Source organism: Pleurodeles waltl, chromosome 5, assembly GCF_031143425.1.
Source record: "Pleurodeles waltl isolate 20211129_DDA chromosome 5, aPleWal1.hap1.20221129, whole genome shotgun sequence".
NCBI classification, from domain to species: domain Eukaryota; kingdom Metazoa; phylum Chordata; class Amphibia; order Caudata; family Salamandridae; genus Pleurodeles; species Pleurodeles waltl.
The window spans coordinates 1,561,936,764-1,562,008,852 of NC_090444.1; positions in this window are offsets into that span (position 1 = coordinate 1,561,936,764).

A 72,089-nucleotide genomic window follows, 5' to 3' on the forward strand; every position below is an offset into this window, starting at 1 on the left:
ACATCAGGTCTGGCTCCAGCTGGGCACACAGTTCATGTATAGTGGCTCTGTCAAGTCGGTATCGCAGTATTATATGACGTTCCTCCATTGTCGACAGGTCCACCAGCGGTCGGTACACAGGAGGATTCCTCCTTCTCCTCGCAAGTCCCAGCGGACGGTGCCTAGGAAGGACAACATGGAGTACAGAGTCAAGCAACCCACAGGTACGTAACTACAGCTTGCACAGTACACGAATCGCTATGCATTGAATGGCTTGTATGAGTGGCAATGCAAGGCCTAGGCCTGTGTGACGCAGTAGAAATTAAGCCATGTGGGCCCTTGAAATGGCGGCTGCCTGACCTGAGAAGTGTGACAGTGGGACGTGAGGTCAATGCGCTGGCGTGGCACACCGTGGCGGTAGGCGATCGAAGACCGCAGCGCCAAGCCGCATTGGTTAACATTGAACACTATGGGTTTCAGGAGCCAATGACGAGTTGCGCCGGCGGTCGCGGTACGCACCGCCGCGGTACGCACCGCCGCGGGCGTGACCGCCATTTTCTATCTGATTAATCACTCGAGACCTGATCATCCACAGGAGAGGACCTATACTGCAAGTGCTGCTGTGAACTCGGTCTGGAAGAGACAATGGCTGCTGCGACTGGGGAAAGGGCCCCTGCCTTCACTTCAGAAGAGTTGGAGAAACTTGTGGATGGGGTCCTGCCCCAGTATGCGCTACTCTATGGTCTTCCAGACCAACAGGTAAGTACACTGGGTGCACGTTGAATGGGCTATGCCTGGGTTTTGGATGGTGGATGTAAGATGGTGGGGTGGGGAGAGAATGAGGAGTGCAAGGCACGACAGATGAAAGCATGTGCCACATGGCAAGGTTGGGGGGGGGGGGCAATCAAATCTAACATGCAGAGAATTAATGATATTTACTTTTCCACCCTGTACATGTCAAATAGGTCAGCGCCCATCAGAAACTCGACATTTGGCGTGCCATCGCCAAGGACGTCCGGGACCTGGGGGTCCACAACAGACGGGGCACCCACTGCCGAAAGAGGTGGGAGGACATCCTCCGCGGGACCAAGAAGACCTCCGAGTCTCTGCTGGGGATGGCCTCCCAACGTAGGAGGGGTGCCAGCAGACAATTGACCCCCTTGATGTCCTGGATCCTGGCGGTGGCCTACCCCGATTTGGATGGACGCGTGAGGACATCACAGCAGACACAAGGGGGTGAGTACCAGTACATTCAGCTATCTTTACATGCAGTGGAGGCATCTGGGTGGGGGAGGAGGGCTGTGGGTGACATTAGGCCAGGGCGCTTTCTGTAGTGTAGTCCCATCCTTTAGGCATGTCCCTGTGCCCCCGCCTCCAACCTCTGTAGGGTGCCAAGTACAGCAATCGATGGTCCAGCATTACCCATGTGCGCATTTGTTGTCCATTGACCTGTTGGCCTAGTCACAAGTACTGAGGAGTGTACCCCGATTGCGCGGCGTAGTGCATGAGGCTACTGTATCTGTCCTCTCCGCCAACGGTGTTGACAATGCATGCACTCAACCTGTCTTTATGTCTCCCCCCACCCTTTTTCTTTATCTTCTTGTGCATGTGTGCATTAGCATCATCAGGCGGAGGAGAATTGGCATCGGAGCACGAGGGAGCTGCAACTCACAAGGCCCCGGTGGGCCATGGTACAGACACCGAGGTCACCAGTGATACGGAGGGTGAGGGGAGCACCACAACGGGGACCCGTGGTGACACCAGCGACACCGACACATCCTCGGATGGGAGCTCCCTAGCGGTGGCGGCAAAATCCGTGCCCCCCGCCTCAACAGGTACAGCCGCCACCCAGCGCACCAGCTCTGCCCTCCCAGCAGCCCCTCAGCCTTCGCTCCGTGCCCGCTCGCCCAAGAAGGCGGGCATCTCCTTCGCCCCAGGCACCTCAGCCCCTGCCCCTGTTACCCCTGCTGCCCTCAGTGAGGAGGTCATTGACCTCCTGAGGACCATCATTGTTGGGCAGTCTACCCTTTTGAATGCCATCCAGGGGGTAGAGAGGGAGGTGCATCGGAGCAATGCATACCTGGAGGGCATTCATTCGGGTCAGGCTGCCCATCAACGATCGTTCACTGCTCTGGCCTCAGCAATGATGGCAGCCATTGTCCCCGTTTCCAGCCTCCCTCTACTAACTGCCTCCTCCCTGTCTCTGTCTCCTGTTCCTCAGCCTATCCCATCCACACCATCTGACCAGCCTGCACACACCTCAACACCCAAGGGCAGCTCATCCAGACATAAGCACCACAGATCCCACAAGCATTCACCCAAGCAACACCCAGATGCAGACATGGCAACAGTCACTACCACCTGTGTGTCCCCCTCCTCCTCGTCTCCCTTCTCCCTCCCTGTGACGTCTCCACTCACACCTGCATGCACACCACCATCAGCCAGTACTTTCACCACCAGCACACCCTCCAGTACAGTCCGCACACATGCAGTCACCACCCCCACTGCCATTTACACGTCCCCTGTGTCCTCTCCCAGTGTGTCTGTCACCCCCTCTACCAAGACACACAAACGCAGGCAGCCACCCACCCAACAGCCAACCACCTCACCACAGTCTACGTCACAAGCACCTGCACCCACAGACAGAACACCTGACTCTCCTACAACCACATCCTCTTCCTCCACTCCCATAACCACTAAACCTACCCTTTACCTTGGTCCTAAAAAACTTTACCTCTCCACAGTTAACCTCTTTGCCCCACCTGACCCACCCCCTCCATCTGGGAAGAGTCCCAAGAGCACCTCAGCCACCACCAGCCCTGCTTCAAGTCTCAACATTGTGCATGGGTTTTGGAGTCCACCCTTTCCCAGCACTGACACTTCGGCCAGCAGCAAGGGGACAGCCAACCCCCCCCGTAAAGCCAAGGGCCGCCGCGAGAAGGCTTACACAGCTGCCCCCAAGGAGCAAAGTCCTGGGTCGTCACCTGCCACAACATCCAGGGGAGGCAAGGGCCAGAGAGCCTCATCTAAGGAGGGCAAGGGCAGCAGGGCGGAGAAGTCAGCCAGCAGGGACGCGGAGCAGGAGGGCCCCACAAGCCCCATCCTGGGTGTGACGGAGGACACCTACGGGCCCAGGACTCCGTCACAGAAGGGTCCAGCAACTGGACGGTCGGAGGGCGACTAAGCAGGGAGTCCTGGCCAGGTCAGGCTCCCTTGAAAGACACGACAAGCACCGCTGAAGAGGGCCCTGCCGTGAAGATAGGCACTGCTGAAGAGGGCCCCGCCGTGAAGATGGGCACCGCTGAACAGGGCCCCGCCGTGCAGAAGGGCACCGCTGAAGAGGGCCCCGCCGTGAAGATAGGCACCGCTGAACAGGGCCCCGCCGTGCAGAAGGGCACCGCTGAAGAGGGCCCCGCCGTGCACAAGGGCACCGCTGAAGAGGGCCCCGCCATGAAGATAGGCACCGCTGAAGAGGGCCCCGCCGTGAAGATAGGCACCGCTGAACAGGGCCCCGCCGTGCAGAAGGGCACCGCTGAAGAGGGCCCCGCCGTGAAGATAGGCACCGCTGAAGAGAGCCCCGCCGTGAAGATAGGCACCGCTGAACAGGGCCCCGCCGTCTCAAGCACCGCTCCGCTGGGCCCTTCCTGTCAAGCACCGCTCCGCTGGGCCCCGCCGTCTCAAGCACCGCTCCGCTGGGCCCTGCCGTCTCAAGCACTGCTCCGCTGGGCCCTTCCTGTCAAGCACCGCTCCGCTGGGCCCCGCCGTCTCAAGCACCGCTCCGCTTGGCCCTGCCGTCTCAAGCACCGCTCCGCTGGGCCCTGCCGTCTCAAGCACCGCTCCGCTGGGCCCGGCCGTCTCAAGCACCGCTCCGCTGGGCCCCGCCGTCTCAAGCACCGCTCCGCTGGGCCCTGCCGTCTCAAGCACTGCTCCGCTGGGTCCTTCCTGTCAAGCACCGCTCCGTTGGGCCCCGCCGTCTCAATCACCGCTGGCACATTGACAGTGCCGGATCCGTGTCGAGCTAGTGTTCACGCTGCACTCTGGGCACGATGCCTCCTCCAATACCTGTGGAGTCTGTAATCCACCTGATGGCCTATGTGTCTGCACGAGAGACTGTGGCTTTGCACTCCCCAGGATGGCACAGTGGGCAGCCCACCCACTGTAGAGACTTGAGAGACTGTGGCTTTGCACTCCCCAGGATGGCACAGTGGGCAGCCCACCCACTGTAGAGACTTGAGAGACTGTGGCTTTGCACTCCCCAGGATGGAACAGTGGGCATGGTGGACCCTTCGTGGATCTGGCGTCGTGGACTCATGTGGCTGAGGTGACCCCCTTTCCCTTCCCCCTGAGGTGCCTGTAGTTTTGTCATCTGATGCCCCAGCAGTGCTCTCTCCAACGGACTCAGGTCTCCTGTGTGGGCTTTGCCCGTGTGTTGATACACTTTCGCCCACGGACAGTGGAAATTTAAGTGACTGTGCAGGACTTATTGCCTATATTTATCGGTTTCTTACTTTATTTTGTTACATTTCTTTTTGCTATTTTACCATGACGTCAACGAACCAATTTTATAGATAAATTTTGTTTCTCACTTTAATTATGTCTTTGCATCATTCCGGTGGGTTTGGGTGGTGTCACTGGGACTTGGTGCTCTGCATTGGTGTGTAGATAGTTTTGGGGGGGGGGGTCGCATATGTGTGTGCCCGTAACCTTTCGTCCTCCCCCCTCCCCTGTGTCGTAGGTGCAGTACTCACCGTTGTCTTCTGCGCCGGAGTTCGTACTCGTGGTAGATGAGCAGGTAGACAAGAGCTGGTAGGATGTTTAATTCGGGTTCCATGCTGTTCTCTGTCCTCGTGGAGTGCATAGAGGTGAGCGTTTTCCCGTTCGTAGTCTGTTTCCGCCGTGTTTTTATCGGCGGGGCTCCCGCCCCGGAAAAGGTGGCGGATTGGTGAGTTGTGATAGGGTGGGCGGTACATTGTCTGCCTCCTGCCTGTTGGCGGTGACCGCCGCGCTGTTTGTCTGTCCCGCCGTGGCGGTCGGAGTGTTAAGTTGGCGGGCTGTGTTGGCGGTTCCCGCCAGGGTCAGAATTCCATTTTTTGGACCGCCAGCCTGTTGGCGGGTTGGCCGCCGCTTTAACACCGACCGCCAGGGTTGGAATGGCCCCCTAAATACCCTTTCGACTATTTTCCTGGTGCTGGTCAGTGCCTGGTTGAACTGTTTTTCAGGCTACGTCTGAGGATGAGGAATGGGGTCATGACCCACAGCTGCAGACTATATCCTTGGTCAGCTGAAAGTAGAAAACAACAACTATTACCGATTATGCACATTTATACAAATACATACTTGTCCAGGTGTGTTATGTATACTGACTAACTCTTAAATATTTCTTACAGTATTGACCTTTATGTGTTATGTGTACAGCTGACCATGGTTTGACAAATGTCTTTTCCAGTTGTCTGTATCAATGACAACCACTTCTACATGCTGTTTTTCATGGTCAGGCAGTAGTCAGGTTCATAAATACTTATCACTGTTAGATGCGATAAGTATTTCTGAAGTTATGTGACTGTGATAAAACTCTATGATAAGTATTTATGAAGTTACAGCCATTCCATGTTATGCGCAATAACTGCATGTGCAAGGTTACAAAGTAGTGATTTGATTTTGTATCATATCTTTAGCTCTAGGTAGTTTTCAACAGTGCCAACTTGTTTGATACTCATACATATATGTCCTTTTGAAACATCTGAATGGTGTTGCTTGGCTAGATGACATTGACCTAGCCTTTGATTTATTCTCTTACTTTGGCGTGGGATTTTGCTGCCTACATGTATTGCATTTGCAACATGACACGGATTGCTACACATTTTGTTGTCAGCCTTCATCTAATGCTAGTTACCAGAAATGCTATGCTGAAGTTAGATGGACACATAGGTATTTCAATATGGACTGTTTTTATGTAGGACCCACTGATGTAGATACAGGTAGCTTTATGCTACAGACCTGGATACAATACTTCAACTTTCCACACATGTGTATATGTTGCTATCTTGTAGGGGATTCTGTACTTCTATGCCTTGATTCTATCATTATTGGTGTGTCTAGAAAATATTGAGATTGGGATCCTGTTTACATTGTGATACCTTGCCCTGGTCACATTTCATTCTATGTTAATTACTTGTGCATGACATGTTTGACAACACTGTGTTTGAGTTTGTGAGTTTAACATTGATGGCTTCATATACAGGGAATTAAGGGGGTCATTCCGACCGGTCGGCGGGAGCACCGCCAACAGGCTGGCGGTGCTCCTGAGGGCATTCTGACCGTGGCGGTATGGCCACGGTCAGAACCGGAAAACCGGCGGTGTCCCGCCGGTTTTCCGCTGCCCTGAGGAATCCCCCATGGCGGCGCAGCTTGCTGCGCCGCCATGGGGGATTCCGACCCCCTCACCGCCATCCTGTTCCTGGCGATTTCGACCGCCAGGAACAGGATGGCGGTGAGGGGTGTCGTGGGACCCCTGGGGGCCCCTGCAGTGCCCATGCCTATGGCATGGGCACTGCAGGGGCCCCCGTAAGAGGGCCCCACTTTGAATTTCAGTGTCTGCTTAGCAGACACTGAAATTCGCGATGGGTGCTACTGCACCCGTCGCACACCTTCCACTCCGCCGGCTCCATTCGGAGCCGGCTTCCTCGTGGAAGGGTGTTTCCCACTGGGCTGGCGGGCGGCCTTTTGGCGGTCGCCCGCCAGCCCAGTGGGAAACCCAGAATGACCGCCGCGGTCTTTTGACCGCGGGACGGTCTTCTGGCGGTCCCAGCCAGGCCGGCGGCTACCGCCGCCGGCCGGGGTCAGAATGACCCCCTAAGTCTAGGTACAAATCAGTACTGGTGATCTATCACATTGGCTATATGTGTCAATGTGGTTTGATACCTATGCATATGTGTGTACCCACACTGTCAAAATATGTAAACCTTGGGGGGTTGTCGTCCTGGCTCCTGCCATTAACTACTCTCAAGTCCAGATGTTCCAGGGCAGTGACTATTGTTTTCCCATTGAGAACAGGATGTGCTCCTGGTCTATCAACCTGTTGTAAAACAGCCCAAATTGCATTCTCTGCTGCCAGGTGCTCATCTTCATCTGTGGTGTGTATTAAATTTGTATCAAAATTGCCTGACACAAGTATTTCCCAGGTTGGGTTTGTAAACCTTATTTCCATTATCACTGAAATTAGTATGTGCACACTATTTTTGTGCGTTAGGGTGTGAATAAATATCAAATAGTATTACCGTTCTTATGTGCTGTTTGAGTTGTGTGGTAATCTTGACAACTTGTAGGATGGAAGCTGTGTTGGGTGATTGCTCAGTGGTGCCTTTTAATGCTGTTGACACGACACATATATAGCAAGGCCCCCTATTGGTCTCCCAGATCTATGTAATTCCCTGGCCTCAATCTGATGGAGGACATAGCTGGCCATTTTGACTGGATCTATCAGCTAAGTCTCTTGAAGTGCGAGAATCTAAAATATTTCCAGTTTGCTGGGGGCACAACATTGCGGAGCTTATGCTTCACTCCTGTGATGTTTCGAAAGAGGATACGTAATGTGTTTTCCTGGGATTTTCTTGTGGCTTGCTTTGGGAGACTGTCCTAGGGTGTGCTTGTCGCTTGCATTTGGTGCATTTGTAGTTAATGCCAGCCAGTGCCATTGATCTTGATTCCCATACAGTAGCTGTCTAGTTTTTGTTTGTATACTTGTTCCTGTTGGACCGCAAGCACATTGTAGGACTGATTACACTGAGGGGAGACTCGGAATGATACTTGGTCTTCAGACCGATTTTAGTAAAGGAGAGGGGTAACGTAGTTTTATGGGCTTGGAGAGTGCAATGCCCCATGCTTCAACCTTTTGGGTTGTTCTATTAATTAGCTGTGCTATGCCTTTGATTCTCAATGTGAAAGGGTTTTCTCCAGTTGCCTATGATGCTCGTTGGCTAAGAATTTGACTGATATCAGGTCGGATGATTTAGTATGTTTCAATATGGGAATATCAGCAAACAACCTCATGATGTTACCTCCATTCAAAATGTCCTTGTGGTCTTGTGAGGCGGATTGAGGAGTTAGAATGACTTGATGGCTATCGCCTCGATTTCCAGGAGGGATCTGATAAAGCTGGAAGATAGTGTGACATGCCCATATCCTTGATTTGTGGGTGTTTAGTGCTGTGTGTTCCCTCAGCTCTTTCAGTGTCAATTTTTATTATAATCTTATCATTTAGTCAGGGGGTTTTCTGGAAGCATCTCCTTTGAGCGATAGCACAGAGATCGCCCTCCTGTGAGTTGCTGGAAAGTGTGTCAGTGCCACCTACAGGAATTTGGCCTTCAGTGCATTTATTGCAATTATCAATGCATTTATTAGTTGTTTTAAATGGCCAGATTCGACTTGTGCCGAGATTTAATTTTTAGAGCAAAAGGCTCTAAAAATGTCTTGCTCAGGCGTTTGGGTGTGTTTTTGAAAATGCATCCTTATCATCTCATCCTGCTGTTCTAAGACATATTGCTTTCAAGTGATTTTGCGTCCCTTCTGCATTATGTCGGTCCTTCTCACTGTTACTTGCGATGTGGCGCGTGGGACCAAATGAGCCTGGTTTCCATCCTGCAGACTCCCTTCCAAGCTGGATTATATTGAAATAGTTTAATTCACCTTCTGCTGAATATCTGTCCTTCCAACTAATGCTTGCGAGGAATTCAGTGAATTCGGGTATGCCTGCTATATCTCTAGTTCTTCAAGTTCATCACCACTAGGTAAGGTTGTTACAGTATTTGCAATTACTAGATCCTGATGTCTCTGCTTGACTTCAAAGATGGGATATAGGCCCTCATTTGGACATTGGCGGTAAATCCCGCTTACTGCTGTGGTGATGGCTGCCAAGATACTGCCGCGGTTGTGGATATCCGTTTTCCATATTATGACACACACACACCAATCCGACAGAATTCTGCTACATACACAAATCCGACCAGCCCAAAGGTCAGTGCTAAAGTGGGAGAACCAACACCCATACCGTTATGGCAACAGAACAACGCCCACCACATCACGATCCTTGAATCACCACGGCTGACATTCAATGGCGATAAACCATTGGCAGTATACACCAGCGCGCTCAGAATGGACACCCAAATACTAAACTACACAACATTGGCCAATACTAAATACACACACCTGACACTCATACACACACCACACACACCTCTACACTATAAAACACACTTCCACATTACCCACAACCCTTAACGAATACAAATTATTGACACCAGACTGACACCAAGACAACTGCGACAGCTAGACACACACACAACATACACCCACACAACCCTCACGCACCCCACTTCACACACCCAGCCACAGTACCCAACACCCACACACTTACACACACCACACAACACCCATGTCCCCAAAAAGGCACCCCTGTTTCACAGAGGAGGAGTTGGGGGTCATGGTGGGGGAAATAGTCAGGGTAGAGCCACAGCTGTTTGGAGCACGGGTACAGCAAATCTCCATTGCCAAGAAAATGGAGGTATGGTGGAGAATCGTGGAAAGGGTGAACCCTGTGGAACAGCATCCAAGAACAAGGGATGACATCAGGAAGAGGTGGAATGACCTACGGGGGAAGGTATATTCCATGGTAGCAAGGCACCAGTTCGCCCTACAGAGGACTGGCTGTGGACCTCCACCTCCTCCCCCACAGCTCACAGCATGGGAGGAGCAGGTCTTGGCATTACTGCATTCTGAGGGACTCACTGGAGTTACTGGAGGACTGGACACTGGTGAGTCAAAATGTACTATTTATCAGCACCCATATCTGCATGCCATCACAGCCCCTCACTCCTATCACTTCACTCCATCCCACATACTGCACCTACACATATGACTAACCCCAATGCCAAGCCCTGCATGCCATACCAATGCATGGAGAGCCCTCTCAGCCCTGCATGGACACCCATCACAAAAGAATACACAGCATGGAGAACCTACAATCCCACAATATAACACCATACACAAACAAAGGTGGCAGGGCAACAACAACGATATAGGGGAAGCTAGGGATGTACAATATGTGACAGACATGAAGCATAATTCATCACTTACATCCCCACAGGTGCCCAAGGCAATCTCACTGGAGAGGAGGTGCCACGACTAACCAGTCCCCCACAGAAGATGCCCCAGTGATGACAGTAACTCTGGACTACTACAGGATCTGGATGAACTACCTGGCGCATCAGGGACCACTGGTCAGTCTGTCACTCCAGCCCACTCCGAGTCAGAGCATCCCCCAACAGTATCCAGCACCACAGCACCTACCCAGCGTACCCACACCTCTGTCCGTAGGACATGTCAGTCAGCAGTGTGCCCACCTGTACAGGCACCTGGGTCCAAACCTCACACCCAGGACAATCACGGACCTGGGGTCAGTGGCAGTGGGCACACCATTCAGGGGACAAAGGCATAGGGCAACAGGGACACTGGGAGGACCGCTGTGCTCCAGGGGAGGACAGGCCCAGGAAACCGACTCTCCAGGAGGCACTCACCAATGTCCTGTGGGCCTACCAACGATCCCAGGACACGATGGGCCAGATCCTTAACAACATGCAGGAGAACAAGCAGCTGCAGGAGGCACACCATCAGGAGATCAGGGAGGACTTGCAGGCTCTCAACACCACCATGATCTCCATAGTAGGGGTGCTGGCAGACATGGTCAACATCATGAGGGAATGGTCAGCACAGCAGCAGGCCCCTACCACTAGCCAGTACATTGACCAACCCTGCACTTCCGTTGCAGCTAGTGGGCAGAGGTCCCGCCACAGGACCCACAGGCCACCAGCACCCCTCCCCCTTCAGAAGGTAAACCACCCCACAAACGTTCCCTACGACCCAGACAGAAGCCAGAGACACTTACAAAGACCACCACCCGGAAATGAGGCTCTCCTGATTGCCCCTTGTGTTCCACCCTGTCACCTTGTCCACTTTGAACTGCCTTTGCTCCCCTTCCTATGGCTTCTTGGACACTGGAGCTGTGCTACAAACAGACTGGAACAATACCCTGGACTGTCTTCTACCATTACCACCATTCCATTGCACTTTACAGTCAATTATTTGCAGTACAATAAACACCCTTACACAATTTTAGTGACACTGTTTTTTCTGTTGAAAATGTGCATTTATGGGAACAGTCACATCTAGTGCAAATGATCTGAACACTGTGATAGCATACAAATAATGACCTGTAGCTGTCGGCAGTAAACACATAAGGACACTTGTCATATCACCAACATCTGTAAATGGCCAAGATGAGATGCAAAGGATGTGAATGCCTTAATGCTTCAGCCACACAGAAAACCTCAATAGTCAGAGTAATGGTCAGTTGCACTGTCTCACCTGTGTGTCACTGGAAGTATTGACGTATAACTGATGTTCTGTTGTCCACATCCTCATCCTCTGCCTCCTCATCCTCACTGTCCTCAGGGTCCACTGCTGCCACAGGGGCATCTCCAGTCCCCTCCTCTTGCAGAAAAGGCACATGTTGTCTGAGGGCCACGTTGTGCAACATGCACCATGCCACTAATATCTGGCAGACCTTTCTGTGTGAGTAGCATAGGGATCCACCTGTCAGATGCAGGCATCTGAACCTGGCCTTCGGGAGGCTGAAGGTCCTCTCGATTATTCTCCTGGTTTGCCCATGTGCATCAATATAAGGTTCCCAGCCCCTGTCCTGGCATTCCTCACAGGGGTCAGGAACCACAATAGGTTTGGGTAGCCAGAGTCACCTGCAAATAGTGAGGGACACATTTTAGCCTTACACCATCCTATGAGGGTAACACTTGAAGGCATACACTGACATACAGTGGAATGCGGCTCTGGCTCACCTATTAGCCATTGTGCCTCTGTAGTTGGGCCATCATATTTGGGATGTTGCTATTCCTCAGAAAGAAGGCATCATGAACCAACCCAGGATACATGGCAGTGACAGAGGAGATGTACTGGTTCACCAGGAACACCATTTGCACATTTAGTGAGTGTAAACTCTTCCGATTCCTGAACACCTGTTCATTCTGGTAGGGGGGGACAAACGCAATATTTGTACGGTCAATCGCCCCAACAATATTGGGTAAATATCATATTGCATAGAATCTGACCTTTACAGTGGCCAAATCTTCCACCTGGGGGAAAGAAATGTAGATGCACATGTGTTTCACCAAGGCAGACAATGCCCTTGCCAGCACGATTGATTGAGAACATTGGCTGTGACATTCCTGCTGCCAAGCCCACTGTCACTTGGAATTAACCAGTTGCCAGGAAATGGAGCACTGATAGAACCTGCACAAGAGGGGGGAATCCCAGTAGGATGACGGATAGCTGATATAAGGTCAGGCTCCAATTGGGCACACAACTCTATGATTGGGGCCCTGTCCAGTATATAGGTGAGTATAATGTGCCTGTCCAGCAGTGTAGCCAAATCACAAGAGGTTTGTACATGAGGGTTTGTCTCCTCATCCTAGTCATCCAGAGTGTTCGGTACCTATGGGACACAAGGGTGAGTAGGCCATCACAATTTGAACAATGGAATCACCACCTCAGTGTGCATACAGCATTAATGTGATTGGACAGATGGGAATGGCAAAGTATGTGCAATTTTCGCCAATGACACGGTTATGGAAGATCTGTATGTAGTCCGCCACCATGAAATGGCGACCGCCTGTCCTGTATCTAGGGACAGGTAGAAGTGAGATAACTCCGCCGACGTTGGCCGTAGTGGCGGAAGGCAGTCTGGCACCGCTGTGCAATTCCTCATTGGCTAATATGGGGCTCTACGGGGTACAGTGGCCAATGGGGATCAGCGGCGGCGGTGACGGTGTACACTGTCGTGGATGTGACTGCCTTTTTCTGTCTGTGACCTGCGTGTGCTGCTGTGACCTGTGTCTGGAACCTACCATGGTTTGTGTGACCGGGGAAAGGTCCTCGGTCTTCACTTCAGAGGAGTTGGAGCGCTTGGCAGAAGGGGTCCTACCCAAGTATGGACAGCTGCATGGGCCTCCAGACCAACAGGTGAGTACACCTTGGGCACGATGCATGTGGGAAGGCTTCATGGAGATGTGTGTGCAGGCATTGTGTCATTTGGGAGGGATGTCTTTTGGTAGTGTACATGGTGGGCGCTGGACGATGTGTGTGCCAGTGGAGTTGGAAACTGGATTTGTGGGCCACTTGTGAGACAGGCTGGTTTGTATGTGCAATGCCTTTTTCCTGTCTGTATTACCTCTGCAAGTCAGCGCCCATCAAAAGAAGGGACTGTGGCATGCCATCACCAAGGATGTGTGGACCCTGGGGGTCTACAGCAGGAGGAGCACCCACTGCCGGAAATGGTAGAAGGACCTGAGATGCTGGGCACGGAAAACCACGGCCCAGCTGGGGATGGCCTCCCAACGAGGAAGGGGTGCCCGTTGTAACCTGATCCCCCCGATGGCCTGCATACTGGTGGTGGCCTACCCAGAGCTGTATGGGCCCTTGAGGGCATCACAGCAGCCACAAGGGGGTGAGTACAGTGGGCCTTACTACAATAATTGGCGGGTGGCATGGGATCCGGTTGGTGGGTGTGACTTAGTGGGTGCTCCTTAATGCCAGGTCAGAGTTTGCAGCGTGATCCAGCTCAAGGGTAATGGGCGTATAGCAAATGCAGGTATCCTAGCTCAGTTGCATTCCATGTCAGTCAGGGCTTTGTTGGTCCCAGGACGGGTGCAGTTAGCGGTGGTTGGCCCTCATCTTGCTGTGGCATCTAGCCAATTGAATGTCAGTGCAATTCATAGTGCTCATTTCTGATCCCTGTGTGTGACGGTACTGTGTATGCCAACTGTGTTGTTGGTGCTGTAATTGACCTAGTGCTTCCTTTCTCTTCCTTCCTCCCTTTCTCCTTCTGTGATCCTGTTCATGTGTGTATTAGCATCATCTGGCAGTGGAGCAGGGGCACCAACAACTGAGGGAGCTGCATCCCACAGGACCTAGGAGGCAGAATCCACCAACACTGAGGGAACCAGTGGGACAGAGGGTGAGGGGTGCACCACTGGAGTCAGGAGGTGACAACACTGACTCCGATACCTCCTCCGATGGCAGGTCCCTGGAGTTGGCGGACACTTCTGTGACAACCCCAGCTGCAGGTACAGCTGCCACCCCCTACCAGCACCGCCTTTCGAGTAGCTCCTCACGGACTTGCCCGTGCCCGATCACCCAGGAAGGTGGGCATCTCCTTTGCCCCAAGCACCTTAGGCCCTGCCCCAGTGAGCCCTGCTGCCCTGAGTGAGGAGGCTATTGACCTCCTGAGATCCATCTCTGTAGGGCAGTCAACCATAGTGAATGCCATCCAGGGGCTGGCATCCCAAATGCAACAATTCAATGCATTCCTGGAGGGCATCCGTGGTGGATTGGCGGCCCAACAGAGATCGATTCAGGCTCTGGCCTCCTCTCTGATGGCCATTGTCCCTGTTTCTACCGTCCCCCCTCTAACTACCACTTTCCAGTCCCAGTCTCCTCTACCCCAACCCATCCGATGTACACATACAGATGAGATTGCACACAAGACATCACACAAGAGTGGCACAGTCAAACACAGGCACCACACTTCAGTCCACAAGTATTCACACAAACACCAGACACTTGCACACACATCCACATCCACTGCCTCCATTGTCTCTCCCTCTTCCTCCTCCTCCACCTCCCTAACAGTCACGTCCACACTCACACCTGCATGCACTGCTTCAACAGCCACCACCACCATCACCACACCAAGCAGCACACACACGTCATTAGCAGACACCTCCACAAATCCATCCATGCGTCCCCTGTGTCCTCTCCCACCCTGTCTGTCCCCCCAGACAACACAAACCCAGGCACTCACACCCCACACCCAACAGCCATCCACCTCACTTCAGCACACTGCCCATTCACCAGCACCCAAGTCCATCAGACGTACTCCTCCAACAACCACTCCATCAAACTCCACTCCCATCCCTCCTCCCACATCCTGCCCCAATGCCCCTAAGAAACTTTTTCTTGCACATCTTGACCTCTTCGCTCCCACTCTCCCGATCCTGCCCGTAGGAGCAGGGTCCCAACGACCGAGCCCAGCACCTCAGCCAAACAGTCCACTGGGATGGTGGAGGCAAGACAGTGAAAGATCCCAGTCAACCAGCCAAGAAAGGGAAGGATCCCACTCCACCATCCAGGAAAGGGAAGGATCCCACTTCACCATCCAGGAAAGGGAAGGATCCCACTCCACCAGCCAGAGAAGGGAAGGATCCCATTCCACCAGTCAGGATGGGTAAGGTTCCCACTCATCCACCAATGCAAGAAAAGGTTCCCACTCAACCACCAACGCAAGAAAAGATCAATCAGAGGGTCTCAAGGCGCTCGGGGGTGAGGTGCTGCTACTTCTCGAACAGCCAGGTCTTGAGAAGTCTTGTGAGGGTAAGGTCGTCTTTGGTCTGATGCAGGTGAGTGGAAAGAGTGTTCCACGTCTCGGCGGCGAGGTATTAGAATAATCTGCCGCCAGTTGTAGTTCTAAATATGCGTTGGATGGTTGTAAAGGTAATGTCCGCGGAGCGGAGATGCCGGGTCAGGGTGCAGAACGAGAGCCATCTGCTGACGTATTCTGGTCCCATGTTGTGCAGTGATTTGTGAGCGTGGATGAGGAGTTTGAAGATGATTCTCTTGTTGACTGGGAGCCAGTGCAGGTCTCTCAGATGGCCTGTGATATGGCAGGGGTTTTCCAGGATGAGGTGTGCAGAGGCGTTGCAGCCTCTTCTGGAGTTTGCCCATGTTTCCTGGATAGAGGGCATTGCCGTAGTCCAGTTTGCTGTTTACGAGGGCATGGGTGACTGTTCTTCTGGTTTATGTGGGGATCCATTTGTAGATCTTTTGGAGCATGCAGATGGTGTTAAAGCAGGAGGAGGAGATGGCGTTGATTTGCTGGGTCATGGATAATGAGGAGTCCAAGATGAATCCTAGGTTGTGTGCGTGGTCCGTGGGAGTCGGAGAGGCTCAGAGAGTGGCAGGCCACCAGGAGTCATCCCATGCGGAGGAGGTGGAGCCGAAGATGTGGACTTCCGTCTTGTTGGAATTGAGTTTGAGGCAGCTGTTCTTCATTCATTGGGCGATGGCCTTCATTCCTTTGTGGAGGTTAGTCTTGGTGGAGTTCTTGGTGAGGGAGAGGATCAGCTGGGTGTCGTTGGCATAGGAGATGATGTTCAGGTTGTGGGATTAGGCGATGTTAGCGAGCGGGGCCATATACACGTTGAAAAGGGTCAGGCTGAGGGACGAACCCTTGGGTACGCTGCATATGAATTTGGTGGCCTCCGACCTGAATGGGGGAGCCGGACTCTCTGGGTTCTGCTAACGAGAAAGGAGGTGACCCAGTCCAGGGCACTGTCACGGGTTCCTGCATTGCTGAGGCGTGAGCGTAAGGTGTGGTGGCAGACAGTGTTGAACGTGGCTGAGAGGTCCAGGAGGATGTGGGCTGCGGTTTTGCAATTGTTTAGTATGGTTCTGATGGCGTCGGTGGGGGTGATGAGGGCAGTTTCGGCACTCTGGTTGCTGCAGAATCCGGTTTGGGAAGGGTCCAGGGTGCTGTTCTGTAGGAGGCTGGCCTGGTTTGTAGTGGGCACCTTGGGTACTTACACCTTATATCAGGTCCAGTTATCCCTTATTAGTGAAGTAGTAGTGTTCTAGAAGCTTAGGCTGATAGAGGTAGTTATAGCAGAGCAGGTTAGGCTTAACTAGGAGACATGCAAAGCTAATGCAAAACCACTTATAGTTACACAGTGCTTATACACAAGTAAAGACAATACTGAATGTTACCAAAAATAAAGGTATTTATTTGGGTGACACCGTACCAAAAATATCTTAGAGACAATACTCCTTCTGGAGGTAAGTATTATACACAATATATACATTAGACATCAAAATTAGACAAGTAAATAGTCATAGAACAGTACAAACAGTAGGAAATCCTATAGAATGCAATGGGAGAAAATAGGTCTAGGGGCAACACAAACCATATACTAAGAAAGTGGAATGCGAATCGCGGAGTACAGAATTGCTGGGAGAGTAAGAATACAGCAAAGGTAAGTAAATTACCCCACCCCAGAGCCCAGAAAAGCACGAGTAAAGTACTGCAAGTTTCCTTAGGACACACTACACCTTGTTTTGGGGATTGTGCAGCAGCCAACCAAGTCTGCAAAGAACAGCTGCTGGATTATTGGACCTGAAGACCTGCAAAGGAAGGGAACCAAGTCCAAAAGTCAACAGAAGTTCCTGGAAGGACAGGAGCCCCTGCCAACCCAGAAGAGTTTGCAAAAGAAGAGTCCCTTGTTAGTCGAAGACTGCAGGAATGCACCCTAGGAAGATACCAGCAGGTTCCTGTATGATGCAAAAGATATCCCACGGTGTGAAGATTATTGCAGAGGAGATTTCATGTTGGAAGGCACCAACAAGCCTTGGCTACGTAAAAATTGCATTTTGCATCAAAATGGCACTGGATGGATCCAGGAGGGACCTAGGGGCCTCAACTCTGTGTGAAGAGGGGGGTTCTCAGCACTTTAGAGAGCCCTCAGGATGCCAGCCAGCACCCGCAGGAGCTGCAGGAGCCAGGTACAAAGGAGGTGCAAAACGCAGTTGATGCAGCACCACAAAAGTATGTCCCACGCCGCCGGAGAATAGCTCCGCAAGTTGAGCATCACAGGATGGAGTGCTGGGGACCTGGGCCAGGCTGTCTACGAAGGAAGTTTGCAAAGAGTGCACAGAGGCCTCAGGAGGCAAAGAAGACAGTGCACAGGGGTACCACCGCTCTTAGGGGAAGGCAAGGTCTTACCTCCTCCAAATTGTGTCAGCAGGACCTCAGGACAGTCTATGTCAATGATGTCCGCCCTCTGTGTCCTTAGGAGCACGCTCGTCGCTGTGAGAGGAGTCCCAGGGTACTGGTCGTCATCTTGTAAGGTGCCTGCTTGGAGCATGTGGGTTACTCCATCACTCCACAGGAGATTTCTTTGGTCCTTCTGGTGCAGGATGAAGATAGGGAGTCCCCAGAGCATGCACACCATGGAAACTGTTGCAGTTGCTGAGTTGGAGCTGAGGTTGCTGAAGAAAAGTGTCTCTTGTAGACACTTTGTTGCAGTTACAGCGTTTCTTGGAGCAGGCTGTGGTTGATCTGAGGTCAGAAGAGTCAGAAGTTGTTGCAGAGGATTCCTGAAGGAAACTTGCAAGCAGAATTTGAAGAGAACCCACAGGAGAGACCCTAAATAGCCCTGAGAGGGGGATTGGCTACCTTATCAGGTATGGACCTATCAGGAGGGGTCTCTGAGGTCACCTGCTGGCACTGGCCTCTCGGAGGCCTCCACAGTGCCCCCACACCTTGCAAAGCCTTTCCTTTGTCTAGTTTTGCACAAGGGGTCCCTGAACTGGTGTAGACTGGCTTATGCAAGGAGGGCACCATCTGTGCCCTTCAAAGCATTACCAGAGGCTGGGGGAGGACACCCCTCCCCAGCCTGTAACACCTATTTCCAAAAGGAGAGGGTGTAATACACTTCTATTAGAGGAAATGCTTTGTTCTGCCTTCCTGGGACTGGGGTGCCCAGTCCCCAGGGGGGCAGAACCCTGTCTGTTGGGTGGCAGCAGCTGTAGCTGCAGTGCAAGCCTCGGAGATTTGGTTTGGCAGTACTGGTGGTCCATGGTGGAGCCCCCAGGATGTATGGAATTGTCTCCCCAATACCCGATTTGGAATAGGGGGACAATTCCATGATCTTAGACATGTTACATGGCCATATTCTGAGTTACCATTGTGAAGCGACATATAGGCCCTCATTCTGACCCTGGCGGTCGGCGGAGAGACGGCGGTCGGACCGCGAACAGACCGGCGGTATTAAAAATGGCATTCTGACCGCGGCGGTCCCCGCCGCGACCGACCGCTACTTCTCCACTCCGACCGCCGCGGCGGTCATGACCGCGGGGCTGGAGTTTGCGCACTCCGGCCCGGCGGTCGACCCAAGACCGCCAAGGGTATTATGACCCTGCCTACCGCCGCGGTTTCTTGCGGGCGGGAACCGCCGTGCGAACCATGGCGGTAAGCACTATCGGGGCCAGGGAATTCCTTCCCTGGCACTGATAGGGGTCTCCCCCACCCCCCACTACCCACCCGAGTCCTCCCCCCACACCCTCCACCCCCCTGCCACCCCCCAGAGGTGGTACGAACCCCCTCCCCACCCCCACCCCGACATGCACATACATGTACCCCGACATGCACACACCCCCAACATGCACATATACACACCCCCTACACACACATACACAACGGGGACACATACCCGCACACATACATGCCGACATGCGCACCTGCCGAACAGCACACATTACCCATAGACACAGCAGCACCCCCCGCCCGCATACACGCACTCACACACCCCCTCTACACACTCCCACGCACACCCCCATGCACGCCCACATCACACAACACCCCCCCACCCCCTCCCCTCACGGACGATCAACGTACCTTGTGCGTTGGTCCTCCGGGAGGCGACGGGAGCCATAGGGACGTGACCGCCAACAGAAGACCGCCAACAGAAGACCGCCACACGGAAATGTGGGTCGTAATTCTGTGGGCGGTGTTCTGCTGGCGTGGCGGTGGAGGTTGACCAGTCTCCACTTTCCCGCCGACCGCCAGTGTGGCTGCTGGCGGTTTTCCGGCGGAACGCTCCCAGCGGTCAGAATGCGCACAGCGGCACACCGCCGCGGTCGGCGGTCTTCACCGCGGCGGTAACTCAGCGGTCTTGCGAAAAGACCGCCAAGGTCAGAATGAGGGCCATAGATATTGACCTATATGTAGTGCACGCATGTAATGATGTCCCCGTACTCACAAAGTCCGGGGAAATGGCCCTAAACTATGTGGGGGCGCCTTTGCTAGTGCAAGGGTGCCCTCACACTCAGGAACTTTGTACCTAACCTTCAGCAAGTGAAGGTTAGACATATGGGTGACTTATATTAGTTACTTAAGTGCAATGAAAATGGCTGTGAAATAACGTGCATATTATTTCACGCAGGCTGCAATGGCAGGCCTGTGCAAGGGTTTGTCTGAGCTCCCTATGGGTGGCAAAAGAAATGCTTCAGCCCATATGGATCACCTGGAACCCCAATGCCCTGGGTACGTAAGTACCATAGACTAGGAACTTATAAGGGGGGTCCAGTGTGCCAATTGAAATTGATAAATGAAGTCACTAGCCTACAGTGACAAATTTAATAGAAGAGAGAGCATAAGCACTGAGGTTCTGGTTAGCAGAGCCTCAGTGACACTGTCAAGCACTACTGACAACACATATATTAAGCCACAAACCATGAGCACTGGGGTCCTGGCTAGCAGCATCCCAGTGACACAGGAAAAACACACTGATGCACACTCGCAAACAGGCCAAAAGTGGGGGTCACCATGCTAGAAAGGGGCTACTTTTTCACATGTTCTCCTCGAGGAAGCAGGTTAGTTGTCTTTCAACAGCCGTCTCAATGACTTTTGCCAAGAGGGGGAGCAGGGAGATAGGCTGGACGTTCTGAGGTCCTTTGGGTCCACCTTGGGTTTTTTGAGGAGGGCATTGTTCTCGGTGTGTTTCCAGCTCTCTGGGAAGGTGGCAGACTGAAGGGAGCTGTTGATGATCTTCCGTAGTTGGGGTGCGATGACGGAGCTTGCTTTATTGAGGATGTGGTGAGGGCAGGGGTCAGATGGAGAGCCGGAGTGGATGGTGTTCATGATTTCGATTGTGTCGTCGTCGTTGATGGGGGTCCAGTAGAGCAGGAGGTTGGTCGGAGATGAGTTTGTGGTGTTGGGGCTTCCCAGGGGGTCTGGGTGCTGAAGCTGTCATGGATGTCTGCAAACTCGGGGGCTTGAAGTAGGATTCTACTGAGTCGCCGAGGTCCTGAGATGGTGGGATGGCGTTGTCGTTGGAGCTGGGGTTGGAGAGTTCCTTCACGATGTTTAAGAGCTCCTTGTGGCTGTGTGAGTTGTTGTTAATTCGGTCTTTGAAGGAGGTTCTCTTGGCATTTGGGATGAGCTGTGGTGTCTGCAGATGGCGTTTTTGATGGGTGTGTGGTTTTCCAGAGTCTGATCTTGGTGCCACTTCCTTTCGAGTCGTCAGCAAGTTTGCTTAGATTCATGGAGGTGGGCGGTAAACCAGAAAGCCTTTCTGTCCGTGCATTTTTTGGAGGGATTCTAGATCGAGGCAAGAGTATTGGCACAGGTGTCGATCCATTGCCTGAAGTTGCAGAGAATTGTGTCAGTGGTGTCGATGGGCGGGTTCCGGGAGAGGGTCATGATAAGTTGGTCTTCAGTGACCTTGTTCTTACTGCGGTGGGGGATCCTCTGTGGGTGGTGGTGTGTTGTGGGTTTCTTGAAGGAGAAGTGGATGCAGCGGTGATCTGTCCAGTGGATTTCAGTGGTGTGGCTGAAGGAAAAGTGATTGCTGGAGGAGAAAATAGGGATGAGTGTGTGTCCTGCGGAGTGGGTCGGTGTTGTGACAAGCTGTGTGATGCAGAGGTTGGAGAGGTCATCAAGCAGCATGGCAGTGTAGTTTCAACCACCAATGCAAGAAAAAGTTCCCACTCAACCACCAATGACAGGCAAGAAGTCCTCACGTCCATCTGGAACACAGCAGCCCTCACCTCCAGCAGAAGCTGCCCGGGTGACACCACCCCCACCAGAGACAAAGCAGCCCTCACCTCCAGCAGAGGCTGCCCACAAGACACCTCCCCCAGCAGAAACAATGCATCCCTCACCTCCAGCAAAGGCTACCTAAGAGAAACCTCCTCCAGCAGAGACAATGCAGCCCTCACCTCCAGCTGAGACAAAGCTGCCCTCAACTCCAGCAGAGGCTGCCCAGGAGACACCTCCCCCAGCAGAGACAATGCAGTACTCACCTCCAGCTGAGGGCATTTAGGCCACCTTCCAAGGACTGTTGGACAGGGAGCCCCCTCCAGGATCAGTGGGCAAATTCCCCACCTCAGAGACTGTGACCTTGAACTCCCCAGCATTGGGAAATGGGCATGGAGCCCACTCCTGAACCAGTGAGCAAGTTCACCACGTCAGTGACTCTGACCTTGTACTCCCCAGCATTGGGAAATGGGCATGGAGCCCCCTCCTGAACCAGTGGGCAAGTTCCCCACCTCAGAGACTGTGACCTTGCCCTCCCCAGCATTGGGAAATGGTCATGGAGCCCCCTCCTGAACCAGTGGGCAAGTTCCTGACTTCAATTGAGGTGCTCCCACCCACCTTCCCCCTGAGGTGCCTGTCCACTTCCGTGATGTTGCCTGTGCACAGTTTTGGTCATAGTTAGTCAGGATCAAGTTGGAGCTTGGACTGTGCCCTGTGGCCATGTGGGCCTTATGGACTTTGGACTGGGCATTGGCCCTTTCTGGGCAATTGTTTATGTATCTCTGTTCTAAAATTGGTACATATTGTGGCTTTTGCCTTGCAATTACAATTTCAGTACTGCCGACCTCTAGTCCTTGTATTAATATACTGTGTGTTGAGTACCATTGGTTTACGACTGCAGCTGGTTGTGTGTATGGTGTGTGTGTGTGAATGGTGTGTGTCGTGAGTGTGTGTGTCACTCTCCTTTTCCTCCCTCCCTCCCTTGTGTGCTAGGTGGTTGTACTCACCGTTGTTGTCTTCGTCGGCGTTGGTGTTCAAGGTGGAGCATGGCGTAGAAGAGTATCAGAAAGACTTGAAGTTCCAGTACCAAGGTGGCATTGAGCTTCTATGTGTCTCTGTTGGTGAGTCTTTGGGCATCTGTGATGTGTTTCTGCTAGGCTTTTGAGGGCGTTGGTACCGCCACTGAAATCGTGACGGTGTGCTGTGTCATAATATGGTGGGTGTAACCTTGTCTTCCCCCTGGCTGTTGATGGCTACCGCCGTGGTGCGTGGTGTTAACGCCCCAGCGGATGGTGTGGTACATTGGCTGCCTACGGACGTTCTCACCACCATGGTCATAATTTGGCGGTATTACCGCCACTTTAACAGTCACTGTCAATGTCATTATGACCACCATAGTTTGTTATTATAACCATCCTCCCTTGGAAGATGGCAAGGATTTCTTCTTGCCTTGTCACTTTTCCTCTGTCTCTTTGTTTGTAATAGGGTCATGGGCTCACATTGATTGATGGGCCTAGGCATAGACGACTCTGAGTGTTGATCTGCTTGTACAAATGGCCCTGCATCTGCCAAATTTTTGCCTAATGATCTGTCAGCATTAATTTGCCCAGAAACCTGTTGTGTTTCAAGTGTTTGTCCGTCCGTCCTGAGGTGGGCCTGTTTGATGTTATGCCTGCTACACAATGCTTCCGCTTGTTTATAATGCTAGTTACAATGGCTAGAATGGAACTTAGCTTACTAATGATTGGGCCATAGCCATAGACGTCTTGTTGAACTGAGGGCTTTATTCCTTGTACACTGATTATCAAATCTGTAATTTTTTCCAGTTTAGTGTTGATGCCGGAGCTATGAGTGGCTGTGATGCTCATGATATTAATCTGGAGATCCAATTGCTCTGATTACATGTTGAGCACCGAGATAATAGTTTGCAAAATATTTAGTAATGAAGAGTGTAGACTCGAGATGCCCTCCACCTTTAAGAAGTTGTGATTCACATTGCGCTGGGTGCCCACACATGCTCTGTTCTGACCACTGCTTGCCATTAATTCTGTTTCATCTGCTTGAACCTGCGTTGGGGACACTGAAACCTCTCTTAAAGGCTTGACATCTGTATTTTGGTGGGATTGGGCAGTGAGGTCGAGATGACTTAAAATTTCATTGTTAGAGAGTGTACATTCTTCATTGTTACCCGCCAAGTTGATGGTCTTGACCTCTATTGCTTGTACGAGGTCCCTATTATTTGTTAGTGAGAATGAATGTAGCCTGGAATTATCAGCCTCTTTCACTGCATTGCTAGCATCTTTGTTAAAGTTGTTCTCCTGCACGGGTGACCTAATTGAGGCCAATTGTTGCTCAGGCCTTGGAGTAGAGTATTGCCAGTTAGGGACGTGGACCTGTGCTTGTGTTGTGATAGTATTTCCCCCTGACATTTAGCTTGTTACTGTGGCTGTTGTTTGCACATTCTTTTTAGGCATAGTCTGGATCGTTGGTCAGAACATGTTGATACTGACTCTTGAGGCATCAATGGAGACAGCAGATTCTCAATGTTTTCTGATATTGTGTAAATGGTTGCTGCTGGACCCTTTAAAGACATACATTTATTAACACTAGTGTGGCTTGTCATCCCAAAAAGTATTTGAATAGTTGATATCAATATGCTAACCTGGCCTGTGTTAGCTTTTAGCATGTTGGCAAGCACACCATGAGCCCTGGACATCCTTGAGGGCTTTCGTCAAATCCGGGATTTTTGTGAAGCTTGTTGCTCTTGCCAGATCTCATGGTACCTGTCGACTGGGGTGGTTTGTATTCCAGACAACGATGCACTTCGGTCACGTCAGTCACTTTGGTCTTCATTTAGATAAGCGCAGCCTCACTACTCCAGCCTCTCCAGTCCTGAGACACAAGTGCACACTTATTCTTGCAGATAAGCTGTTGGATGTCGCCTCACCTCCCCGGTTGTGTGTCTTATAGCAGCTGGAGAGTGGGGAGGGGCACAAGTGCGCCGTGCTGACACTTCAGTCTATTCCTAGTTAAGCACTAGCTCCCCCCTCCTAACTGAGGAAAGCAGAGCACAAATTTCTTCTGGTGAGTGAGCCTTTGGATGCCACCACACCTCCCCACATATGTATTTCCAGCAGCAGGAGAGTGGGGAGGGGCATAAGTGCATCTTACTGACAATTTGGTTACTCTTAGGTGCTAGCCCATCCCTCCTGTATGATGTGAGCAAATCACAAACTTCTTCTTGTGAGTGAGCCATTGGACACTGCCTCACCTCCCCACATATGTATTTCTAAAAGCTGGAGAGTGAGGGAGGGGCAATAGTGTGCCTTACCGTGAAGATATGAAATTGAGGAAGGAGATTACTGTGCACAGGGGGCTGGTTCCAACTTCAGCATCCTGTGGTCCTCTTCAGCTGGCATGTAGAGTGTGGGAGTACCCCTAGCTGCAACCCGCACCTAGGGGGACACTTCTGCAAACCAAGGGGTTCGATCTGAGTTCTTACAGCATTTGCTGTTCCTGCTGCTCCTCATCTCCTGCGATTCTTGCTCTTGCTCTTACTGCAGCACTAACTGCAATTACTTCTATTTGCTGTGTTGATTGAGTACCTTATGAGCTTCTTCTAGCAGGGCCTGGGCCTTTACAAGCTTGTGGGCCTGTGAGACCTCAGTCTGACCCACTCCACCTCTTTCCCTCCACTGAGTGGACAGCAGTGGCAGTGATTTTCAGTAATAATGTTGGGGCGTGCTAATCCCTTCATTAATATAGCCTTAGCTGGATTCATGAATAGTACCCTGATTCTTGGGCCATGGCATTGAGTGACCAGTGGCTGCTGTGGGCTGCAGAAGGGCAACTAAGGCCAACAGTTTAGGGCAGCACCACAGCAACACACACTCACCAAACACTTCCCTGTGCTGCTCAATGCCAGGTCCTGCCTGGTTGCTTGGCACTCAGCACTGGGTAGTAGAGTGCTGGGGCTGTTTTCCTGCAGCTGCTGCAATGCAGGGGTCGAAGACCGCTCAGGCTCCTCTGCCTCCAAAGTGGCCTCCAGCTACTGGCACAAGCTCCCCCACAGTGGATCCATACATATATCCTATTGTAGCCTTATATTGAGGAATAAACACTTGAGGAATACCTTCTGGGGATTTTTGCATGTTATAGGAGATCATCATGGTTTATTACCTACATTGCTCATTCAGTTGCTTGAGTATTTTTCACAGGGCCAAAGATTTCAATGCACACCCACCAATGATCGGCATCATCACACTGAAAATATTTCCAGCTCCACCTGTCATGCACCTGTGCTCATCACCTCTCCTTGCAAATTGATACTGCATGATGTTGGATTAATCAGCTGTTTGTCCATGCACACACTTTAGACGCCATTTGCATGCTTTAGCCATCTTCCCTTTCATCCTCACCCAAATCCCTTTTTACTCTCTAGTAACCAGGCTAGAGTATCTATCCCCCTTCTCACAGTACAACTGCCCCCTCTACTCTTCCTTTATCATATATTTTCCCATTCTTTACCATTCTGTAATTCTATCTCTTATTTACCATTCCGTCTTGATCAGTGCAAGATCAATGTTTTCAATGCTTTTACAACATCTGTGATTCCTGGCTGAGTTCAAATCTGAATCAATCTTCACTGAAACTCCACTTGTAAATGATATGGTGTCTATTATTCACAAATGTTATTCCTCTTGGTTACAAAATTACCAAATATGATAGCTGATGGCATTGCTGTTATCCACAAGCCAACGTTATTGGTGTATTTGTAATTTATATTAATAGAAAACTGAATGTATGCATCATTTACAGCTGATCAATTGCAATATTTGAGTTTGTGATCAATAAAAGCAAAATATACAACTACTACAAAGATAGCAACTAATGTAATGTAAGTATATTATCAACAAAAGGCTATTTTAATATCACAGTTTTTAGAGATGGTTCAGATGAGACACAACTGCATCCATTTGTGTAAAACAAAAGCTAGTATTGCTTTTGTCCTCGTCTGGGCCCAGCACATTTGGGATTTAAAGACTGTGTTGCCTCTGTGTAATTATTGAAATGGCAGCTTGAGGTGCCACTTGTGTGACAGTTGGTGCTTGGAGGCTGGAACTAGCTGTTGCACGGTGACTTGATGTGGAGACTCACACAATAAAAATTACACATGAACATATGCTTTATGATTTCTGTAGAGAAGAACAACATGTTGCTGGAGTATGATTACAGCAGGTGACAAGTGACCATTACTTTTGCAATGAACCTGCATTCAGAGGTGATGCATATACTGTGTTCCAGTGAATTGAAAATATCTGTGCTTCTTTCATCTTGGAACTCACAACATATTTCCACATGAGCATGCCAGAGATGTACTGCAACAGTGAGTCTTCTGGCTCAAAGCAGAGAAAAGTACAAGCAATAGATTTTCAAATACAGGATGTGCTTCAGACCTCACTTGGGATACTGCATTGAATACCTAGCTCTATGTACCTACTCACAATGCAACACACAAAGGCCCTAATTATGACCCTTGTGGTCTGACCACTTTGGCCGCGGTCAACCCACCGCATAATAACCGTGATGGTTGGACCACGGTTGGACCACCAGCACCGCCATTTTCCTTCCACTGGAAGGACTGGCGGTGCTCGCGGTCCTAGTCCACCAGGGCAGGCCTGCATGCAGTGCCACCCTGTGGATTATGACCCCCCCTCCACCAGCTTTTACTTGATGGTTGCACTGCCTTGTATAAGCTGGTGGCGGGGGGGTGCAGGGGGCAGCATGGGGGCTCTGTCTCACTTTTCGTTGACTGCGTTGCAGACAGTAAAAAGCACGATAAGTGCTGTTGCACCCTACGCACCACAACATTGCAGCTGACTCAATTATGAGCTGGCAGTAATTTTGTGGGCTGTTCCCTGCTGGACCAGCGGGTGGAAACACAGTTTCTGCCCACTGACACAGTGGGAATCTTGTAATTGGGCCCTTGGGAAGGCAGCTGCAGTGGTGGCAACCTGACCTCAGGAGTTTGGCGGGTGTTCTTTTCCACCCCTTAAACTCGTAATGACCCCCAATATGTTCCAAGCCTCTCCATGTTTTTGACTGTGATGTCTGCAGTGCATATAATAAAGCTGTTCACGCTCCTTATTAAGCCTAATTGTGAGGTTAGGCCAGCCAGTGAATGGTTTTGCGTGGAACCTCTTGCTCCAATATAAGTGCAGGTGGGAGGGCAAATGAAGTGGCACCAAGATGGTGCCCTAACTTTATTGAAGAATAAGGGTCACACGCAGGCAGACACACCAAAGGGAAAACTTGTTAAGTATGCCTAGACTGAAGAGTATGTCACTTCATGTATTGTAGTCAGCAAAAATGTGACACCCTACACACTCCAGCTGGTTATCGTTAGGAAATCTTCATCTTCATATTATCATACCAGCATTTTGTACTACAATGCCTGGATGACATATACCATTTCTTCATCTGTCTACCACTTCTGTAGTATCATTTCTGTTTATAATCATCATGTAACAGGCGTGCACTATGCCTGTGTTATACTCTTTTTAGTTTGCAACTTCATTGACACTGAAATCATTATTTTTTTTTCATTGCATGTTATGGACCAAGTTGTTGGTGTTACTGTTATATAGGGTATACCTATGAACTTCTCTGCACATTGGGGGTCATTCCGACTTCCGCCGCCCGCCAAAGTAACCCCGTCGGAAGACCGCTCCGCGGTCAAAAGACCGCGAGGGTCATTCCGACTTTCCCGCTGGGCCGGCGGGCGACCGCCAAAAGGGCGCCCGCCGGCCCAGCGGGAAAGACCCTACAACAAGGAAGCCGGCTCCGAATGGAGCCGGCGGAGTTGCAGGGGTGCGACGGGTGCAGTGGCACCCGTCGCGATTTTCACTGTCTGCAGAGCAGACAGTGAAAATCTTTATGGGGCCCTGTTAGGGGGCCCCTGCACTGCCCATGCCAGTGGCATGGGCAGTGCAGGGGCCCCCAGGGGCCCCACGACACCCGTTCCCGCCATCCTGTTTCTGGCAGTGAAAACCGCCAGAAACAGGGTGGCGGGAAGGGGGTCGGAATCCCCATGGAGGATTCCCTGGGCCAGGGGAAAACCGGCGGGAAACCGCCAGTTCCCCTTTTCTGACCGCGGCTTTACCGCCGCGGTCAGAATAGCCCTGGAAGCACCGCCAGCCTGTTGGTGGTGCTTCCGTTGCCCTCCGCGGGTTGGAATGAGGGCCATTGTTTGGTTTTCTTCTTTTCTTTGCTTCATTGAGCATAGCGCTATTAGGAAATCCACTACCACCATTTTTAGAGACACTGTGAGTCCTACCCATTGCATGGACTCAGAGGTATGATACCTTTTAGATCTTAGAGCTATTGTTGCACCATGTTTCAGATGAGGGAGGAAAACAATTTGATTACTTCCTTTCTTTAGAATTTGAAGGGAGGTAATTTTGTAAACACCTTCCAGATTTTGTACTAGAAAATGGTGAAAAGATAGAAGAATATGAGGAAGTCATTACATTAAATGAAGGTAGGTTTGATGTGCAACCTCGTTTAGTGGTTTACATCACACTTTTTTAAAGAAAGGTAAACAAGGCAAGGGGGAGTGTTAATTCTATTGTTATTGCATGATTAATTGTAAGATTGCTTCTTGAAAATATAATTGACTACTTGGGTAGGGACCAATTTATTAGCTTTTGGTATTACAGAAGCACTGAGTCAAAGCTATTGACAATAGATAATCCCATGATCTACATTGTGATCAAACCGGCTAAAAGTATTGAACATCTCCCGGTTTCTCTAAAGTTCTTCATTTGAACATACAGTGAACCTTCAAGTGCTGTTCAACAGAATTCAGTTACTGTGCACAAGGGAAAAAGAACAAATGCCAAACATCTTTTAGCCACTGCATTATCTGATTTAGGTGTGGGTACCCCAGTCATGTTGAAGAAGATGGGCAGATTCAGCAAGTTCAAGGTGATTTTCATGATATGGTGTTATTTGTCACTAAAAATGGCATCACTAAAGAGGATCCCCTAGATGGTGTCAAATGCTATATTAATGTAATGGTGGATGGCAAGTGTCTGAAGTTGTTGGTTAATTTTAATAGCTAGGATCACTGTGATCATGCAGTCATTGTTTAGAAACATGTGGTGTGGGATAAAGCTGCTGCTGCCTGACAGAGCTCCAGATAGATTCAGTGGGTTTATTTGAAAATATACGGAAATTGAAAGGGAGTAGAATTTAAGGCAAGATTTGTGTGATGGCTAAAGGCCTACAATTCTGGGGGGCTTGATCAAGACCTGTTAGAGATGGTGTGAAGACCTGGGACTAGAAAATAGGTGTTGATAACTAAGGGAGAGTCTGTGTTGGAAGAATTAGCACTTAGGTTTTCTAAGTTGTTTTCTGATCATCTTGGAAAGATCAAGGGATTTAAACATTGGATTAAAGTAAAAGACAATGCCAGTCATGTAAAGCATACGATAAAGAATGTTCTGCTCAGTTTGAGGGTGGATTCAGAGAAGAATCCAAAGAGTCAACCTTGTGACTATCTCCCATCATGGTGGCTTGCAAGCACAATGGTGAGTTAAGAATATGTGTAGACCCCCCTAAACTTAATAGACATTTGTTTTTTTTCTCATCTCCTGCATACAATCATCAAATTGCTGGGGATAGTAGGTGGAGTGGAGTTGCTCATTCATTTAGCAGCTGTACCACTCAGTAGAGCTGGAGCCTGAGTTACAACATTTGGCTGCTTTTAATTCTCCCATTGGTACTTTCCAATACTCTTGCACTCTATTTGGCCTGGCATCGGCAGCACTGGTGCAACAGAGGATTATGATTCATTATGTGTAGGAATAAAAGTAATTGCTGATTTCTAACACAATGTATATGTTTTTGCCAAGGCTCATCAGGTATGTGACTCAATTCTGAATATGGTGTGTGCCATACTCTCAGAACATGTTTTGGTAATTACAAAGAGAAAAATAAATCGTTGAAGAGACAGGTTGAATTTCTGGGACATATAATACCAAAAGATGGAACTCAGTCTCATTTGGATGTGGTCAAGGCACTTACTGAGTGCTGAGTGCAAATAGACAGATGGTCTCAGCCTTCCTGGCACTTTGTGAATACCATACTGTGATACTCAAATTAAATGTTTATCTAAAATGTTAAAGAAAACTGGACTGTGTTTCTGAGATTAAAAGTGTCAGTTGACGTTTGATTGTGTTGAAGTTTGAATTACTAATGATAAAGCCCTCAATTCATATGCCTGTAGATTGCCATGCATTATAACTATGGAAGTCAGCACATATGGCCTGGAAGATACACGTATGGAGAAGCCTGAGAGGGAGGAAGTGACTAAAAGCTTTGCTCCCCATTTCTTGAAATAATTGAAGCTTAACTACCCTCTAAATCAAAAGAAGTTACTATCTTGTTTCTGGGCAGTGGAGACAAGCTTTATTTGATGTTAGTTTAGGCCAGTTTCAGTAGCATGGTGTTTTTGTCAGCCTAATTGTATGCTTTAGATAATTATTTGAGATTGTGTTTTGTGCTTAGGTGTTTCATCAATCAAATGTTTTCTAGGTGTGTCTTATCTTGAAAGTGTTTGTTGCTTATGTCCTTGTTTTTCCCATTCATGTGATTTTGTTGTTTTAGTCATGTTTAATACTTCTTGTATTTTCTGAATATTATTTACTGTGCCTTCTAATGGTTGCTCATGGTCTTATAATATTGTTGGTTTGAGCTTGGGTTTGGGGGCTATTAAGGTGCTTCCCCTTGTACTCCTCCTGGGCTGTGCTAAAGTTAGCTCTCTAGCTACTTGCAGAATGGGATGTTGATGTTAGATCATTTTGTCAGTTTTTAACTTTCTTTTATGGGAATTTTATGTACCGCCTGTGGACTGTTGTTTGATCCATTGTCGAATCATTATTTTACTTTTGATTTTGATTCATCCACCCTTCTGTGTCTTTTTTGGTGCATTTATCACTGTTTTCCATTACTTTATTTACATTAGTTTGTTTTGTTTTGTTTTTATTCTCCATTCTGTGGTAATTCTTTTTGGTCTGTTCAATGTGTTCTTTCTGCCATCATTCTTTGTGATTGATTTAATTTGTTCTTTGCTCATCTGGTTGGGTCTACTTTGTTGGGAGGGTGACGTAAGGCATTGCTTTTTCTATGTTGTACTGTTTGTTGTGCTATCACTAATAGTTGGGTCTGGTGATTAAGCAGTGTTTGTTTGTTTTTTTGCATTGTCTGCCTTGCTGGGTGTCTGAGTGGTTGGATCTGCTCAGTTTTGAACAATCAGGGCTTGATTATGACCTTGGTGGATGGCACACTCTGTCACAAATGTGACGGATATCCCTCCCACCGTTTTACAAATTCCATAGGATATAATGGAACTTGTAATACAGTGGGCGGGCTATCTGTCACGTTTGTGATGTAGTATCCCATCCACCAAGGTCTTAATCAGGCCCTTAGTTGGGTCTAATGCTGATCTGTCCTGTGAGAGAGTTTATGGGAAAGTTTATGGAGGAGGTAAGGAGAGCCAGGTCTTACCTGTGACTTGTTGCTTATGCTCGAGGGAGGACATGCATGTGGCAATGGGATGATACATTTTTTTCAGGTTAAGTTAATTGGATTTTATAGTGTGTTTGCCTTCAGTACTCTTCAAGATGGGCTTCCTGTTGGAGGATAAGTTGGAGGGGTTGTTTGCACAAGATAGTGGCATTCTTTAAGGTTGCTGATGGTGCAAGATAGTGCAGGACTGCACAGGGTGATCTCGTTCACATGTGGAAGGATTTACTGGATTTCGGCAGGATGTCATAGTCAAGGGCTCCTGCGGGGTATTGCGGTATTTTGAGCTAATCTGTGTCTGGAGCTTGTAGTGAAAGTTAGCAAGGATCTGTACATAGCAGTCAGAAAGGAGGAGTCCTGTCTGTAACTGGGAGGATTAGGGGATTCTGGCAGCATGTGTTTTGTCCAGGGCATGTTAGCATCCTGCTGTTTAGGCCGCACATCAGGGTTTGGAGCCTATTAATGCTTTTGAGTCATGAAAGATCTGTGTTCTCAACTGTGTGAGGTGCTGTGTGTGTTGAGCCTACTGTGTTATCTTTGTCACTAAGTTCAATGTCTTGTACTTTGTTCCCAGGTTGGTCTTCTTGTCTTGGGAAACCTGCTCTTGCCTTCACTGTTCTGACCCATCTGCGGTCTTACCTCCACTGCCTGAAGTAGGCTTGTTCTCGAGGTCCGGGTCCAGAAGTGGGCTTGTTCTCTGGGCTCTGTAGGTTGCTTTTCTTCTCTTTTTGTTTTGATTGTCTCAGTAGATTGCAGAGTAATTAACTGTTAATTGGGTCACAGAGGAGGTGGAGAAGGATGGTGCTGATCCTGCTTGGTAGTGTCACTGCAATATGCCTAAAATCTGTCTGTCTCCTTGGCTGTGCTGATGTATTGGGTTATAGTCTTCTGCCTAGCTGGGCAGATGTACTATTCTTTATGGCAAATATATAAATATATATATATATATTTAAAATTCTGTGACCCTTATGATTTAACAATGGGAGGTTAAATTCACTTCGAAGGTGAACCTATGGTGTATTATTTTATCAACAAACCATTCTATTGTGGAGTCTGAGTTCTGAGACATTCCACAGGAGTGCTGACAGAAGTGAAGGTGCTGTGCGTTAAGGGGGCAGTTGGTTTCCTCCACTCTGAAGGCTAGCAAATTTCCTTGGGTACACTGAATTTATAATACTATTATGCATCATAAATGCAAATGAAGGAAGAGTGAGCCTTCCTATTTTGATTATTTCTGGTGGAAATAATGCCTGCCTTGATAGGAAACTTTGTGATGTTCTTCAGCAGGCAATGTGAAGTTAGAAGATTACAGTTGACCAAAATCTGCCACCTAGTTATTTTAGTAATACAGACCAAATGTATGCTGCGATATTATTTGTGCCCTGAAGATACCCACTAACAGTGTGACGTTTAAAATGCAAATTTTTTAAAAAATCACACAAATTAGCAGTTGAGTATCTAAGATATGATCCTAAGTAAAGATGAACCAGAAGTGCTTAGTTTGTAAAAGAGTAATTGTTGAGGCCCAAAGATTTGCTTAGAAGCCCCAAGCTGGCCCTATCGAACATCAGGGGTGCCAACTACCAAAGCTGTTTAATCTTGATTCCTACTTGTGCTGCTTTCATCCACAGCAAGGCTGTCACTAACCAGTTCCAAGGGCCCAGGACAAGATGGTGCCACTTGTCTGGGCAAGACTCATAAATGGAAGAGTCCAAGTGCTGTGGCATTGAGTTGGAAGTCTATTCGTGTCCCTGAGACTTCAGAAACCAGAAGGGAAGCCAGCAAGCCCTTGGAGTCACTTTGGTTCTGGGTTGGAGAGATGCAGGTACACTCCTTCTCACTCAGACACAAGCAGGTCTGCAGACAGCAGGTCAGCAGAGCAGGAGTCCAGCAGAGTAGTAGTACAGCAGTGTTGCAGTCCTTTCTGCACAGCAGTTCTTCTTCCTGGTATCCACAAGCCCAGACGTGTACTCAAGTGGTGGGGTCAGAAGTCCAGTTTGAATGCCCAGTGGTGCCTTTAAAGTGGGGGAGACTTCATTGAGATGCCTTTGAAGTACACAGCTACTTGTCCCTCCTGCCCTGGCTCCAGACTAACTACAAGGTGATATGCAGCTCTTTGTGTGGGGACAAGAGATAGCCTATTCAGGTGTGTAAGCTCCTCGCTTCCATCCAGCCCAGGATGCCCTATCAGGTGGTAGATGGCCAGTCGGTCACACCTAAGTTCCCCTTGTGCGCGGCTATCTAATAGGGAATGCACAAAGACCAGCTATCACCCACCACATACGTGTATTCAGACGGCACCAAATGGCTAAAGTAAGACAAAGCCAATTTTCTAAAAGTGTTTTCAAAATTGCAATTTAGGATCTGACTTCATCATAAGTTGTGATTTTAAATTATGATTCCAGAGAGATCCAACTGGGGGGTCCCATCTCTTCCCATTTAGATGTGACACTTATCAAATATAATAAGGTAATCCCAATGTTATCCAATGGGAGAGACAGGCCTTCCAGTAGTAAAAAACAAATGTAAGAATTTTTCACCACTTAAACATGTAAAACTTAAAAGTGCATGTCCTACCATTTAAATGCACTGCACCCGGCCATGAGGTGACTAGTATGTTTTAAAAAGGAAGGTGTGTGCCTGGCAAGTGGGTTATACCTACAGATCCATATGGTAGTTTCAGCTGCACACACAGGCTCTGGAATGGAAGGCCTGAGATATGGTTGAAGTGCTACTGAAGTGAGTGGCACAATCAGTGCTGCAGGCCAGCTAGTGGCATTTAATTTGCAGGCCCTGGGCACAGGTAATACACTTCACTAGAGACTTACAAGTAAATTAAACATGCCAATTGTGGATAAGCCACGGTTGCCATGTTTGAAGCAGAGAGACTATGCACTTTAGCACTAGTTAGAAGTGGTAAATTGCTCGGATTCCTAAGGCCAACAAAAACAAATTGAGCAAAAAATGGAGGGAAAAGGCAAAAGGCTTCGGGAGGACTCTACAGAGAGGGCCATTTCAACATATGGGCTACTTTTTCACTTATCTAATTCACTAACAGGGGCCACTTTTATTTTGGGTGTCTGAGCCTATTTTCTATCTGAGTCACAACTGGTTTTCCATCTTTTTTTTTCCTCTTCCTTTCCCCCTTTTGTGTTTTTCTCTCTCTTGCGATCGGTCAAAGTAGGAATGAGGAAATATGAATGCTCCTCCCCTAAAATATATGCCGGCAGCCCTTACCTGTGACCACATATTCAAATTAATTTAAATTAATTAAATTCATGGTGTCATTCTCTTGAGACCGACTCGGGATAATGTATTTGGGTTTTGATCCCCGTTTGCAGATGTTTTATTTACTGTGATATTTATCCCTAAAGAAGAGAATACAAGCATTGTTAAGGCACACACGATTGTCATCTTTCTTGAAAAAATAAAAAAAACAAGTTTTGTATTCCAACATACAACAGAAAAATAAGGATAGACTCACGCTTCAATGACTTCAGATCATGACATTTAAAATTAATCTAACTTGGTGTCGGTGTCACTGTCAACGTGCGCTTGCGTCTTTAAACTCATGAGTGGGAGCGAACATGATGGTATTAAATCCTTTAGTGTTTTGTCATCGTTAAACTGTTAAGATATACATTTAATTCCAATTTAAAATGTACAATAATTAAGTAGTGGAAGTCGTCATTGAAGGAATGAACCCTCAATTTAAATGCTAATGCTATTACAGTTACTAATTCAATATTTGCATATTGGAAGTGGAAAACTCAGCATCAAACGGTCCAAGAAGAGGAAAAAAACATAAAAGTTGGAAAGTAAATATATTGAATGTCAGTTTGAGGACACGTTTGGAACTAAAATGTATATGACACAGATTATTGTAGATGTCTCCACATCACTGCTATTGAAGACATTGCTTGCATGATTTGTTTTATGTTATGATAGATACACTTTCTTAAATGCCAGGGTTGGTGCAATATACAAACGGTAAAGTGGAAGGTGAGTCACTTATGTATTTTTCAGCTGTTTCAATTAGTCATCAATGCACACTACAGAATTATGTTTGTCACGGTCCGAACATATTTTTTGTTTTAGATATTATATATCTAATCGACCTGTTACAACGTCCAGCAGAGTGGTTTTCAGAGAACATGCTTATTTTAACACATGCTTCCCCAAATTGTAGTGCTATTCGTAAAACTGTATAGTGTGGGGGGGGGGGCATGAAAAACTGGAATTTAAAGAACAAGGATGTGATGGAAAGAGTGCAAGAAGAAGAATTAAACACATTTCCTCAAACTCAAAAGTGAACAAGATTTGAATAATCTGACAGGTGGTCACAAAGCTTTCCTGAATTAAGACTTAACCGGAGAAATGATGTACACAATTAATCTTCAAAGACTTGGGCCCAAGAAGATATGTAACAGGAAGTGACTTCAGAGCACGTGACTGGCTGGGCAGCTTGGGGTTTATCCACACCACACACTGGAACCCATTACACCACTCAATGCACTCAAGTCCCTGCATCAACTTTCTCCACGCTATGGAGAGTTTCCATGGCTGCTGCAGTTTGGTTTCCTACAGAACATCCATGGATTTTGACGCTGCCCTAAACTTAGAAAATTATGTAGACCTGGGGCAGCGCCAAATCCTTACATCTCCTTAGAACAGGCATAACAAGGAGAAATATTTTTTTCCTCTTTCCATTTGTGCAGCACACATGAAATTAGAAAAACACCTCTTGGGACTGTTTTTGTGCAAGAAGCCGTCCCTTCCTGCCCAAAAACAATCCTGCATGCAACACAGACACCCTGCACTATGGTGTAAGGGTACCTGCCCTGTCACTCGGAAGCCAATAGTGCACAAGCGCAGGGGAATGGACAGGAATGCACAGTGGCAGCCACCACCAATCTAAAGTGGTGGGGCAGGGCTGTTAGGGGAAAAATAATAATAATAAAAACAAAAGTACCTTCTGCCAGTGCTTAATTTGTAAATAAAAACATCCCAGTGCCCAAAGCTTTCCTCTGAAACCCCCAGCTGCTGCAATTAAATGTGTGAGCATGGAATACTAAGGCAGCTAATCCTGAAACCATCTCTCCCTCTTTAATCCACTTACAGCTACTTCCTGCCCCTTCAGTGCACGCTTGCAGCTTTCTGTTTTCCCCTTTTGTGACTCTTTTTCATTTTTATCTTCCTCCATCTTGCTCGCAGTAAATGCTTGAGGCAGAAAAATAAGTGCCAGTCCTCCAAAATAAGTGCTGGTGTCCCACACCGGAAACCACTGGCTCAAATTAAATATTGCCTGCTTCTCCTGGTCCTGCTGCTGGCTGCCTCAGTGCTCCTCTCTCTCCGTCCATCACTGGGGCAAAAAGCACAGGCTCCCAATCCAGACACTTCTCATGCTATACCAAGCATGAAAAAAGTGCGGGATTGGCATGAGCGGGCTGGTCCGATGCTCGCTCAGGCACAGGGAGTCTGGGCCATTTCTCCACATGGCTGTGTAACACAGCTGGGTTGGAGAAATGTAAGTGTGCATGTCTGTTTGGCCATCCTAAGAAGGCTGGCCAAATCGACATGCGCACTTACAGTGCCCACTACTCCCCCTCCCTGCCATGATCCTGTCCGCCCCACCCTAGATTCCGTGGCTCAGTCAGACAGCAATAAATAGCATGATAATACAATTGCTTTATTAACATTTTATTTTTGGTTGACTGACTCTGAGCAGGGGGATGATGCTCCTCAGCTTTTATGAAGGAGCCGCCCCTGGGAATGCACCTTATTTTCTAAATATGGTGCATTACTGCCCTTTCACATTTGTGTAAGGCAGCAGAGCAAGAAGATTTGTGGCGCTGCTCTACGCCAATTTCTCATACATATTGATGCTGCTTTTAATAGTCCCAGGCCAAACCCTGTCCTGTCTCTGTACCCCTCCTTCCATTCTCATCGGTGGAGGTAAATGTTTTCACATTTTTGCCCCTCTTTACCCCTCCACCATTGGTCCTTCTCTCATGTGGCTCAGTCCCTTAAAAAAGTATGGGCTTTGCTACCTTCTCCACACCAACAGCCCAGGGCTTTCCCTTCTTCTAATATTTCACTGCTGTAGGGATTATTCCCACTCCCCGAAACCTGTCTGTTCTCCCTTCCCAGAAAACTGGGTTTTCTCTTCCCATTCTGGAACAAGTACTCTGATAAAAAAATTGGCACAGCTGTATTGTTTCAACATTCTAAATCATGGTGTTCTCTTTATTTTAGATCATTATGGGTGTTTTTCTCAAACACAGGGTTCCCTGTCTCGGACACTTCACCCCTGGCAACTTGATTCTGGTGGTATCTTACATTCACTTCCCTACAGCCACAAAGTCACACAATCAAACAAAATCTCTAACAATTTTAGCACACACATTCTGCTTCTCATTTCCATGTACGTGTCTAATGAGGCATAGCAGAGATAGGATTTATGGTTAGGTTCGATTGGCAAATGGGCGATAATTTTAAGGAAATACCTGAACTTGTGAACTTCTTGTCTTTTGAACTTTTGTCATTCAACTATACCCTGGTCAAGAATATGTACTCGCGCTTTTACCACCACTTACAGCTGGTCATTCATGTGTACGCCTAGAAGTGCTTGGAGGTGTGCTATCACCACACAAGGAAATGTTTTGAACAGGAACAAGGTTACGACTAAGTTGCTGTTCAGTGACTTCCAACTCAGCATGCTCTCGTGAATACCTATTGCTCCTCCGGAAACTGTCACAAAATGTGCAAGTCCCATTCAGTTGCCTGCACTTCGCAATTGGAATACTCATTTGTTGAGTATGTCAAAGCTTTTGATTTGAGCTTTGTAGAATAATCCATTGTTTTTATTTATGCATGAGCCTCAGCAAAATCTGTGCAGCTTTTCAACTCTGGCTATGTGTAAGCTTGGATTTTATGTGAAGCATATTGATACTTAAGCCATGAACCAGAACACTACATTATTTTTTTAAGCAAACATATACTATAAAACGACAGCTAAGCACTATTACTTCACATTTTCATTTGGACCCCTTTATTATTTACAAACGGTGTTCCTCACCTCCCTGGATCAGCCGTCCAAACCCAAATTACAAAAATGATCAAGAAAAATGGAGCGACAAGATCTCACAAAAGGTTCTGTGTAACTCAATTAATTCAATAAATCCAAGATAACGCCAAAATGAAGGCTCCAAAATTCTTTTAGGAAGATATTCTAGAATTAATCTCTTTACTGAAAAAAAACAACTATTAACTATTTACACATACAAGGGAAACTATGATAACCACTGTGTTGCTTTGACCAGCATCTGCTACAGTAGTCAGGTATCAGTCTGAAGAATTTATTAGCACATTCATGACCAATAATTTGCATTTGTGATTTATGATAATATAAGCTATATTAGTGTGTATATCAATATGGTAATAATGAGAGAATATGCTAAAATAGGAAAAGTGGCTAATTAATTGGAATGCATCATTTGCGATAAAAAGGAGTCTAGTTTAAATAGATGATTTTGGTTGTGCATTAAGATTAGAATGAATGACACCAGAATTCATACTTTCAATATAATGATCAAGATAGAGACCCTTTGTAAACATTCATGTTACATATTTATGATTTCAGTGTTGACATGTACCAAATTATATAGAAAGATGCATTTTGCAGGTCCCCCTACCCCATGGAAGTGAAAAAGGGAAGACACATTTTTTTAGCCCTAAGTGTACTAACAAAATACATATATTTGATGATCTGTACACAAAGAAAATATGTGCTTGGGTCAAAATCAATGTCACTGTTGATGGTTGGCCACTTTTAGGAAAGTGACCACTCTGTGCTCGGATCATCCAAACATGCTGCATTACAGTAAATTTAGGCAGTAGAGCACATTGTAATATCTATTTTTAGGTCACACTTGAGCACTACTTCTATGATCAACAGAAGAGCTTTCAGAAGCGCTACTGAGGAACGGGCCTTTTGTCTATGATCTTCCTCGCTACCAAATTTGATTGAGCAGATGTGTGCAGCAACTGAAAAATAATACTTCTTTTGTTCACATTTTGCTACATATGGTAGCTTTGGTAAATCTACCCTTTATCACAAATAATATAGAATCCTTTGCTGTGTATATCCAATCTTCATTTATTTGAGATGATTTCTCCAGATAATACATTTGGTTTGTTAGTTGCAAGGTTGCAAAACAAGGTTGTACCTGTAGCTGACACATGTTTCTCCCCTTTTATGCCTCTACAGCCTGAGGCTTTCTCAAGGCTACAAAAACAAGTATCATACAAGTATGGTGGGTAACTTAACTCTATTGTTGTTTGCAAGTGTCTGGGGTACGGAAGCACTGTGATAAGAGGTGAAAGACTCCAATGATGAGGAATTAGATCAACAAACATTAATAGTATTTTGTGTGTATTTAATTAAATAGTTCTGAGATTCTAAATATTGAGGTTGGAGCATAATTTGTTACTTTTAATATCGAAGTAAAATCTTTTGCTCTTAGGTTGATAATTAATCGTTCACATAGCATAAGGCTGAATTGTAACAAGCCCAGGAAAACATCTTTTGCATTTGTGGCGATACTGGACCTAGGTGCAATTTTAAGCTGACCGCAAGGGAACATGGGTTGGATGCACCAACCGGATTTGTCCTGACAAAAGGTTTTACCTTCTGACTTTAGTCCTATAATTCCCAATCCACCACAGATCAATGCTTCTAAAGACTCTCAGGACCTCAAGGGAGGCATTTAGAGACTCAAAGGGTTAGAGACAGAGACCAACAGGAGGGTCCAGGCCAGGCCCATTTGTGACTGGTCAGCTGAGCAGTTCCCAGAAAAGATCTCTTGTAGCTTGTTTTATTCCTGTAGCTTTCTCAGGAGGTGAACCTTATATCCCTTCTAGAGGGGAGGGAGGGAGGGAGGGAGGGGGAGAGAGAGAGAGAGAGAGAGAGAGAGAGAGAGAGAGAGAGAGAGAGAGAGAGAGAGAGAGAGAGAGAGAGAGAGAGAGAGAGAGAGAGAGAGAGAGAGAGAGAGAGAGAGAGAGAGAGAGAGAGAGAGAGAGAGAGAGAGAGAGAGAGAGAGAGAGAGAGAGAGAGAGAGAGAGAGAGAGAGAGAGAGAGAGAGAGAGAGAGAGAGAGAGAGAGAGAGAGAGAGAGAGAGAGAGAGAGAGAGAGAGTGTGTTTTAGTTACAGTTCAGTCCTCCAAGGCTCTTCTCAGGTTGCAGAGAGCATGTTCAGTCTTCTGATCTTCCTCAGGTCCAAAAGTGTTCTGAAGTTGATGCCTAGCAGTGCACATATGTGTCTGGCACAAGCTTGTGGGTGGGCATGACCCCTGAAGACCTAACCAATGGGGTAAAGATTCCTGGGGCTTACCTTACCCATGTTGGGCATTTAAATGACAAAAGTCTTCAGCCAAACTAAATAGCAGGCTAGCAAGAAGCAGGCCCACGTGTAAGCTACATCTGCCTGTGAAAGGAGGGACCCTTTGAAGTGCACTAAGTGAGGACACAGCCTCCAAGTTATCCTCTAAAGGGAAGGACAGCTCCTCTCTACACCCAGATCCCATTGTCCCAGTCCTAGGAGCAGTTCCCACTTCACCACAGGAGGAGATATCAAGCTTCTACATGACAGCTGAATAATTACAGAGAGGCCTTAGGTAGGTTCAAGGTAACATTTCATAAGTATCTTTTCGGTATAGTTAGACAAAATTTAACTTCACAACTGGATTGAATTTCAAACAACTATGAAAAATAGTTATTTAATTATTTTTAGCTAGTCCCATTCCTGAGACACAATATACAAGAAAAGTATTTAATATTGCATGCCAGTGTTTTCCTATGGAACAGCCAAACCTGCTACAGTGTAAATAGATTTGAGGGCATTTTCACTGTAAGAACATGTTTAACCTTAACTTTTGCATGCTCTACTTTACATATCATGCACCCTGCTTTAATAGCCAGTTTAAAGCTGCACATCTGGCTATTGATGGCAGGCCTGCAGTCATGTTTAGGTTGACACTGTAATGGATGACACAATGAGTGCTGCCATTCACTGGTGACATTCAGCTTACATACCTGTAGGTATTAGGCATAATATATACAAGGAATTATAGATAAGTTAAATATACTTATCAAGAGTATACCAGTTTTACCTTGGTCAAAGCATAGGCACTTTCCCTTATTGATCAGGGGTAAAGTGGACAAAGTTCTACGGCCAGCAAAAAAAAGGATCAGCAAAAAGGAAACATTTTTAGGGTCACCTCGGAAAAAGGACACATGAACTTGAATGCAGGTTAAACTGAGGTGATGGCTCTAGGGAATCATCCTTAGACCTTTGCCAAGTAGTTTGTAGCTGTTAGTCTATTCCCAGCCACTGCTACTAGGACAAATACATGTTGGTGTTAGTATCAATGCTGTCCTACTGTTTGCACATAACAAGATGCCTAGTACATATAACTCCTTCTTGAAGGGCTGAAGGAAAATTCTTCTTTGGTTCTTGGTTAAATGAAGAAGAGTGGTGATGCAAATGGCTGCCTCACCCTTTTGGATTATGGGAATGCACTCTTGCTTGACCTAAATAGCTTATCTGCTCTCTTCAGATTGTGCTAAATACAGCTGCCAAGTGTGTTATGTAATTTTCCTCAGCATGCTGCTGTTAAATTAATCTTCCTTCGACTTACCACACCGCTTACAGATTTGTAACCAGTTCTTTCTAAAGGCACACTTATGGTGCACAAGGCACTTGCTGGCATTTGTCCTGAATAGCTCATGACTCTGCTTCAGTCCTATGTGCCCTATGTACCAGTACTCTAGAGGAGGGCTAAACACCGGAAAAGGTATGTTGTATGCATGCTTTTCGCAATTGAAATCAAGAGAATTTTAAAAGGCATGCCCACGATCCAGCGAAACTGATGGGCTTGACATGGGTGTGGTTAAAAGCAGACAGAGAGATGATAACAGGGGCCAGAGCACTAGCCCACTCAACTCTAAAAAAAAAGAAATTAATATCTCAAGGACTACTGTCCACAAAAAAAAAAAGGTTTTTATTGACTTTCAGAAAGGCCAAGGTGCCCCTAGGGGAGCCCTTCCCGTTTTCAAATGCTTACCACTATTTATGATTTGGGGTCATAAATGAATGTTGTGCCACCAGATTTTGAATGCAATACATTAATAAATAAGGTAAAGAATCTGTATTTGAAAGGAACGCCTTTTGCACAATACTTCCAAATACCAGTTCCTTATTTAGTCTAAAACCCAAATTGCGATTGGTAGCATGTTACCGAATCACAATATGGGTTTGGTTTAAAATAGTAATTTTGAGGTTTCATAGGTAGAAAATGGGCCTTTTTTTACCGTAAAATTGCTGGGTACATCAGGTCCTGCACCTTTAACAGAGTGTGAAAAAACATCAATAAAAGCCTATGGCCATAAACATATGGTTTCCACAATAAGTAAGTCAGACCACCTGTCTTGCAAATTTTCTAAATGAACAGAACACGCCTGTACCAAATAAAGTAATGCTTCCCTTGTTGTCCCAGGAAAAGATCCAAATGTAAAAACTTAAGACAAATTGAAGAGTCCCGGACTGACGTGTTTATCCTTTTTGTAAGAGGTACATGAGTGTAACCTGGGACGAGTGGATGCAATATATATCATTCTGCTGCTTAGCCTTTAAATGTGAATGATTGAAATGCAGTGATCATTGCCTGTCCACTGTCCAAATGCGCTCTGAGCACTCACACCATTTTGAAGCTTTTAAATTGTTTATAAAAGACGTTTTGCTGTTTTAATGTGCTACACGCATTATATTTTGAGAAAAGCCCGATGGATTTTCAAGAATCTTGTGATTAGTGAGCTGCGGTCCTTCTGTTGTTAAACAAATAATGCTGCCAATGTGCATAGTGACCTCACGGTATTGTTCTTGCCCCATCAAGCTGACAGGAGGAATTAAGGGGCATATTTATACTCCGTTTGCGCCGAATTTGCGTCGTTTTTTTCGACGCAAATTCGACGCAAAACTAACTCCATATTTATACTTTGGCGTTAGACGCGTCTAGCGCCAAAGTTCATGGAGTTAGCGTCATTTTTTTGCGTGAACACCTTCCTTGCGTTAATGATATGCAAGGTAGGCGTTCCCGTCTTAAAAAATGACTCCGATGCATATGCGTCGTATTTATACTCCCGGGCAAAAATGACGCCCGGGAGTGGGCGGGTCTAAAAAACCTGCATTAGCGCCGGATTTTAGCGCCTGGGTCAGGGCAGGCGTTAAGGGACCTGTGGGCTCAGAATGAGCCCAGAGGTGCCCTCCCCTGCCCCCAGGGACACCCCCTGCCATCCTTGGCCACCCCAGGAGGACACCCAAGGATGGAGGGACCCACCCCAGGGACATTAAGGTAAGTCCAGGTAAGTATTTTTTTTTTTTTTTTTTTGTGGCATAGGGGGGCCTGATTTGTGCCCCCCTACATGCCACTATGCCCAATGACCATGCCCAGGGGACATAAGTCCCCTGGGCATGGCCATTGGGCAAGGGGGCATGACTCCTGTCTTTGCTAAGACAGGAGTCATTTCAATGGGGGATGGGCGTCGTATTTATACTTTTTGACGCAAACCTGCGCTAACGCAGTTTTGCGCCAAAAAAATTAGCGCCGGCTAACGCCATTCTGAAGCACCATGCGGGCGCCGTATTTATTCAATGACGTTAGCCGGCGTTAGCCGCCGGCGCTGTCTGGTGTGCATTAAAAAAAACGACGTACACCAGGCAGCGCCGGCGTAGGGGGAAAATGGCGTATGGGCGTCCACAAATGGTGCAAGTCAGGCTGAGGCAAAAAAATCGCCTCAACCCGATTTGCGCCATTTTTTTACGACGCCCAACCCCCATTGAAATGACTCCTGTCTTAGCAAAGACAGGAGTCATGCCCCCTTTCCCAATGGCCATGCCCATGGCACTTCTGTCCCCTGGGCATGGTCATTGGGCATAGTGGCATGTAGGGGGGCACAAATCAGGCCCCCCTATGCCACAATTTTTTTTTTTTTTAAATACTTACCTGAACTTACCTTAATGTCCCTGGGGTGGGTCCCTCCATCCTTGGGTGTCCTCCTGGGGTGGGCAAGGGTGCAGGGGGTGTCCCTGGGGGCAGGGGAGGGCACCTCTGGGCTCATTCTGAGCCCACAGGTCCCTTAACGCCTGCCCTGACCCAGGCGCTAAAATCCGGCGCTAATGCGGGTTTTTTAGACCCGCCCACTCCCGGGCGTCATTTTTGCCCGGGAGTATAAATACGACGCATATGCATCGGAGTCATTTTTTAAGACGGGAACGCCTACCTTGCATATCATTAACGCAAGGAAGGTGTTCACGCAAAAAAATGACGCTAACTCCATGAACTTTGGCGCTCGATGCGTCTAACGCCAAAGTATAAATATGGAGTTAGTTTTGCGTCGAATTTGAGTCGAAAAAAACAACGCAAATTCGGCGCAAACGGAGTATAAATATGCCCCTAAATGCAGAATTTAAGAAAAGTAGTGCTGCATCAAATGCTGGGCCACTTTTCTTGTGCCCCTTTGCATCCCCCAACACCACCATGTGTGCGCCGTATTTAAAGTACAGTGCACCATGGCGGTAGTTAGAACAATGCCACAAAATTGTTGACGCTTTTGTGGCACTTTGCTACAGTAGTGTCAACAACTTTGACACTAGTATAGCAAAGTGCAAGGAAGCCCATAGGTTTTTATGGCTGCGTCATTTTAACGCCTGCTCTGAGTAGCCATTAAAAATGACAGAGAAAATGGTGCAGAGAAATCTTTTAATTGCACCATTTTATGGACCATCTAATGGGGGAATGCCCCTTGCATACATTATGCCTAGCGCAGGCATATGGTGGCACAAGGGGTTACAAAGTGGCACAAAGCATGCATTGAGCCACTTTGTAAAAATGGGGCAGGGAAAAGGCCACATTAGCGTAACAAAAAATGACGTTAAAGCAGTGCTAAATTGGCACAAGGGCCTCTTAAATCTGCTCCTAATTCTGAGAGAGGAAGTGGTTCACCACACTTTTCAGGTGATTGGATTCTGGTTTTTGAGCATGGTAAAGTCATTGGTCTCTGGAGATTGAGCACAGATTTATTGGGTGCTTGATTGATTTTTAGCCAGTCTAAAAAAGGCTTCTTCCTCTAAACATTTTCTATGGTCCAGTGTTATATATCTGGGAGGGAGAAACCTATTACTGTTGCTGTTTTTCACATCATATTGAAGAATCTAATTAAGTGTTCTTATTGCATGATAATTTTAGACAGGAATTATACAGAATAAGAACGTTATTTAATTTACAGAAATGCAGGTAGGAATGTGGCTGTCTAAATATAAGTGAGAGAGTACTAGGGGGCATAATTATACTCTGTTTGCGCCGGAATTGCGTAATTTTTTTTTACGCAATTTCGACGCAAAACTAACTCCATATTTATACTTTGGCGTTAGACGCGTCTAGCGACAAAGTCCATAGAGTTTGCGTAATTTTTTAGCGTGGACACCTACTTTGCGTTAATGAGATGCAAGGTAGGCGTTCCCGTCTACAAAATCGACTCCGAGGCATGTGCGTCGGATTTATACTCCCTGGCAAAATTCACGCCCGGGAGTGGGCGGGTCAAAAAAAATGACGTACGGCCGCTTTTGCGCCGTTTTTTAGCGCCTGCAAAAGGCAGGCGTTAAGGGACCTGTGGGCTCTGAAGGAGCCCAGAGGTGCCCTCCCATGCCCCCAGGGACCCCCCCTGTCATCCTTGCCCACCCCAGGCGGACACCCAAGGCTGGAGGGACCCATCCCAGGGACATTAAGGTAAGTTCAGGTAAGTGTTTTTTTTTTTTTTTTTTTTGTGGCATAGGGGGGCCTGATTTGTGCCCCCCTACATGCCACTATGCCCAATGACCATGCCCAGGGGACAGAAGTCCCCTGGGCATGGCCATTGGGCAAGGGGGCATGACTCCTGTCTTTGCTAAGACAGGAGTCATTTCTATGGGGGTTGGGAGTGAAAAAAAATGGCGCAAATCGGGTTGAGGCGAAAAAATTGCCTCAACCTGACTTGCCCCATTTCTTGACGCCCAAGCCCCATATCCCCCTACGCCGGCGCTGCCTGGTGTACGTCGTTTTTTTTCCACGCACACCAGGCAGCGCCGGCGGCTAACGCCGGCTAACGTCATTGATTAAATACGGCGCCCGCATGGTGCTTCAGAATGGCGTTAGCCGGCGCTAATTTTTTTGACGCAAAACTTCGTTAGCGCAGTTTTGCGTCAAAAAGTATAAATATGGCCCTAGGTGCTTATCAGACTTCCCACAACGGTCACGTCCAAGCGTTTACAGACGGAGGAAACCCCAAAAATATCTTTTAAAATGTCCTTAAAATTATATTATATGTTTAATTCTGCCAGATGTCATGAGGAAAACAACAATCATTGTCCAAAATTGCAGGCAAGTTAAAATAAAAGTGGTCTGCTTCACCGTGTACAAACATAGAGAAAGTCCCCATATACCCAATATGAAACTTGGGTTAATACTTAAATAGCGGACAGATGTTCTGTGGCTGACATTTGAGCACAGATCTACACACCACAGGAACTGCCTTGCAAGCATGTGTAGTAGTAAAGCAATTGATGTACCTCATGACAGCTTTTCACATGTCAATGCATTGTATTACTCCAACCTAATATTGCAGCACATAACATAGTTTAGTGCTAGTGGCGTAATATGAGTTGTTCAGTGTGTGAACTATTTATAAATACATACAGAATACTCAGAGGGTCATGGTAGTAAACACACAGCTGATCCAACATACAATATTTGAATCTCAGTATAATATATATTCCAAGCTAATACCTCTGAAGTACTATTGACGTTTCGACCCTGAGGAATAAACCCAAAGGTCTTATCAGGACAATACTGTCTGTGAAACATAATCTCCGGTAACAGAAACGATTCTGACATATGAAAAGTGGTCTCGTGGTACATGAATTGCTTCACTACTGCACCTGACTGAATAATTTCTACAGGTATGTAGATCTGTACATAAATGTCAGCCATAGAACGATTGTCTAGTTTACAGTGTGGCAACTCTTTTCATGCCGTCCAATGCCATAGATTTCCTTAATTTGCGAAGACAGCGGCGTAAAATCTGTCAAATGTTTTCTTTAAGGGGAGAGGCTGTATCTAGAACAGGAAGAGAGACTTTGTCAAGGAAAGCTCACGCTGACGTTCCGCCACTGTCCACGTTATAATGTGGAACTTAAGCCACCAAATGTGCACAATGGAAAAGTACTTCTAAAGTGGGAGTACATTGTCAGTGTCCAACAATATGTGTATCCTCTCCAACATGTGTAGGGGTGTGTTCTTTAAGATATTGACACTATACTGAGCGTTGCATGTGAAATACAATCATTCCACAGAGATATCTCTACCAGACATGAGGGATGATCGGGTGGTTTACTCACCATGAATTCTGGCAGGGCTACCTCTGCATCTGGGTGAACTCTATGGTAGAAGTAAAAGATTCCCATTTGGGTGATATATGTCATCAGGTGGACCCAAAATATCCAAGACATGGACAGATGTCTCATTATCATCCTCTCCTAATTCTTAACCAAGGTAAGTAAAATCTAAGTGTGAGAGATACTTAAAATACCAGACTGTAATCACTGAAAACTACTTGATGAATTTGTGTGACCGTTCTTATCATGAAATTTATGGAAGTCCTTTAAAATCTATGTAAACTCTGCAAAAATATCAGAAATATTTCTTGGTAAACTTATTGAACTTTTCAGTGAAACCAAGACTGCAAAGATAACCATCTTGTGAGTACACCTGGTTGGCTTTAATCATAAGACTGTTGCCCAATAGCAAAAATGACCTCAGCATGAAATGACTTTTATTGTCCTCAGTTTCGTCCAGTAATTTTCATATAAACAGCTAATCTGCAGATGGTTGGGTAACTCTGGAAATCACTCAGTGTATGGTACGAGAGGCCAGTCAGCTCCAAAATCCAGTTGCCTTATATGTGAAGCATTTTTATGTATCACAACCACACTGGTCAGCTAAATTGCTTCTTATATGAGAAGTGCTGTTGTGCATGCTGCACCTTTTCACACACTCTATATTGGGTTGCATGGCGTTTACTAGTTGATGTACCATGATCGTTTATTTGTTACTACAATGGTGTGTTTTCACAATGTATCGGCTTATGGTCATACTCAATTGGTTTGTCCTTATAAGCTAATGGGTAATTTGCATTGTGATTTGCGTGCATACCCAATGATAGCACATGCCTAACACACTAGTTACATGTGTAATGTGTTCGTTTAGGTGTAGAATCTATTACATTGCCCTAATTGTGCACTGGTTGTATGACATTTTCCTCTGTTTGAGAATGCTTTACATGAGTGCCACATGGCTGCAAATGAGCTAAACATAAATGCACAGGTTTAATATGCTATATCATGTACAAAGTATGCTCTTTTGTTCTTCTAATGTACTGGTGTGGTTTTAAATGTACTAAATGTCGCTCTGAAATTAATATATGTAGATTTGTTGCACAGTGTACTGGACCATATGCATATTCTGCTGGTTTGAATTTATACCATACTCATTTGCACAGCTGAGGTACAGATACACATGAATAATGTATAGTGCCTGTGAAAAAGCGAATGATTAATTGGGGTGGACTGTACTCCACCACAAGTAATAAGATAACTACCCTGTTAGTTCCTCTTTAATATTTCAATAATTTAAATCTGAGCTCTACCCCTTGTAGCTATTCCATAGAGCAGACCGGCTTAATTGAGGGAAACATGTCAAGCATTTAGATATGCCAACACATTTAAAAAGTCTAAAAAAATTATAACAATAAAGAATAATTTAATTACCAAAATGTAACCAAAATGGAAAAAATCAATAAGGGTATCCAAAGATATGGATTAGGAATATGAATATAAGAAAATAGTGCTAAAATGTGCACTACCAAAGTGGCAGTCAATGGTTATGATACACTGGATCCCAGGCCTGACGCTGAGCTAACCCTGATGGATGCCAGGTTGCATACCCCAACCAAGTTGGACCCAGTTGGAGGTTTTACTTAAGACTTTTTCTTGGAATTCACAGTCCTTCAGTGGGTCAAGGCAGCAGGCTGTGTTTGAAGAGGGCTCCAGAAGATCTAATACATGTTGGATGAGGTCCCAGGAAGCTGCAGGTTTTAGAGCAAAATCTCAAAGCAGTACAAATTCAAATTTCACACCTTGGAAAGTCCTCTTGCCTTCTAAATACTTTTGGCCCCTTTTTGTCAAGATTTCTATATCTGGACTTAAGCCCTGACTTAGATCTCAGAGGGTGGAATGCTCCGTCACAAACGTGATGGATATCCCGTCCGCTGTGTTGCAATCCCCATAAGATAAGATGGCATAGTAATAAGGTGGATTGGATAGCCTCAATTTTGTGATGGATTATTCCCTTCCACCAAGATCTAAAACATACCCTTTGTCTCTCTTTCAGAGCTTGGATTGCTGTAGCTGGGCAAGGCTGCAGGCTGTAGCATTAGAGGACTTCCTTAGGCTGTATACCTTCTCAGCGAACTACCGCTGAATGGGATTTGCTGCTGCAGAGAAGCTCTAAGTGGGGGATTCCTAGTTCTTCATCCTAGCTGCAATGCATCTTGGATCAATCAGCTTGGCAGATCTGTCCCTGTCCATCAGAGGTGTCTAGTCCAAAAACTGTTAAAGTCCCAGGTCTTTCAGGGATGCTAGGAGGAGGACAATCTGACACAACCAAGGGCCCCACGACCTCAGGAACATCAATTGGCGGTCAAGTCTCACTCCAGCAGAGGCCACCAGAAGGGTTTTGGTCAGGTTTGATTGGTAAGGTCAGCTATGTTTTTCAGGTCAAAGGTACTCTTGCAGCTTAATGTAACCCTGTGGCTTACACAGGAGGTCACAGAATTGGCTTTTAGAGTCTGCTTCTTTGTCCTGGTTACACATGGGAGTAGGTCCATCCCAACAGTGCAGTTCTTGATCTGTTCCCCCACAGGCCCAGAGTGTTCTGAGAAGGGTGACACGGGGTGCCATATTGCACTAGATTGTGGGGTGGAATGAAGTGACTTCCGCCCCTTACTTCCCAATAAGGTAAAAGTTTCAAGAGGCAACCCTACCCACTTTTGGAGCAGTTCCTGTGTGCTCTGCTGCAACTAATCCCACAATGCCTACATTCAAAATAGTGAAGCCCTTCTCTCCTTGTGTAGAGCCTGTGTGCCCACTTCAGTGATGTAGCCAGGGAAAAGAGCAACTGTTCCTCTGAGGTTACATCAAACCTGTTCTGGAGGCAGCCTCTGTCCCACTGATATTAGTGCCTGCCTGACTGGGGGACGAACAAGGACCTTACCCAGGTGTCAGCAGATATTTTCCTCTGACAGGGGAGGTCCTGGGCATTGCCTAAATGGTCATCCAGCATTTCCCTCAACATTTATTAAAGTTCCAACTATAATATTTATGAAAGCATAGTGAAGTCAGCGTTTAATAAATATTATTAAGAGTCAAAAAATTGAATTTCTGAATGTTTCCTAACTCCAGGTAGCATTAAAGATGTAATAGTGTATCCCAGTGTTTATTTAAGAAGTAGCCAGCCTTGCTGCTGTGAAAATCGTTTTTGGGTGCTAGTCTCTGTAAGGACATGTTAAGTTTACATTTCGCCATGTCCTACACTTAAATGCCATGCATCCTTCCTGGTGGATTACAAGGTCTACACAGGGGTACATGTCCTAATTATAAATACTATGCATCTTTCTTGTGGGATACAAGGGCCAACATTAACATATAAAAGTAAGGATTTCCTGTTTCAAAAAGGTTTTTTTGGTAGGTCAGGTTGCAGTTTTAAACTGCAGCTCCCATGCAGCTGTGGCAGGCCTGGAGTCATGTTGGCCTGGTCTCACTAGTGGATGGCACAATAGTGCTGTAGTTTATAGCTGACAATTAACTTTTCATGTGATAGGTTACTTTGGACCTTGCTTAAAGAACATCCACTGTGGCCTGGTTAGTAGTATCCAAGTGCACAAAGTCAAAAAACAGGCAGCATCAGTCCACAAAATGGGAATGACCAGGCAAATAAAGGCACTTTCTCATACACCCCCCTTGAGATGAAATGTGAGGAGCAAGTCAGCCATTCCCTTGGCAATTCTTATCATCTAACCTGAGGAATATGGAAGGATCATCTGCATTTGCTTAGTCAGTTCCAGTTCTGTGCTTCATTGTAAACACCTTACCATGAAGGGAAATTGACCACCTCAGCAATCTGGGGTTCTCTCCTCCTATCTGTATGCACCACCTGAGAGGCCCAAGGTCAGTATAAACCAGAAATTGAGTCCCAAACAAGTAGGGTCTCAAGTTTTTTAGTGGTCAAAACAAAGCAAAGTCTTCCATCACCATGACATTCTATTGTTGCTGTCTAAAGAGCAGTCATCTGCTGAGAAAGATGATGATTGATTTAATCATTTGGATTTGGCTTTGAGAACACTTCTCAAATACCATTTACTGAATGTTAGACCTGACAGCCTTAGGGTGGTCACCCCTAACTTTTTGCCTGCCTCCCTCCACTTTTTGGACACTGTTTTTGCTGGCTTTTAGACTCTGCACACTTTATCACTGCTAACCAGTACTAAAGTGCATATACTCTCTCCCTTTAAACATGGTAACCTTGGATCATACCTGATTGGACTATTTAATGTACTTATAAGTCCCTAGTAATGTGCACTATATGTGCCTAGGGCCTGTAGATTAAATGCTACTAGTGGGCCTGCAGCACTGGTTGTGCCACCCACTTAAGTAGCCCCTTTACCATGTCTCAGGCCTGCCATTGCAAGGCCTGTGTGTGCAGTTTCACTGTGACCTCGACTTGGCATTTAAAAGTACTTGCCAAGCCTAAACCTCCCCTTTGTCCACATATAAGTCACCTCTAATGTGTGCCCTAGGTAACCCCTAGAGCAGGGTGCTGTGTGGGTGAAAGGCAGGACATGTACCTGTGTAGTTTACATGTACTGGTAGTGTAAAACTCCTAAATTCGTTTTTGCACTACTGTGAGGCCTGCTCCCTTCATAGGCTAACATTGGGGCTGCCCTCATACAGTATTGAAGTGGTAGCTGCTGATCTGAAAGGAGTAGGAAGGTCATATTTAGTATGGCCAGAATGGTAATGCCAAATCCTGTTGACTGGTGAAGTTGGATTTAATATTACTATTCTAGAAATGCCACTTTTAGAAAGTGAGTATTTCTTTGCACTTAAATCTTTCTGTGCCTTACAATCCACGTCTGGCTGGGTTTAGTTAACAGCTCCTTGTGCATTCACTCAGACACACCCCAAACACAGGGTACTCAGCCTCACTTGCATACATCTGCGTTTTGAATGGGTCTTCCTGGGCTGGGAGGGTGGAGGGTCTGCTCTCACACAAAGGACTGCCACACCCCCTCCTGGGACCCTGGCAGACAGGATTGAACTGAAAGGGGACCTGGTTCACTTCTGAGCCACTCTTTGTAGTCTCCCCCACTTCAAAGGCACATTTGGGTATAAAACAGGGCCTCTGCCCTACCTCATCAGACACTTGCTGGAGAAGAAACCTGAACCAGAACCTGCATCCTGCCAAGAAGAACTGCCTGGCTGCCTAAAGGACTCACCTGACTGCTTTCTACAAAGGACTGCTGTCTTGCTGTTGCCCTGATGCTTTGCTGAACTCTTGCCTTGCTGCTGAAGTGCTCTCCAAGGGCCTGGATAGAGCTTGCCTCCTGTTCCCTGAAATCTCAGGACCAAAAAGACTTCTCGTTTTCATTTGGACGCCTTTTGCGGCAAAAAATTAGATGCACAGCTTGCTCCGCGGTGAAAAATTCACCGCTCGCCGATCTGGAAAGACGCTGCTCAACGCAACGCCTGCGGTGCAACCGGAACTTCGATGCACAGCCTCGCCTGGACAAATGCCGCCTGACTCCAGAAAGGAAATCGACGCGACGCCTGCCGTGAGGGAGAAGATTCCACGCACAGCTCACCGGAACGACGGGCAGACGGAAAACAAGCCTAGGATTCCACGCACAGACCCCGGGACATCTGGTAATCCTGCGAACCACAGAAAGAGACTGTCTGCGCACCAGAAAACGACGCCCGACTTCCCTGCGTGAAAAGTAACAACACAAGTTCATGTGTGCAGGGGAGAAACCAACGCACACACCATTTTTCCATGTATCTCTTCTTCTGCGCCCCTTTGCGGAGATTTGCCACTTTAAACCAGTTACTTTGTGCTTAAAAGAGACTTTGTTTGCTTTTTAAAGACTTAAGACACTTTATATCACTTTTCAGTGATATCTCTACAATTTCACATTGCATCTTTATTCGTTTTGACCTGCAATAATCCAGATAAATATTATATATTTTTCTAAACACTGTGTGGTGTATTTTTGTGGTGCTATATTGTGTTATTGTATGATTTATTGCACAAATACTTTACACATTGCCTTCTAATTTAAGCCTGAGTGCTCGCGCCAAGCTACCAGAGGGTGGGCACAGGATAATTTTGGATTGTGTGTGACTTACCCTGACTAGAGTGAGGGTTCTTGCTTGGACAGAGAGTAACCTGACTGCCAACCAAAAACCCCATTTCTAACACTGAAGCATTTGTTTGGACCACAAAATATTTGCTGAAATCAAGGGCCTTGGGGTGTGCTCAGTGACCAGTGCTTTGTTGATGGTGTTAAGGGTGTTTTGACACTCCTCAGTTCTGGTGAATTTCTTAGGCTGCTTCTTAAAAGTCAGCGCTGTTGGGGGTGGTGGGTACTATGGTGCCATACCCCTTTACAAACCTCCTGCAAAATCCTGCCAGACCCAAGAAAGTTCTCACCTGAGTCTGGATTTTGGGGGGCTACCACGTCATGATAGTTTAGATCATGGGCTGGAGACGTTTAACAACCAAAACAAACGGCCAGATAGGTGGCCCAGACACAGTAGAAACCCCTATGGTGAGTCAGGTGTTCCTGACAGGTGGTGCTAAAGACAGTGATATCATCTTGATATGCTGCACTAAAGGTCTCCAGCCCAGATAGCAATGTCTTCACCAGGCTGTGGAAGTTGGCACAGACATTCTTCAACCTGAAGGGCATTAACTTAACTTGGATGTGGCTCTCAGAAGTTGAAAATGCAAATTTTTCCATTGTCCCCTCATTCAGGGCAATCTGTTAGTACCCGGAAGTTAAATCAAAGGTGCTTAGGTGCTTGGCAGCCCATAACCTGATTAATGAGCTCATCAGCTGTGGGAATGTGGTGTGTGTCAGTCTTGGAGATGGCATTAAGTCCTCCGTAATCCACACAAGCCGAATTCTGTGTACCCCTTTCATGTTAGCCTTGGTCACCTGCAACGCTGGACAGGAAGGGGGTCTACTGGAGGACTCAATGACCCCCAAGGACAAGATCTTGGAAACCTCCTTGTAGGAAGTCGAATAGCAGGAAAATGTATTCTTAAATAAGTTGAGAACGCAATGTTGAAAGGAAATACGTTGATTTATTCAAAGGGTCCACGACAGGCACAGGCCCGTACACACAGGACGGAGACCTCCAGTGCGAATGCCAGGCCAGAGTACCCAAAGCTCTAGAACCTTAATAAAGTTCCATTTGCTTAACGGTGAAAGAACTTAGAAATAACAAAGATAAACACAGTGTAATAAACATAGTAGAAATAAAATAACACGAGTAATAAAACCAACGTTATAAAATTTGTACATGTACATATATGCTGTATATACTACATCATCTTCCCTCCTTACAAAGGAAACAAACAAATAGAAATAAAATTCAACCTAATATGAAATCATTAAACTTGGATGGAATTTTGACAAGTCTGTGACTGAACGTGTATACAGGTTCCACAGCTAAAGATGTTGAAGAGGCATCATCAAAAGAGTTCTCCAAATGACTAGAAACATCACCATATCCACGACTGCATTCTTCGGGACTTGTTCCACTATTCTCTGTCTCTTTCAACCTCGGACTTTCGATTAATGGTCTGTCCAAACTGGCATCTTCCCTCCCTGCATATACATTTCGGAAAATCTTTCTTCGTGATAGAGATATAGGAACCACACAGTTCCTGTTCCACCACCCTTTACCCTCCAGCAATACAGAAGTTTTCGTAATTACTTTAACCGGGAGAGAAACTTTGATTCTCCTTTACATGTTTTATGGGGTTTCTTGATCAAAACCCAACCATCTACCTTAAGAATAACATCCTTCACATTTTTCTTGACATCATAATTATATTTCTGCACCATCTGTTTCTCACCAACTCTTTGTCTTAACTCTTCCACATCTACATTCATATCCTTGTTACATAATGAAGTCATCCAGGCCGGTACTAACTGATATCTGGATTCTCTACCTCTAAGAAGAATAATAGGAGAAAAACCAGTAGTAGAGTGAGACATATTCAAATATGCCCATACTTTCTCATTAAAAAATTCTGTCACATCAGAGTTGGTTGCAATAGCTGTTTGAATGCCTTCTTTCACAAAGCGGTTAACCTTTTCAACGAAACCATTGGAAGATGGACTATACAAAGCCACTTATGAATGTCTAATGTTAAACTTTTTCATAAAGTTCTCCATCTTGGCAGATGTAAAGTGTACACTATTATCAGTGGCAATTATGGAGTGAGCACCCTCTAGACTGAAAACACGAGACAAGAACATAATTACTGAGTCTGTGTCAGCATGTTCAACAAACTCATAGTAGATCCATTTAGAATAATAGTCTATGGCAACAATTAAATACCTCATGTCCTTGGGTAACAAGTGGAAAGCACCTGAAACATCCATAGCTAAACTTTCCCAAGCATTTTTGGGAATAGGAATGTTATGCAGGGGTTTAGTATGGCACTTCCAGTGTTTATCAGACACCACACAATAGGCACATTTATCAATAAAGTCAGTTACATGCTTATCAAGACCAGGCCACCAGTATTTCTCTTTAAGCCTTCTGCAAGTAGCTGAAATGCCAAGATGACCCTCATGTGCCGCTTTTATTAATCTGGATCTCAAGTCACTCGGAGGAACACAAACAGAACCTCTCATGCATATACGATTTTCGCAAGAAAGTTCAGGAGCCAGCTGACAATATGTGTTCAGTTCACTACCATACTTCCTTTGATTAGGCCAACCATGCTTAATATGGTGCATTACCTCTGACAAGAGAGTATCATTAGACATAGCTGAATTCCATTTTTGCTCAGTAAATAAACCGTCTGATGCTGAGACAATGTCAAGTGTAGCCACTACACATTCAGTGTCCTCATTATTGGGAATCACTTGAGAAAGTGGCAGAGGTAAACGTGAAAGACAGTCAGCTCTAACATTCTTTCCACCAGATAGATACTTAACATCTAAATTGTATTATTGTAGCTTTGAAAGTAACCTTACCAGTCTGGCAGAGGCTTTTCCAAGACCATTACCATCCAAAAGAAAGACAAGGGGTTTGTGATCGGTATATAGAGTACAGCAAGTACCCCAAATATATGTTTTGAATTTATGCACCGCCCAGGCACAAGCTAGAGCCTCTCTTTCAATGTTGCTATAATTGCTCTCTGCCTCAGAAAGAGCTCTGGACGCAAAAGCAACTGTGTGTTCCTGTCCATTAACCCATTGACCAAACACCACTCTCAAACCTTTCAAACTGGCATCCACCATAATGAAAGAGTTTGCTGAAGGTATAAAAGATTTTAAAGCTGGAGCAGACAAAACAATTTGTTTGATAGCAGCAAACTCACTACTGGCTTGCTCGTCCCAGATAAATTTACTACCCTTTTTCAACAAGGACCTGAGAGGTTGTACTATCATGGCTTATCCATCAACAAATTGCGAGTAATACTCACATAACCCGAGGAATGAGCGGAGTTCGTCCTTGTTAGTGGGAGAAGTAGCATCCTTAATAGCTTCCAAATTCCCCTGTTTTGGTCTAATGCCTTCCGCAGAAATTGTGTGACCTAAATATTCTACACTTTTCACTATAAATTTACATTTCTCACCTTTAATGGTCATACTGTGATTTTCAAGAATGGAAAAAATGTTGTCAAGTAGAATTTTATGCTCCTCAATACTCTCAGTGTGTATTAAGATGTCATCTTGAAACGCACACGCATTTTTAAGATGACCAAATAGAGAATCCATTGTTTTCTGAAATACACTCAATGCAGATGCCAAACCAAAGGGCAACCTGAGATACTTGAAAGCGCCAAAAGGGGTTACAAACGTGGTGAGTTCTTGAGAACACTCGCTAAGAGCAATCTGATGATACGCAGAACGTAAATCTATTGTGGAATTTTTTTTCGAGGTACCTAAACTAGAAATTAATTCTTATATGCGTGGAAGGGGGTGACAGTCTACAATAATATTCTTGTTCAGAGACCTGAGGTCCACACACAGCCGCCAATCACCGTTCCTTTTCTTTGTGAGCACAACCGGCGAAACCCACTCTGATGAATCTGTGGGGGCTATGATGCAATCTTCAACTAATTTGTCCAGCAGATTCTTTAATTGTCCCCTCACAGAAATAGGAACAGGTCTGACTTTATGTGAAATAGGAATAGCACTATCTTTAACTCTAATACAATGTTCAAAACCCTTTACTGTGCCTACTTTGTCGGCAAATACCCTGGGAAACTTTGCTATAAATGACTCAGCATCAAAACCAGTGGAAATATTATACACACTAAGTTCAGTCACACCCACAGGCATATCACCTAAAGTTATCGGGTCATCACATCCAGGACGAAGAATGATGCCCAATTTCGCCAAATCTTTCCATCCAACAATGAATCTGCCATTCAATGCTACATAGATTGTAGTCACAATGCACCTTCCTAAGATGGACAAAGTAGCAGGAAAACATCCTAATAGATCAATATCATGATCACCAAAGGCCTTTGGACGAATGTCTGCTTGTTGTAACATTTTTGTTGCTGGCCAATATTTACGATAAGTCACATCAGCTAATATAGTAATAGGTGCACCTGAATCTGCCATGACTGAAATTTCTTTGGTGTCAATAATTGCCTGGCAAATTGTTCCTTTGATGTTCAAAACCTCTCTTCCTCTATGAAGAGGAATGTCTATAGTCAAAACAACATTGGATAATTTCTTCGTACATTCTTGAACTGCATTTTCATCCTGAGTATAGATATTATTAACTTTCACTCTCGTACCACTATTAATTGGCCTGGGATTACGATTAAATTGCCTGCAAACAGCTTGAAAATGACAAATTTTTGGGCATCTTAAGCATTTCTTACCTAAAGCAGGGCAAGACTGGCTGTTACTAATGTGACTACGCGAGCCACACCGGAAACATGACAAAGAATTTCTACTCTGTCTCGCTACTCTTTCTTTAACATAACAAACTTCTGCATCTTCAAGAACTTGATTAATACTAGTTTGTTCATTTTGCCCACATACAACTTTAGATGTAACAATGGACCTTTCAACAGCCTTAGTTATATCAATAGTTTCATCCAAAGAAGGATTGCGACATGCCAATAAGCGTTCCTGAATTTGTTTTTGAATGACAATGGAACACAAACTGATCTCTGATGTGTACGTCCACATTGACGCCAAAATCACATTTTGCTGCAAGCACATGCAAATTGGCCACATACTCATCAACTGATTCATCTACAGTTTGTTTGCACATTGGAAAGTTAAACCTCTCGAGTAACACATTTGATTCATCAGAAAACTATTTCCTAATTCTTTCTTTTCCTTCAACATACACATTCCACACCACATTATCACCTCCACTGCTAGGAGAGGAAACAGGAGGTACATTATCAAACACACGTTGTCCAGCCACACCAAGATGATTGAAGAAAAGAGATAATTTCCTTGCAGGTGGAAAATCATTGGCATCAATTGTAGTCAAATAGTTCTTAAAAATTCTTAACCACTCAGTCCATTTGATATCCGTTTTCCCTCCTTTTGGTAAAAATGGTGGTGGTTGAACAACTAACTGATTTGAAGCCATGTCGCTAAGTATGCAGCCCAAGAAAATAAGAAACAAATCTGTACATGTTACATAAACAATTCAGTCTTAAAGAAGAGTTTAACGCTGTGTAAACAGCGTCCTATAAATTGTTACCGCTGTTTCAGATAATTCGCTGGGAAAATAAATAAACTCGGTAGAGACTTCCGGTAAGTACGTGTAACCAAATTTAGCAGCTGCACATGCGCGTGTCAACAGTACATGCGTATACCGCACTGAAATGTGGACGTGACGCGGACGGCGAGATACACACTGCATCCACGCATGTACAATGCGGTATCCGAGCAACCGATATGCTTTGAGCGTCACAACTAAGAGCGTGCAGCGTGACGTGGCACGAGGATGCTGCTGCACTGCACGTGTAACTGTATCGCGCTCGAGCCTTAATGAGCGCTTGCGGTGCAGAGAAACAGCCAACGGTAAGATAAAATCCATAAATCTTTGGCTCAAATCCAGAAATAGGGTCCTCACGCAATCTCCAGCGAAAGAAAAAAGGAATCTCCACAACACGACGAGAAAAACCTTCTTGAGGGCAAAAACGAAACAAGTGCTGGTCGGTGGACCCGTAGATCTCCTTCAATAATTACGACTTTGCCCCACTCCTGGTACCAAATGTAGGAAGTCAGATAGCAGGCAAATATCTTATTAAATAAGTTGAGAACGTAATGTTGAAAGGAAATACGTTGATTTATTCAAAGGGTCCACGACAGGCACAGGCACGTACACACAGGACGGAGACCTCCAGTGCGAATGCCAGGCCAGGGTACCCAAAGCTCCAGAATCCAAATAAAGTTCCATTTGCTTAACGGTGAAAGAACTTAGAAATAACAAAGATAAACACAGTGTAATAAACATAGTAGAAATAAAATGACACGAGTAATAAAACCAACGTTATAAAACTTGTACATATACATATATGCTATATATACTACACTCCTCTTGGGTTCTGGCATTTACATTACCTAGCAATCTCTAAATTAGACTTTTGACAGGTTAGCTGTGACTAGTGTCAATGTCATGGATACACCACTGAGTCAGTCCAGGAGTCAGTCAGAACTGTCTAGCAGAGTGGCCCAACAATTGGTGACAGTGTCTCCGTGCCTTCTCTGGCAGTGTAGGAGGAATCACTATCCCCCTCCACTGAATCATCCTTGGCATTGTGGGATAAGAGGGTTGGGAAAGGCTCAATCTAATCTTCTTCTCCTCCATCAGTAACCATCAGCATGATCATGTCTATCTGGTCAAAGTGGGACTTTAAATAGTGGACATGGATCACTATGTGGGGTGTGCAGGTGTAAGGTCATCCACCAGGTATCTGACCTCGCCCATCTTTTTCAGTACTGTGTAGGGCTCAGTTCATTTGCCCTGAAGGGTCCTGGGAGCTATGGGCTCTACAACTTAAACTTTTGGCCTACCTGATATTTTACTAACATGACTATTTCATCATAACCAGTGCTTGATCACGCCCCAACTGACCTCCAAGTTCTTGTTAGCCTTTTACATATACTCGGCAACAAAGGAACTCTGGTGCAACACATAGTCAATGATGTCCTGTTTGGGTTTCTCCCACCCTTCTCAGAGAAGACTTAAGGGATCTCTGACAGGGTGCCCATGCAGAAGCTCAGAGGAACTGAAGCCCACTCCCTTTTGTGGTACCTTTCTGTATGCAAATAAAAGGCATGGCAGAAGGAACCCCACTTTCTTCTGAGGTTCTCAGACACCCTTTAACACGCATTTTAGGGTCTTGTTGAATCTATCCACAGGCCCATTGTTTGTGGGTGGTAAGGGGTGAGAAACTGGGAAGTCACCCCATACTCATCCTACATAGCCTTCAAGTACACAGACATGAAGATTGTCCCTTAGCTGAGATTACCTCTTTTACAAACCCCCTCTTATAAACTTAACAAGCTGAACCCTGGCCAGTACTGGTGCAATTATTAAACTCTTGAAGTGGTCCAATTCCCTGCAGGGCATGGACTTTAAAGTAGAACCCAAATCTGGAACTGGCCAAATCATTACAAATGGCCTTTCCAGGTTCTTCCAACTAGATGATGAGAACTGCAGAGGGAATGGCTTTTTTGGTCCTCACTTTTCATCTGCAGGTGGGCAGTGTGTGAAAGTACCTATTTTTGTGTGACCATTCCTACTTTTTGGGGTTTCATGGAGCTATTCTTTTACTTTGTGCACTTGGATACTGGTTACCAGGCCCCAGTGCTTGTTATCTGATGCCTAAAACATGCTGAAGTTGGATAATTCCTGAGTGGCACATTTGACTTTCCTGTAAGGACATACAATATCTTGACATAGAAGATGGAAAGTTAACTGTTACATGTAGAAAAATGCTTCTTTTGCATGATCACTCCAAACCACCATTGTTTGGTTTGATGCTGATTCATTTTGACTCTGTGCACTTGGACTTTGCTAAACAAGCCCTAGTGCTCTGTCCCATAAAACTTGTCAAAATTGGCTATACTTACCTCTAAGTCCCCTAGCATATGGCACAAACTGTACCCAGGAGTCAGCATGGTAAATGTTACTAGTGGACTGCATATGTATATATATATATATATATATATATATATATATATATATATATATATATATATGGAAAGAGATCACTTTTATATGTGGGTGAGGTTTTCCTGGGGGCCAATCGCAGCCCCCAGGGAAACCACACACGCATTGACAAAAGTGATCGCTATATATATATATATATATATATATATATATATATATATATATATACACACAAACACACACACACACACATATATATGTGTATATATATATATATATACACACACACACATATATACATATAGATGTTTACATATCTATCTATCTATCTATCTATATATATATATTTACATATATATGTCTATATATGGATATCTATGAATACATATATATATATATATTTTTTTTTAAAGCAGTTTGGTTTCCCTGGGGGGCCCCACAGGGGGTCGCCCTGCCCACGGGCAACCCCCTGTCAATTTCATTTTTTTAAAAATATTTTTTATTTTATTTTTTAGCCCGGGGGTGCGATTTCAACCCCCCCAGGGGCAAACATAATATATTTTTTAAATATGCCCCTTAGTGGACGGCCCGTTTTCAGAGGTGACCAACCCCCCCCCCCAAGTGAATTCCCTGGTGTCTAGGTGTCCGTTTCAGGAAGGCCTCGTTTGAATCTCCCCGTTCAAACGAGGCCTTCCCGAATGGTTGGGAGGCCTGTTTTGGCCCTTTTCCCCACCAGAGCAGGAAGCGACCTTACAGATTGTGACATCAACGCGCATCGCAGCTTGCTGACACCACTACGGGGCCGATGAAGAGGCAGGGGGAGACACAGAAGCTCTTCTGTGTCTCCTGGGTTTTTTTTTAAATAAAAAAAATCAGATTTTTTAACCCCCTCCCTGGTGTCACCCACTAGTTGTGACCCACACCAGTGAGGTCATGCGGGCGTCGGCCAGTGGTCGATGCCCGCACCAATGGGGTTAAATATTCTCTATTGTTAGAAATTGCAGTGGGATTCCCACTGTGTTATGTTTTTTACTTTTTAACTGGTTGGGACTACTAAATGCTTAGCACATTTTCTTTAGTGTATTTTTCTACAGACGCTTAAGCTAGGCCAAATTCTCCCTCTTCTATTGCCAAAATTAGACCCTCATTACCTTGTCAGTGACCAGCACCTATCCTTTATCTGCAACACCTTTGAAAAAGCATTCTACAGTCAACTACAACATCACATTAGTGCTCCGGCATAAGTACCTATTTGACGTTAGATTGTTCAGCATCATGAAAACACCTTTTTTTAAACAAAATTGTGGGAGCTGACATTAGGGGGAATCCATGGATGAATAATGGGAGAGCTATCTAAACTATAATGGAATCTGTCTGCTAATGACTCAGTTAACGAGAAGTGATGATATTGATTAATTGTATAGTAAATCTAAATGTGGGGATTCCAAATGATTATTAAACAATGGAAAATTATTTAATATTATTGTTAATGTTGGGAAATCAGGTATATGCGTATGGTGATCTTTTTGTTATGGTGCAACGAGCATGAAGTAGTGCACAATGTTATCATAATGATGTGTATTTACACTGTTTTCTTAGTGATGGTGTTTTATTTTTTACACGCTTGATGAAGGTGTGGTCCCCAAAACACGTATTGGCTGGCTGTATCTTTTCAAGAATGAAGGATGGATGTAATACCATGCATGATGAAGATTTCATAATAAAGACTGAACATTTTTGACTGCAAGAGGAGTACTCCTGGATATATGAACTTTGACAAAGTGTAACTTTACATCCTGTTCAACACTGATGTACATGATTGCACCACTGGGGTATTAGTGCTGGAGGTTAAGGTGCCAGGCATCTAATTCCTTTTCATCTTTTTAACTGGTTAAGTACTTCTCAATATTTTAAACATTTTCTTATGTTAAGCATACAGTATTTGTGCAATGCCATAGCTACCAGTGATTGTGCTTAGGTTTAAATTACTGAATCCTTTACTGCACCTAACAAGAATTTGTGTCATTATTACTTGTAGTGGAATACCACCCACCCCCACTAATAATTTATTCTTTCACATCACCTTTGTACCATTGCACTACTGTGCCTTACATAAGTCAGACAAGGCAAAAAGGCCTACCATGGTAGCATGGCTTCTGTAGTTTTAAAACTGCAACTTGACCTGTCAAGAGACCTTTTGGCAGGACATAAATTCCATTTGAAATATAAATGAGTCGCTGCTATGTAGACCTTTTAGCCCACAAGACATGGTGCATGGTCTATAAAAGTTGGACATGTAGATATTTGAAATTAACATGTCCTTACAGTGTATAGCCCCCCAAAAGCTATTTACACTGGAGGAAGGCTAACTGGCCAATAGAGAATCACTGGGAACTCCCAGCACCATGACAGACTGTGGGGAACATACAGACGCAGCCAACTGTATACCGTGTGGGCACAGGCGCTGCCAAGGGGTGCACCCTTGCTCCATCTTTAATGACAGCCTACAGTAGCATCGGCAGCTGTGGAGAAGGGTGCGTCTTTACATCTGCCGAATCACTAGGGTGTGTGCACCCAATAGCAGCTGATGCACCACTGGGCTTACATTACTGACTGGGAGAAGGACCTGCCCCACCTACTGGGTGTCCAGGTTGCGGGTCTTGGTGAGTACTACTAATTCACTTTTACTTGTTTTGTTTTGTCCTGTACTATGATGCTTATGTTATTTTCAAATAGCATGCTGCTCACACTCAGAGGTAAATTAAGTTAATGCAATGTAATGTTACAAATATTATGTGATGTAGTTTGAGGGAGCCAGGTTCTTGGTGCTACCTAGTTCATCTTGTTGCTGCAGGCTTCTTGTTTGGGCTCATTATGCTAATTATAATGGTTATGCCGACTCCCCTGTCCTCCTGTCACTAAGATAGTAGTACTGGTGGTACTGTGATAATAGTATTAGAAGTGAGTAATTAGTTAGCATTTTGCATCTTTTTTTTGTGTAGCCAGTACAGTCCCAAGCATTCTCCCAGTGATGTATGCATTCATCTATGTGGAAGGCTGGCCTTATGTGTAGTGTGCAAAGCTAGGCACACTGCAGGGGGTCCAGGCAACCACACATCAGTTACAGGGGTAATAATTAGACCACCTAATGCTATAATGTTTATGGTAGTCTGGTCAAGCACTTAGGCTAATCTTGGAGAAGTGCCGAGAATTTGTGGTACTCACAGTATCAATATATTGAGGCACACACTCAAAAGAATAACTCAAGACCAATTTACAAAAATACTTGAGAATTTAATATCAATTAATAAAATTGTAAAGAACAGTATGATCAGACTTTTTAAGTTATGAATTTTTAAAGTTTTAATAAAGTTAGTCTTTCTGTGCATAATTGACCACCACTGCGGGAGACCACTTGAAAAAGCACTGCACATGTGGAAATAAAGGTAAGTCAGGTGAGTCCCCTTGGAGTGTCAAGGTCACAAGGAGTGGGGACCGTTAAGGCACAGCTGTTTTTTTGTTGCAGGGCACAGTCTATTGCCAGAGGAGAGCTATGTTAACAGCTACACATTTAGGCCCGTATTTATACTCCGTTTGCGCCGAATTAGCGTCGTTTTTTTCGACGCAAATTCGGCGCAAAACTAACGCCATATTTATACTTTGCCGTTAGACGCGTCTAGCGCCAAAGTATGGGCAAATAGCGTCATTTTTTTGCGTGAACGCCTTCCTTGCGTTAATAAGATGCAAGGAAGGCGTTCCCGTCTAAAAAAATGACGGCGACGCAAATGCGTCGTATTTATACTCCCGGGCAAAAATCACGCCCGGGAGTGGTCGGGTCAAAAACCCCCGCATTTGCGCCACTTTTTAACGCCTGGGTCAGGGTAGGCGTTAAGGGGCCTGTGGGCTCAAAATTAGCCCACAGGTGCCCTCCCCTGCCCCCAGGGACCCCCCCTGCCACCCTTGCCCACCCCAGGAGGACACCCAAGGATGGAGGGACCCATCCCAGGGACATTCAGGTAAGTTCAGGTAAGTATAATTTTTTATTTAAAAAAAAAAAAATTGGTGGCATAGGGGGGCCTTATTTGTGCCCCCCTACATGCCACTATGCCCAATGACCATGCCCAGGGGACATAAGTCCCCTGGGCATGGCCATTGGGCAAGGGGGCATGACTCCTGTCTTTACTAAGACAGGAGTCATTTAAATGGCGTCTGGGCGTAGAAAAAAATGGCGCAAATCGGGTTGAGGCGATTTTTTTGCCTCAACCTGACTTGCCCCATTTTAAGACGCCCTAACGCCATTTTCCCCCTACGCCGGCGCTGCCTGGTCTACGTGGTTTTCTTCCACGCACACCAGGCAGCGCCGGTCTGCTAGCGCCGGCTAACGCCATTCCATAAATACGGCGCCCGCATGGCGCTTCAGAATGGCGTTAGACGGCGCTAAATTTTTTGACGCTAAACTGCGTTAGCGCAGTTTAGCATCAAAAAGTATAAATATGGGCCTTAGTAACTGGGAGATAAATATTCAGATACTCACAAATGATGTTGGTAGGTTTGAAGTTCAATCTGCAGAAGTGTTTTTTTATTTCTGTTGAAAGAGTCACCAATGAATTGTGAAAGTATCTGTGAGAGTGATTGTTTTGCACAGACCAATCGGATAACATGAATGACTGGTAATTGTTTACCATTCGGTCATGGAGGCTATTTTTACACTGTGTTTTTGGTCAATTTTTTATGTTTATGAAGTTATATAACAAGAAATGAAGTGCACAAGTCATGCGACCAAGGAATATTGGAATGGTTCATACCAGTTACCTCTGCTGGTTAACGCTCCACCCCCCCAAGGGTATCGGGCCCGTTGCGAGCAACACGGTGTTTGAAGATATATCTAAATATATATACATTTATATAATACTCTGTCCTAGTCCCAACACAAGCCAGGTAGACATGTTGTGCACTGCAGTTTGAGAACAAATAGAAAAATGTAATTGCTGTATGTTGTATCGATTTGTGTTTGTTAACTAAAGTGACTGGTATGCTCTCTGAAGAACCCAAAGAAAGGAATAAATTAAACAGGTACATTTAGTAAGTTTGTAAAGGCTAATCACCTTCAGGAAAAAAATCACCCATCGGGTATCAACCATTGCAGTTTACTAAAATCAAGTTTACTATTAATTGAATGGTCTCCCTCACTGACTGCCACCACATAAATCATCAGTCATCACTCACTGATTGTTAGAATAGTTGTACTTAGTTACTGTTACCTCTTCTAATCCAAGCACTGGTAGTTTAGGTATACAATTGTATCTTTGACACAGTCAACACATTGGAATTTGGCATGTAGTCTCGTAAATAAATGATTTCTGGGCATGCAGAAAAAGGATAGGTGTGCAACATAAAATTAAACTGCAAAAGAAACAATGTTCCGCTAGCTTATTTATGTACTTATTTTTGCAAAGAAAGAAGTTCAACAAAAAACAGTTAGAATGTTCTGGAGAGGTAGTGGCATACTCAGTCCAGGAAGAAGAGTTTACCCAAACATTGGTCAGCAAGCACATGTGATTCTGACCAACCATCCTGTCCAACCAGTTGCAGAACTTCATGAAGCAAAAACAGCAGCTCTGGAAAAACAGGTCTGACTTGAAACATTGTATTTTGGGAAGAGGGCTGCCACTAATTCTAAGAATCCTGCTCCTTCCACAAAAGAAAAAGGTAGGTGGTCCATTGCTAACATTTGTGCCAGTTTCCCATTGTAAAAACATGCCATTGGATGGTTGCAGTTGTAGGGACCCTGCTGCCTAAACATGACTGTAATAATAGCCTTGATTTTCTTATTTTCTGTGGCCACTGATGTAGGTGACTTTCGAGAAGTAGGTGATGGTAGACTCAATGTGCATCGTGGGGCAGTCACTGTGTGCGTGGTGCCTCCATCTGACTCTGAATCTTCTTGTGCCATTGTGAGGTCACTGAGGCGGATGATTCTGGCACACCGCTTGGGCAGGGCTTGGGCAGGGCTGCTTTACATGAGGTTGTCACCCTCTTCTTCCCCATCTTCCACTGTGATTTGACCAGATGTAGCTGGCTCTCCTCATCTTCACAACCAAAACCACATTAAGCATTTTTTTAAGGTGTTCAACCCACCAGATTGCATGATGTTTTTTCATATGGGTCGACTGGCCTACAGTACCATAATGTGAATCAAAACTTGCTTGAAAACTTCAGAAGAACCCAAACTGGTTTTTTTCTCCTTTCTTAATTTCTCTCTTTTACAGGAAATACAGGATTGTCGAAAGAACACAGAAGAAGAGAGCTGGGACTCGGCAGGAAGCAGACCAGAGGGCAAGGACCGCTGGAACTCGAATGGAGGCCAGCCAGATGAAGAGAAATGCAGGAACTCGACTGGAAGATGGTCGTAGAACAAGGAACACTGGAACTCGACTGGAGGCAGGCTGAAGGACAAAGAACTTGACTTGCACTGCAACTTGCCTGGGGGCAGGATGGAGGACAAGGAAATTGACTGGAAAAGGGTGAGAGGAGTAATAGGTGCTAAGTCAAGCAAGCCTTCAGACTCACAAGCATCATTAAATAATCAATTGTACATATGTGCCTTTTGGTACTTTTTGGTAGCTTTTTAAGGAAATGAGAAATTATCATCCTGATCGTGGAACATGTTCAATACAGATTACATTATGAAGAGCACATGTTTTGACAGTTACAGCTGGAGCAGGTGGGAAGGCAGTTGGTTGCTTGTTAAGGAAATGAACATTTATCCTTGTGATTGTGGCACATGTTCGAGACAGATCACATTGTGAAGAGCACATGTTTTAATGGTTACAGTTTGCACATGTTTAGCAGGTGGGATACAATGTGCATAATAAACAAACACTGGTTATAATAAAGGATGCATTTAACAAGCATTGGTTACTGCAAACCTGATATTCAAGGATGTAATGAATATAGCCAAATAAGTTTGAATGTTGCAAGCAACAGTACCTTTCTGTAATCGAGCTTTTTAACGTGCTAGTCTACCCACAACAGTGTGTCAATTGCCTCACTGCAGTGCACAATTCTACTGAGGTAGAGGTTCGTGGAGGTCTCAGCTAGGGACTTACAAATATGGGAGATGGTGGTGCTACCTGTGCTGGACAGTAACGGTAGAATCCACAATGACTGGCTCATTATCATCATCCTCCTTCTCATCCCCTTCATGATTCTAAGGCTTTCTGGAAATGTTCTTTTCCCTTGTCTCTCCTGGCATCACCCAGACTGTACTGGAATTCACTCCATGCGCCTATCATTGTCATCAGAAGTGGTTCTTGGAGTAGATGATGGAGTAGTACCCTTCCTTTTTCTTGCTGGAGATCTTTGAGCCATTGATTCTGAAAGAGGAGGTTCTTGCTCAGCAGGAAGCTCGGCCTCCTGTTCTGCTCAGACTTCAGGAAGGTCTATTATTAGTGGCTGTGGCTGCTGTTCACTTTGCGTTATTTCCTGAAACGATTAGGTACTACTTTGCGAAAGGGCCAAATCAAATTCAGTGTCACTGCTCATTGGTGTCACCATGATTGCAGTGGCTGCCTCACTGACAGATGTGGTCTTGGGCTTAGGGTGGGGTGGTGTTGTTGATGCAGGTTCCTCCCCAGGGCAGGCACATATCTCTTGGAAAAGGTTGCGGTCAGCACACCACTGGTGGAAAGCTGCTTCTTCTCACTGACCATTTTATTGGGAGCAACTTTCTTTGGGGCCTTCTGAAGCTTTCAGTTGGCAGTGCCACTAAGCTCCGCAAGCATAAGAGATTGGAGGACTGAAATCAGTGAACAGGCCTTCTCTTAAGCAGTGCTGTGGGTGATGTAACGTCTCGTCTATTGTGCACCTAAAAGCAACCAAGCAAGTAAAACATGTAGTTAGTGAAACGTGACATTGCTGCAGGTTGAAATAGTACAGACAAATACAGTATTAGTGCAGTTGCTTGCTTACATAATAGATATCAATTTAATCAAACATTGTAAAGTAAAACCACACCACCACACCTTAAAATTGCATTTCAGGTCAGGAAACACAATATGCAGCTATAGCTCTTTGCTTTATCTCTATCTGATTTAACGGAGACACTTGTGGTAGTCAGAGAGAAGTGCATGAGTAAATAGAATAATCATTAAAAAAAACTATGGTGGCAAGGTGGTCCAGGGGAAATGGAATAATCATTGAAACAAAAAAGGAATTTGGCTGCTGATGTGTCTGGAGTGCACCGCAGCCAGTGAGTCCAGGAGGAAATCAAATTATTATACACTTAAAGAAACCAAACGCTGTAGTGCGGCTGTGCACCTGTGGATGGATCGATAGATAGATGGATGGACTAAGGGAAAAGTCAGAAATAAATAAATTGGAAGAATAAAAAATTAAAAAGTAAGAACAAAAAGAAACACTTTCAATAAAAATAAAAAAATCAAATAAAAATGTTAACAAATAAAATAAAGAAAAATAAATAACATTTAAAAAACCTTCAAATAAAAAAGTAAAATAAATACAAAATTAAAGTAAAAGAATTAAAACAAAAAATGTAACATAAAAAATAAAATAAATATACGTAACTAAAAAGTTAAAATGTAAACTTAAATTAAACAAATTATCAACAATTAGTAATGCTTGTGTGGGAGGACAAGAGGAAAGAAATATTGTGAGGAAAGGAGGTGCAAAACAAAAAATGAAAAAAAGAATGAAAAAAATACAAGCAACTGGTATCAGTTGAATTCCTGCAAGCCTATGGCAAACCCACCCTGGCTGGATGCACAAAATGGTCACCAGACGCATGGTCAAACAACAAGAAGAATGAGCATGAAGGCATAGGGAACAAAGAACACAAGCAAGCCCATGCCAAAGGCACACTGGTTGGATGCAAAAAATGGCTACCAGCCACATGCTCAAACAACAACAAGAAGGAGCAAGGAGGCATGAGGAACAAAGAACACAAGCAAGCCTATGGTAACTGCACCATAGATGGATGCCCAAAATGGCCACCAGCCACAATGTTTCCTTAAAAGCTTGCTCCCAGGGCTTACCGGACCGACCTTCTCACCACTGCTCGAGTTCCAGAGGGTACACAGGATCGGGCTTCCTCATTCAAAATCCTCTGGGTGACCCCGCCCGGTCATCACGTGCTTCCTCCATCATGAGCAAGCCCGGCAGGTTCTCTCGACAGCCCGGACT